Source organism: Oncorhynchus kisutch, linkage group LG6 (genome assembly GCF_002021735.2).
Source record: "Oncorhynchus kisutch isolate 150728-3 linkage group LG6, Okis_V2, whole genome shotgun sequence".
Classification (NCBI taxonomy): domain Eukaryota; kingdom Metazoa; phylum Chordata; class Actinopteri; order Salmoniformes; family Salmonidae; genus Oncorhynchus; species Oncorhynchus kisutch.
The window spans coordinates 72842844-72914932 of NC_034179.2; the positions used below are offsets into that span (position 1 = coordinate 72842844).

At 43.4% G+C, this 72089-nt stretch overlaps 2 protein-coding genes across 2 annotated transcripts; both read left to right on the forward strand.

Annotated features, from left to right (window-relative positions):
- The first annotated feature begins 555 nt into the window (after nt 1-555).
- LOC109891939 (BAI1-associated protein 3) lies at nt 556-38990 on the forward strand. Its single transcript, XM_031827393.1, has 34 exons — nt 556-3017; nt 9113-9265; nt 22908-22995; nt 24273-24356; nt 24675-24782; nt 25616-25675; nt 26916-26982; nt 27420-27633; nt 27773-27817; nt 27930-28007; nt 28158-28266; nt 29161-29268; nt 29348-29440; nt 29548-29651; nt 29906-30023; nt 30292-30416; nt 31200-31290; nt 31372-31428; nt 31580-31677; nt 31817-31868; nt 32265-32416; nt 32621-32744; nt 33009-33149; nt 33385-33480; nt 33906-34121; nt 35031-35099; nt 35251-35330; nt 35501-35609; nt 36113-36187; nt 36311-36394; nt 36757-36877; nt 37009-37132; nt 37295-37500; nt 37884-38990. Exons 2-34 carry the CDS (start codon nt 9120-9122, stop codon nt 37985-37987), a joined length of 3546 nt encoding a protein of 1181 aa, XP_031683253.1. The 5' UTR covers nt 556-3017; nt 9113-9119; the 3' UTR covers nt 37988-38990.
- Nucleotides 38991-58355: 19365 nt separating this feature from the next.
- LOC116374326 (histidine-rich glycoprotein-like) lies at nt 58356-59447 on the forward strand. The gene has a single exon (XM_031825967.1). It carries the CDS (start codon nt 58356-58358, stop codon nt 59445-59447), a length of 1092 nt encoding a protein of 363 aa, XP_031681827.1.
- Nucleotides 59448-72089: the final 12642 nt, after the last annotated feature.

The following is a 72089-nucleotide window of genomic DNA, read 5'->3' on the forward strand; positions in this document are numbered from 1 at the left end:
TTATTTAACCAGGTAGGCAAGTTGAGAACAAGTTCTCATTTACAATTGTGAACTGGCCAAGATAAAGCAAAGCAGTTTGACAGATACAACGACAGAGTTACACATGGAGTAAAACAAACATACAGTCAATAATACAGTATAAACAAGTCTATATACAATGTGAGCAAATGAGGTGAGAAGGGAGGTAAAGGCAAAAAAGGCCATGATGGCAAAGTAAATACAATATAGCAAGTAAAACACTGGAATGGTCGTTTTGCAATGGAAGAATGTGCAAAGTAGAAATAAAAATAATGGGGTGCAAAGGAGCAAAGTTAATTAATTAATTAAAATTAAATACAGTTGGGAAAGAGGTAGTTGTTTGGGCTAAATTATAGGTGGGCTATGTACAGGTGCAGTAATCTGTGAGCTGCTCTGACAGTTGGTGCTTAAAGCTAGTGAGGGAGATAAGTGTTTCCAGTTTCAGAGATTTTTGTAGTTCGTTCCAGTCATTGGCAGCAGAGAACTGGAAGGAGAGGCGGCCAAAGAAAGAATTGGTTTTGGGGGTGACTAGAGAGATATACCTGCTGGAGCGTGTGCTACAGGTGGGAGATGCTATGGTGACCAGCGAGCTGAGATAAGGGGGGACTTTACCTAGCAGGGTCTTGTAGATGACATGGAGCCAGTGGGTTTGGCGACGAGTATGAAGCGAGGGCCAGCCAACGAGAGTGTACAGGTCGCAATGGTGGGTAGTATATGGGGCTTTGGTGATTAAACGGATTGCACTGTGATAGACTGCATCCAATTTGTTGAGTAGGGTATTGGAGGCTATTTTGTAAATGACATCGCCAAAGTCGAGGATTGGTAGGATGGTCAGTTTTACAAGGGTATGTTTGGCAGCATGAGTGAAGGATGCTTTGTTGCGAAATAGGAAGCCAATTCTAGATTTAACTTTGGATTGGAGATGTTTGATATGGGTCTGGAAGGAGAGTTTACAGTCTAACCAGACACCTAAGTATTTGTAGTTGTCCACGTATTCTAAGTCAGAGCCGTCCAACAGCTCATACAGATCAATGCCTGGCATTGGGTCCCGTGTGGCTCAGTTGTCTTCCTGCAGCGATGGTTGTTCGATTCCCACGGGGACCAGTATGGAAAAAAAATGAAAATGTATGCTCTGGATAAATGTAAAATGTAATGGAGTGAGGGAAGATTGAATTGAGTACATTTCCATGTCACTCAATATTACATCCCATTGGTTGGTGGAACCTCTGATCCCCTGAGTGACAGCCATTAAAAGTTATTCTAGATTGTCTTCAGCTTGACCCTCATGACCGGGTTCATTCCCAAGGGAGTATGCTAGGATGTGTAAATTGAACTATTGAACCAATCGATAGACAGTTTGAAACATGTTTTTGAGAGACCTAGGAGTTGTTTCAAACCTGCATCTGATTCTTGGCTCTCCTTTCACACCACACAATTGTTGTCAATCAATCAATCACATTTATTTACAAAGCCCTTTTTACATCAGCAGATGTCATAAAGTGCTTATACAGAAACCCAGCCTAAAACCCCAAACAGCAAGCAATGCAGATGTAGAAGCAGAGTGGCTAGGAAAAACTCCCTAGAAAGGCAGGATCCTAAGAGGGAAACCTAGAGAGGAACCAGGCTCTGAGGGGTGGCCAGTCCTCTTTTGGCTGTGCCGGGTGGACATTATTGCCATTAAGGTCAGATTGTCTGGCCTACCTGAAAGATATATTGTTATTCCACAGATAGTATGCACATCGCTGAGCCTACCTTGTGTCATGCTATTTGTGTGATACATTTCGCAACACTTTTCCCCCCAGTTTTTTTTCTGAACGGTTATGAGGGAACAAACTCACAGTCAATTTTATATCTCCCAATGTTTTTAATGAATGTCTTCAGTATAACTCTGTAGGATCTCACCTCTTCTCAGTAGCCTCAGTACAAGGAGTGATCTTGAGAAATGTCAAGCCTGTAAGTTAATCACCATGTTGGACCTTAATACAAATACCATAAATGTCTATTTGGCATCTTCACTCAGTTGAGGTACACATTTATTTCATGAGTTTTGTAAGCTTTTACCAGAATGTGTATATTTTGGATCTGATTGGGAGGCAGACAGTTCCACCTCATTACCTGTTATCATGTTATAGCCTATTATTTAGAATTCCCATCCATCACAGAAGGGATCATCAACTATATTCAGTCGGGGGTCCGTTTTTTTTCTTGAGCTGATGGCCGAGGGGAAGGAACATAATTATAAATCATTTGTAGACTGCAATTTGACCCCAAGTAGCCCAAACAAATACAATATTTGACTAAAACAATCATTTCAAACCGTGCTTCCATTTGTGGGCAGTTACATGTGTCTCTCTATTATGCTTGGGAATACCTGGGAACAGATTTCCAAAATTTAAATCACTTGGAGTTGATTTCATGATGTTTTACAGTCTTTTATGTCTAATAATAAAACCACTTGGAGGCCAAATTTGGCCCGTTTACAGGTTGACTTGATAATATTTGACTTCAGGTACATATTCCATCGACTGTTCCCTGTACCAAATAAACAATAACCTGTTATGTTAATGTTGGTGTCTTTGGCTGAACACAAATATCCTTTATTATTGTATAATTTTGAAGCAATAGCAAATGATTATGACAGAAAACACAGGTAGAGCTAGCTAAATGTGACAGGTGGATCTACCCTCTTCTTCACAGAGCGTATTTCTTACATCCCTCCGCAACAGCCCGAGGCGGGGAAAGTGTGTGCCTTGACTTCCTGTGACTATATATGGAGACCACCGGTATAGCATGAGTGAAGAACAAAACATCTCCGGGAAAAATGAGAGCGTTTGTCTGTGAACAAATAAAATTAATTAACGTTTATTGCGGCCGATGACTATCTCCTATCTTAAAGAGACAAACACGTATTTTCCGTCGATTTTGTTGTGCTAAAACAGGAACTCAGAGACGCAAGCAAAAACATACGCACATCGCAACTGTGAATGAGAAAGCTACAGGTGAGCATTATTTTTCTTTATCTACAGCATTTCAACTTTATTTAGTTGCACGTATACCATCTCTATTCCATGTCTGTTTTAAAGATGAAAAGAGCACTTTGCATTATTGATTGTGTGCTGTTTCAATATGTGAACATTTTGGAGGGGGCATTTCATTGTTTTCATACCTGTTGATTTGAATTGTAACCAACTTGCGTGCATAATCAACGAATATTTGAATAAGTTGACAGATAAATATTTTATGCCATGGTAAAGCTCATGTGTATGAATGTCGTTTTTTTGACACTTATGTGCTAGTCCCCCTTTAAGTTTATTACTCTAAGAAAAAGTTGTTTATCCATCCCCTCAGAATCCTATAATATTAATTTCGGTTTTAAAATGAAATCCTAGTTAATCATGATGCTTTTGGTTGATATGTTGGTTGATTAGATTTTGACCAGAAAAAAGTACGAACGGGTGATTTCATTTCCTCAACAAGATGTTGTCTAATGGTACGCACAAATATATTATTCAGTCATTTAGTTGTAGGCTATAATTAGCCGACTATCTTTCAGAGGATCTTGTGTTCTCTAACATGCACTCTGCATGTGATCTTTTAAAGGATTTCATCCTGTTGTTCCATCTTAGTCGTTCATGTCAATAATACGTTTTGAAAAGCTACAACCTGTTCCCTGCATGGGTCAAGGCAACCCAACCTTGCTGAACTGAAACTCTTATTTGGTATGTAGAAATCATTTAAGAAACAGACAGGCAGAGATGCACACACCTTTTTTTAAATACTCAAGTATGTCTATCAATTATTATTTTCACTTAAAGGCTAGATGTGTGAATTAATAATAACTGCATAGTTACACGCATCCTTTGTAGAGCATACTTTTCCCCAATCATCCAGTCCTGCAAAATTGTCATGAAGCATAGTTTTCTGCATGAGGGATGTATTTGCCAAGGGAACCTTTCTTGTGTATATATCATGCAGTTGTCTTGGAAACTGACTAACCTGATGTAGGGATGGTTGGTGTGTTCATTATAGCAATCACTCCTGGTAACCTCCCTTTTAACTTTTAACAATACTTCTGAAAGTACCGACGCTCTCTCTCCAATAATTGTGCGATATTGGCCCTCATTTGTGAATTTCAATGAAGAGGGTTGATGCATAATCAGCCTGGTCTTTGTGGCAATACGCTCTGCACTCAGACGATTTGCATGTACCAGAGAGGTGAATGACTGTTATGCAGATTGCAGGAATATGATTTCCTTTTTTAACAAAGCTCTTTAGAGGTAAACAAAAACAAGCGGGGTCCAAAGTGTTCACTTAGAAGGAGCTCGTTAAGTATCTTAAGGAGACAAATAACTCAAACAGGTGTTGTTATATTTCCACTGCACCTAGAAAGTAATCACTTAGAGTTTTAACAATGAATTGCATTTCATCATCATGTACCCAGTGGATGCATTCAGTGAAGAAAATATTATTTCCTCCACTGAATTTTGCCTCTCCTACATGAGTAGCCTCATAGCCTGTAATTAATCCTGCATCATATTACACTAATCAAAATAATTTAACAAAATGTGCCTCTGGACACGTATCGTAAAGTCCCAAAAGACAGAAAATGCTGAATCTGATTTTCTTTTACCATTTTGGTTCACATAATTCTTAGATGTCCCCCTTGAGTTCTCTTGCGAAAATAGGTCTCTCAATCTTATACAAAGGGAACAATTACAGAATAGTAATGTTATGTCTGCACACTGCATTTACAGTGCTGTATTGAGAGTAACATTAGCACACAGTTTGATAGTGCTGTTATTTTTGGGTTATGCCTAATGTATTGTGACATGTGATTGTTTGATTGCTTGGTTCTGTAACGGTCACTTCAGTTTGTGATATGAAAAACACGGTTGATTAGAAATCACTGTCGCGGAGACATCATTCTAAACACAACAGTCACTTGAATGGTTGTTCCCACATCTATGGTTACATCTATGGCTATAAAAAATTCCATTCTTATTGATTGACAGTTTAAATCTGTCTGTGTGGTGCAGTTTCTTCCCTCAGAGCTTTGAGAAAGCCTTCTGTTGCAGGTTAGAGACTACTTGATTCTAGAGCCTAGCCCTATGAGTCACACTCTCAGCACTACTGGTGCTATAAAAAACACTGGCTAACCCTGTCTATTCCCCGCACCCCTCTCTCTCTCTCTCTCTCTCTCTCTCTCTCTCTCTCTCTCTCCTTAAACATCCAAAGAGTAACTTGTGAAAAGGTTGAGTGAGAGGGTAACATCATTTCGATGTGTCCGTATGTCAGTTTGGCCCTTATAGTAGGCCTATGTATGACTATGAGTCTAAGGATCCAGGCCCGTATTATGTTGGTTGAAGGGTTCCCCCAGTCCTTTTTTCTAAAGAGAGACGAACACGCTGTGAATCATTCATTTGTCACGTCACTCAGGATCATGGTTTTTGTAAAGGATCGAGCTCATAAGCATTTACCTTCACCATCATGCAACCTTTCATTTAATAATGAATATCCTGTCATAGTCACCATGGTTGATATTGTGTTGTGTTTGAGGTTGTGTTTGTGTTTGTATTGAGAGTTGAGTTGAGTAGCATAAAGAGGAGACCTTCATTATCTACGTAACATAACCAGTCTGTATTGTTTTGCATATCATGTAATGCATTGCATGTACCCAGTGTATTCAGAGAATAGTCCTAAAAGTAAATTCTCATTGAATAGAGAATTGTTGCTCCCTGCGGTATGCCCTTTTTCATGTGGCTCTCTAAGTAGTTTCTGCTCTATTGCCAGGTAGTAGCTTTGTATAGCCTAACTAGCACAGAAAAACTTTACCCATGCTGTAAAACAGCTCCCAGACTCTTTCCCACCAACACTGACGAATATTCACTGCCTATCGATCTCAGATGCAAAGTGTCAGTCTTATGTCAATTCTGAATTGAGCCCCCGCTGATCACCCTAACAGATTGGCTCATTGGCTGTACAGGGGCTGCTGAGAATAAGCTGCTACCGTGGAACCTCTGATTGTCATCCGGTGGTTCTGCCAAAGCCTGGAGGGGATCAGAGCCCTTATCCATCTAGACATGCACACAGATCCCAATGATACTGTAGCTATGTCTCCCCATTCCATGTGAGGAATTTTCTCTCCATGTTCAACAAGATGTGGAGCTCCCAGCCCAACACCTTCTGTCTGTCATGTCACAATGCCCAGGACTCTAGTATGGCTGTTATGTTTGTGTTGGACATAAGTGAGCCCTTGTTAAATCAATAAGTTCCTTTCCCCCCCTGATTATCTGTGATGAGCCATTCACACATGTTTCAGTCTGTGGGCCTGAGTGACCACTTGTTTGATCCATGCACAAAGGATTCATTAATCAAATAGATAGTTGTTAGTTGGGTTTGTTCCATAATGATGTTGTTTTTTGTGTGTCTTTTAATGTAATTACATTATGACAAAGCTGAAGGTCAACATGTGGATATCTTTATTATTTAATTATAATTTTCAGTGTATGTCCCAAAACCACAATAATATTGAGCAGTTACAACTGTGGAAAATGCAATTGGATTAGATAAGAAACACACACACACACACACGCACACGCACGCGCACGCACACGCACACGCACACGCACACGCACACACACACACACACACACGCACACGCACACGCACACGCACACACACACACACACACACACACACACACTAGGCCATATACAGTACAGTCCATGCACATAATCAAGTAGATCTCCCATAGCACCAAAGAAGATAATTTAAACAATCTATATTCTGAGGGACTGGCAGGACCGCCACCAAACATGGCTAAATAGATGACACTTGTGTACTAATTGATAACAACGGCATTCAAATGACATTTTCTAAATATTCCTGCCCTCTATTTTGAATATGATATCATGGCAGAATCTGTTCACTCAATCCTGAAGAAATGAGACAAAGAAAGCTTGCTGTGAGACTCCAGGGTCCCACTGATGGATACACTTTACAGCAGTAGTCTAGGCTGGCTGATGTCATTTAACCAGTAGGTTAACCTATCTATAAGGATGATAATGACATCAGCGGCAGGATGAGTCCCCAGCGACAGAATGGGAGATTTTTTTATAGATATGAGTCATAAATCCATTTTTATCTTCCTCACAATTGGCATTGGAAATAACTGTGTCATACTGGCCCCCTGGGAGTCTGATGATGGGGTATTTGCAGTCCTTTAGCCTCATTGAATACGAAACTGAGGAGATGAGAATCCAGGTGTGATCAGGACCAACTTTTGCCTCATTGGTGCTATGGTGTGATAAGTTAGCCTGGCCAGGGGAAGACTGATATAACAACATCAAGTGATTATTAATGCAGCCTGCCTCGGTAGAATTCTGTCTACCTGGATTTACCAACCCTTTTCTCTCCCTCCACCGTTACCATAGAGACCCCTCCATCCCCTAACAGCAAGGAGCCTTTTGCTGCCGGGGCTCGCTGGCTTCTCACAGGAGAAATACAGTGTTGAGCATCGCTGTCAGCCTCTGTTAAGGTTCGGGCACCTGTGATGTGTGAGAGTGAGAGTGAGTGACATTCACTTGGCTGTGAGTGTTTCCTTGGCACGTTGACTCGTTTTTTGTCACTGGGACTTAGACAGAGTGACATCCAGTTGGGAGGCCAGCCACGTCTAATTGAAATGAGCTGCTCACCTGGGAGAAGGCTTCTCCCTGACTGTGATGCTTTGCTAACTATCACCAGTCAGAGCTGAAAGTGTATACCTAACAGACAGGTATTGGATCTGAGACACAAGCAGGTAGCTGGTGTTTGTAGTTTGCTCTGTTAAAACAGCATCAGGTGTCTAATGACCTTGGGGAAACATGAAACGGTGCACACAGATGACCAATATATGAACAAATCTCTCTCACAAAAGCCTCTCCTGAGAAATGAAAGTGTGAAATGAAAACAGTACTTCTTATCATGTGGGTTTAACTATGGTGTCACTGTATAGGAAATAGTGGCATGAGATTCAAACCCACTTCATTCATAGGCAGTAACTCTTTTGACCCATATCCAAGGGGCACTGCAATCCAGAACCTTCCTCAATGGAGGCGTTATAGACATATGAATACCTACATCTATGATACTGTTCACATTCTAACTAAAAGTGCGAGGCAAGCGCACTATCTGTCTCGAACAGTTACATTGAATTAATTCCTATTACAAATATATTGTCTAGCTAGCTGTGTTATTTAATGTGTCACTTTCACTGTTTTAAGAGAAGGCAGAACACAGAGCTGCCAGTCTGCCTCTCTTCCTCTTCCCTCAGAGATGTGACAAAAGAAAAACATTTGCTGTCAGCTGATGAAAAGAATGTATATCTGTCCCCTGAAAAAACTTTGCCATCAATCAAACCCTCTCTCTTGTATACATGTAATTTCTTGTCTTTTAGTGCCTTTTAGTTTTTTCTCTACCTCTGCATTGTACTGTTGCTGCATCTACTGGTGTCAGCCACCATACAAGCTGGTCAGAGGCTGGAGAGTGACTCATACTCACTGAGGTGGAACCTAACATTGGACTTGTTCTTTAGAAGTCTCACATCGTATCACAGTTTAACTAGAACCCTTAAGACCAAAGTCAGGGATGAATTAGGCGTCTGTGATGATGATACTTCTATCTTAGCAGCACTTCTCTCTGCTACAGTAGACGGGGGTCGGTGGAGGAGGATTTGAGAGAGCATTGCTTTAATGAGAGTTATTGCAGGTAGGTTTGTCACAACAGTGGTCAACCAGCAAGTCTATGATGAAATCAACCAGCATACGATATCAGTCAGCCTTGGACAGAAATAGCACGTACCTTCTGCCATGGGTTGAGTATAATTGAGTTAAGAGGGTGTGATTACTGTGATTAACCCTGTGTTTATGTAGCCAAAGGGAAGCTCCTCAAGTGGATATATCAGATCTGTGTTAGATACTGTATATCCAACTATAGTTCAAATAAACACTGGGATAAACAATTACAAGGATTTTCAGACATTTACTGAACATTGTTGTACAACCTGACACTTGTTTTAGGCTCATGTTCATGTGAATTATTCTCCTTGTGGCCCCAGGTAGTGAATGAGCATGACGACGTTGCTGGACCTGAAGAGCAGTGTTCTGAGGCAGGTTCAGAGGAGCCAGTCTCTGAGGGGGAGGAGGGAGCCAGCAACCTCAGCAGCCAGCAGCATCCCTGTCACACACTTCCCTGACCAGTTACCTCACGGGTGAGTCTCACACACTGCCCTGACCAACTACCTCACGGGTGAGTCTCACACACTGCCCTGACCAACTACCTCACGGGTGAGTCTCACACACTGCCCTGACCAGCTACCTCACAGGTGAGTCTCACACACTACCCTGACCAGCTACCTCACGGGTGAGGCTCCCACACTACCCTGACCAGCTAACTCATGGGTGAGTCTCCAACACTACCCTGACCAGCTACCTCACAGGTGAGTCTCCCACACTGCCCTGACCAGCTAACTCATGGGTGAGGCTCAGTGGCACACAGAGGTAACAGCAGTTATAATTGCACACATGCATGTAAACATGGATATTCACTCACTCACTCACTCACTCACTCACTCACTCACTCACTCACTCACTCACTCAGGTAATAATAATAATATAGCACTTTTTATTACAAAATGGAATCTCAAAGCGCTTCCAAAGAAACTAATTATAAAAAATGGAAAGCGAAAGCTGTCTCCAGTCAGCCTTATAGGCAGTTTGAAAAGGCAGTCAGTCTCTGGTGTGGCTTGAGTGGAGAGAGTGGCATTGATGGTTAGCCAGGGAGAAAGTCAGTCTGACAGATACAGCTACAAACACAGGAACATTCAGACTGGATGAAGGAAAGGTTCCTCTGTCTCTGAGAAGAAGGCCTAGTCTGGTGCTGGGGACTATAAATATTCTGGACAAACCCAATATGTTTAATGTGTCCCTCTCCTCTACTCCAGAGATGGTCTTCCCCAAGGAGACATCAAACATCCCAAAATACCAACAGCTACATGCACAGTCAGACACTCAGTGAACGGGGAACATTGCTTTTGGGGGGAACAACACTTAGAAATACTTCAATGGTCTATCATTTATCTTTAATATGGAACTCTAGAACCTTTCATAACTTTTGTAGAAAAAGAACGACCCAAATTAATCCAATACGTGTCAACAGAATTTTCTTATGTTATTTATTAACCCATTTATTTGATTGATTAACCCCAAACTGGGATGGTTGTGATGAGCTGTCATCCTAAGGATATTGGCAGATGAATTGGCCACAGCAGAATTGACAGGCGCAGGTGAATAAATCAATTGTTTTTCCAGTCATCCTTTGGAGCGAGGCTTCTGTTTTGATTCCTCTTCAGCTGAATGTCAAAGTCAAAAGTAATGGGCATGTGAACCTTGAGGTTTCTATAGCAACCCAACAACGTCTGTTTGTTACAGCCTGCTCCTAAAATATGAACAGCTAGATGGTTAATGATGGCGCCTATTTTATTTGTGAGGGAGAAAAACACCTGTGATGCTCTTTGCAGAATTTTTTGTAATTATTACTTTGATCTGTTGAATTATCAAACACTGGCCCTTTAAAAGACTTGAGGAGCTACAGCGACACAACACTATTGATACACAGGGGAGATTGGGGTTGGTTGTCTCAGGAGTGGGTTGTCTCAGGAGTGGGTTGTCTCAGGGGTGAGTTTGTCTCAAGGGTGGGTTGTCTCAGGGGTGGATTGTCTCAGGGGTGGATTGTCTCAGGGGTGGGTTGTCTCAGGGGTGGGTTGTCTCATGGATGGGTTTGTCTCATGGGTGAGTTTGTCTCAGGGGTGGGTTGTCTCAGGGGTGGGTTGTCTCAGGGGTGGGTTATATCAGGGGTGGTTTGTCTCAGGGGTGGGTTGTCTCAGAGGTTGGTTGTTTCAGGCGTTGGTTGTATCACGGGTTGGTTGTCTCAGGAGTTGATTGTCTCTGGGGTGGGTTGTCTCAGGGGTGGGTTTGTCTCAGGGGTGGGTTTGTCTCAGGGGTGGGTTTGTCTCAGGGGTGGTTTGTCTCAGGGGTGGGTTGTGTCAGAGGTGGGTTGTCTCAGGGGTTGGTTTGTCTCAGGGATGGGTTGTCTCAGGAGTGGGTTGTCTCAGGGATGGGTTGTCTCAGGGGTGGGTTTGTCTCAAGGGTGGGTTGTCTCAGGGGTGGATTGTCTCAGGGGTGGGTTGTCTCAGGGGTGGGTTGTCTCATGGATGGGTTTGTCTCATGGGTGGGTTTGTCTCAGGGGTGGGTTGTCTCAGGGGTGGGTTGTCTCAGGGGTGGGTTGTCTCAGGGGTGGGTTGTCTCAGGAGTGGGTTATATCAGGGGTGGGTTATATCAGGGGTGGTTTGTCTCAGGGGTGGGTTGTCTCAGAGGTGGGTTGTTTCAGGCGTTGGTTGTATCACGGGTTGGTTGTCTCAGGAGTTGATTGTCTCAGGGGTGGGTTGTCTCAGTGGTGGGTTGTCTCAGGGGTGGGTTGTCTCAGGGGTGGGTTTGTCTCAGGGGTGGGTTTGTCTCAGGGGTGGGTTTGTCTCAGGGGTGGGTTTGTCTCAGGGGTGGGTTTGTCTCAGGGGTGGGTTTGTCTCAGGGGTGGTTTGTCTCAGGGGTGGGTTGTGTCAGGGGTTGGTTTGTCTCAGGGATGGGTTGTCTCAGGAGTGGGTTGTCTCAGGGATGGGTTGTCTCAAGGGTGGGTTTGTCTCAAGGGTGGGTTGTCTCAGGGGTGGATTGTCTCAGGGGTGGGTTGTCTCATGGATGGGTTTGTCTCAGGGGTGGGTTGTCTCAGGGGTGGGTTATATCAGGGGTGGGTTATATCAGGGGTGGTTTGTCTCAGGGGTGGGTTGTCTCAGAGGTTGGTTGTTTCAGGCGTTGGTTGTATCACGGGTTGGTTGTCTCAGGAGTTGATTGTCTCAGGGGTGGGTTGTCTCAGGGGTGGTTTTGTCTCAGCGGTGGGTTTGTCTCCGGGGTGGGTTTGTCTCAGGGGTGGGTTTGTCTCAGGGGTGGGTTTGTCTCAAGGGTGGGTTGTCTCAGGGGTGGATTGTCTCAGGGGTGGGTTGTCTCAGGAGTGGGTTGTCTCAGGGGTGGGTTTGTCTCAAGGGTGGGTTGTCTCAGGGGTGGATTGTCTCAGGGGTGGGTTGTCTCAGGGGTGGGTTGTCTCAGGGGTGGGTTGTCCCATGGATGGGTTTGTCTCATGGGTGGGTTGTCTCAGGGGTGGGTTATATCAGGGGTGGGTTATATCAGGGGTGGTTTGTCTCAGGGGTGGGTTGTCTCAGAGGTTGGTTGTTTCAGGCGTTGGTTGTATCACGGGTTTGTTGTCTCAGGAGTTGATTGTCTCAGGGGTGGGTTGTCTCAGGGGTGGGTTGTCTCAGGGGTGGGTTTGTCTCAGGGGTGGTTTGTCTCAGGGATGGGTTGTCTCAGGAGTGGGTTGTCTCAGGGATGGGTTGTCTCAGGGGTGGGTTTGTCTCAAGGGTGGGTTGTCTCAGGGGTGGGTTGTCTCATGGATGGGTTTGTCTCATGGGTGGGTTTGTCTCAGGGGTGGGTTGTCTCAGGGGTGGGTTATATCAGGGGTGGTTTGTCTCAGGGGTGGGTTTCCTCAGAGGTTGGTTGTTTCAGGCGTTGGTTGTATCACGGGTTGGTTGTCTCAGGAGTTGATTGTCTCAGGGGTGGGTTGTCTCAGGGGTGGGTTGTCTCAGGGGTGGGTTGTCTCAGGGGTGGGTTGTCTCAGGGGTGGGTTTGTCTCAGGGGTGGGTTTGTCTCAGGGGTGGGTTTGTCTCAGGGGTGGTTTGTCTCAGGGGTGGGTTTGTCTCAGGGGTGGGTTTGTCTCAGGGGTGGTTTGTCTCAGGGGTGGGTTGTGTCAGAGGTGGGTTGTCTCAGGGGTTGGTTTGTCTCAGGGGTGGGTTGTCTCAGGAGTTGATTGTATCATGAGTTGGTTATCACAGTGTTAATTACTCCCAATCTAATATTTTTAAGGGTGTGATGTGTGAATGTTATAATATAACTCATCCACCTGGTCAATTTGTGTCAGCATAACGAAACATTGAAGTGAGAGGAATTCATGTGTTTTTCATAAGTAAAATCAAAACGTATGTATATTGGTGCTTCCATTGTAAATGTTTCTAGGTCAAGCCATGTGGTATCTAGCATCTTAACTCGGTTTTTACATGTAAGAGTCTATCTGGGAAGAACACCTTTTTATATACTGGCGCTGTTGAGTGGAACAAACTGCCACAGCAACTCAAAGCCATGTCGACCATAACGTCATTTAAAAAGAATGTCATAAGCTGGCTAATGATCGACCAATAGAAAACATGATGTCTGTATGCAATGCTCTAGGCTATGACAATGTCGTCCTGTCTTTTGTTTTGTTATGTGTTATATGCCTAGTAGCCTAGGCCTACTATGTCTGTTTTGTGTCATCTTTAGAAGATAGACAGTGCATTTACTATCTATCTATCTACCTATCTACCTACCTACCTACAGTTGAAGTCGGAAGTTTACATACACTTAGGTTGGAGTCATTGAAACTCGTTTTTCAACCACTCCACAAATTTCTTGTTAACAAACTATAGTTTTGGCAAGTCAGTTAGGACATCTAGTTTGTGCATGACACAAGTCATTTTTCCAACAACTGTTTACAGACAGATTATTTCATTTATAATTCACTCTATCACAGTACCAGTGGGTCAGAAGTTTACATACACTAAGTTGACTGTGCCTTTAAACAGTTTGGAACATTTCTGAAAATTATGTCATGGCTTTAGAAGCTTCTGTTAGGCTAATTGACATAATTTAAGTCAATTGGAGGTGTACCTGTGGATGTATTTCAAGGCCTACCTTCAAACTCATTGCTTGACATCATGGGAAAATCAATAGAAATCAGCCAAGACCTCAGAAAAATGTAGACCTCCACAAGGCTGGTTCATCATTGGGAGCAATTTCCAAACTCCAAAAAGTACCATGTTCATCTGTACAAACAATAGTACGCAAGTACAAACACCATGGGACCACGCAGCCGTCATACCGCTCAGGAAGGAGACACGTTCTGTCTCCTAGATATGAACGTACTTTGGTGTGAAAAGCGCAAATCAATCCCAGAACATCAGCCAAGGACCTTGTGAAGATGCTGGAGGAAACAGGTACAAAAGTATCTATATCCACAGTAAAACGAGTCCTATATCGACATAACCTGAAAGGCCGCTCAGCAAGGAAGAAGCCACTGCTCCAAAACCACCATAAAAAAGCCAGACTATGGTTTGCAACTGCACATGGGGACAAAGATCTTACTTTTCGAGAAATGTCCTCTGGTCTGATAGGACTGTTTGGCTATAATGACCATCGTTATGTTTAGAGGAAAAACGCCGATGCTTGCAAGCCGAAGAACACCATCACAACCGTGAATCACGGGGGTGGCAGCATCATGTTGTGGGGGTTCTTTGCTGCAGGAGGTTCTAGTGTACTTCACAAAATAGATGGCATTATGAGGATGGAAAATTATGTGGATATATTGAAGAAACATCTCCAGACATTAGTCAGGAAGTTAAAGCTTGGTCGCAAATGGGTCTTCCAAATGGACAATGACCCCAAGCATACTTCCAAAGTTGTGGCAAAATGGCTTAAGGACAACAAGGTCAAGGTATTGGAGTGGCCATCACAAAGCCCTGACCTCAATCCTATAGAAAAGTTGTGGGCAGAAGGAATGGGCCAAAATTCACCCAACTTATTGTGGGAAGATTGTGGAACGCTACCCAAAACATTTGACCCAAGATAAACAATTTAAAGGCAATGCTAACAAATACTAATTGAGTGTATGTAAACTTTTGACCCACTGGGAATGTGATGAAAGAAATAAAAGCTGAAATAAATCATTCTCTCTACTATTATTCTGATATTTCACATTCTTAAAATAAAGTGGTGATCCTAACTGACCTAAGACAGAGAATTTTTACTAGGATCAAATGTCAGGAATTGTGAAAAACTGAGTTTAAATGTATTTGGTTAAGGTGTATGTAAACTTCCGACTTCAACTGTATCTACCTACAGTGCATTCGGAAAGTATTCAGACCAATTTACTTTTTTCACATTTTGTTACGTTACAGCCTTATTCTAAAATTGATCAAATTCAATGTGTTCTTCATCAATACCCCATATTGACAAAGCTAAACAGTTTTTTAGACATTTTTGCTAATTTATGACATTTTTTAAACTGAACTTATTTACTTAAGTATTCAGACCCTTTGCTATGAGACTTGAAATTGAGCTTAGGTGAGTCCTGTTTCCATTGATCATCCTTAAGATGTTTCTACAACTTGATTGGAGTCCCTCTGTGGTAAATTCAATTGATTGGATGTGATTTGGAAAGGCACACACCTGTCTATATAAGGTCCCACAGTTGACAGTGCATGTCAGAGCAAAAAACAAGTGATGAGGTCGAAGGAATTGTCTGTAGAGGTCCGAAACAGGATTGTGTCAAGGCACAGATCTGGAGAAAGGTACCAAAAAATGGTTGCAGGATTGAAGGTCTTCCATCATTCTTAAATGGAAGAAGTTTGGAACCATCAAGACTCTTCCTAGAGCTGGCCGCCCGGCCAAACTGAGCAATCGGGGGAGAAAGGCCTTGGTCAGGGACATGACCAAGAGCCTGTTGGTCACTCTGACAGAGCTCTAGAGTTCCTCTGTGGTGATGGGGGAACCTTCCAGATGGACACCTTCCTCTGCAGCACTCCACCAATCAAGCCTTTATGGTAGATTGGTCGGACTGAAGCCACTCCTCAGTTAAAGGCACATGACAGCCCGCTTGGAGTTTGCCAAAAGTTACATAAAGGACTCTCAGACCATGAGAAACAAGATTCTCCGGTCTGATGAAACAAAGATTGAACTCTTTGGCCTGAATGCCAACCATCACGTCTGGAAGAAACCTGGCACAATCCCTACGGTGAAGCATGGTGGTGGCAGCATCATGCTGTGGGGATGTTTTTCAGCGGCAAGGTCTGGGAGGCTAGTCAGGATCGAGGGAAAGATGAACGGAGCAAAGTACAGAGAGATCCTTGATTAAAACCTGCTCCAGAGCGCTCAGGACCTCAGACTTGGGAGAAGGTTCACCTTCCAACAGGACAACAACCCTAAGCACACAGCCAAGACAACACAGGAGTGGCTTCGGGACAAATCTGTGAATGTCCTTGAGTGGCCCAGCCAGAGCCCAGAATGGACCTGATCGAAGAGAGAACTGAAAATAGCTGTGCAGCAATGTTCCCCATCCAAACTGACAGAGCTTGAGAGGATCTGCAAAGAAGAATGGGAGAAACTCCCCAAATAGAGGTGTGCCAAGCTTGTAGCGTCATACCCAAGAAGACTCGAGGCTGTAATTGCTGCCAAAGTTGCTTGAACAAAGTACTGAGTAAAGGGTCTGAATACTTTTGTAAATTTGATATTTCAGTTATTTTTTATTTTTTATAAATTAGCAACAATTTCTAAAAAACCTGTTTTGCTTTGTCATTATGGGATATTATGTATAGATTGATGCAGGGAAAAAAACAATGTAATCAATTTTAGAATAAAGCTGCTACGTCTGATTTACATTGGGGGGTTAGGGGGTTGGTTGTCATTATCAACTCCATTATAATACATCCCAAGCTCTTTTGTGCTTTTTTGGTTGTTGTGCTTTTAGCTTCCTTCATTGCCTCTCTTTCACAAATATAATTTCTGTCACACACCCACACACGCACACATGAATGTGCAAACACACGCATACACAAACACACATTTACTTAAAATGTCGTATGGTATTCTCACGGCATAAAAAGCTTAATTTTGTTAGGAATATTGTTTATTCAAAGAAAGGCTTTGCTATTTCTAATACTCTGTATCCTATATAGCTTAATTTCCTGTTACAAAAGGAATGAGCTGGTAGCGAACAACCAACCTCATACTGTGACATCCAGTGTGTTTGATGGCTTATAACTCCATGTTGGAATAAGATCAAACAGTACTATTGCCGCATTTTTCAAGTTTCTCAAGCAAAGGTCTTTTAAGGGAGTATGCGAGCACACTCGTTCGGTTCGACCGAGGCATGCTGACACCTTAAAATCTTACTAGGCTAGGGGGTGCTATTTTCACATCCAGATGAAAAGTGTGCCCAAAGTAAACTGCTTGCTACTCAGGCCCAGAAGCTAGGATATGCATATTATTAGTAGACTTGGATAGAAAACACTCTGACGTTTCTAAAACTGTATGAATTATGTCTGTGAGTATAACATAACTAATTTGGCAGGCGAAATCCAGAGGACAAACTATTCAGGAAAAAAAACATTTGAGGTCACTCTCTTTTCAATGGGGTTTCTATGTGGATCTACATTTCTAAGGCACTTGCTTGCAGTTCCTATCGCTTCCACTGGATGTCAACAGTCTTTAGAAATTGGTTGATGTTTTTCCTTTGAGAAATGAAGAAGTAGGACTGTTCAGATCGAGGATTGAGTCTAGTGTACTGTTGTGGTTGGGGCGCACATCCTGAAAGCTCACTCCACTCTGTTTTTATCCGCTATTGAACACAGTTTATCCCGTCTCAAATTTGATTGATTATTTACGTTAAAAAATACCTAAAGTTGTATTGGGAAAGTTGTTTGAAATGTTTGGACAAAGATTACAGGAAACGTATTAGATATTTTGTAGTCATGTTACGCGAGTTGGAACCGGTGTTTTTCTGGATCAGACGGGCCAAATAAATGGACATTTTGGAGATATAACGATGGAATGAATCGAACAAAAGGACCGTCTGTGATGTTTGTGGGGCATTTTGGAGTGCGAACAGAAGAAGCTCTTCAAAGGTACGGCATGAATTATTTAGTTATTTCTTAGTTTTGTGTCAACGCTGGCGGGATGAAATATGATTGTCTGTGTTTGTTTGATGGGGTGCTGTCCTCAGATAATCGCATGGTTTGCTTTCGCCATAAAGCCTTTTTGAAATCGGACACCGTGGCTGGATTAACAAGACGTTAAGCTTTATTTTGACATATTGCATGTGTATTTTCAAGAATGTTAAATATTTAAAATTCTGTAGTTTGAATTTGGCGCCCTGCACTTTCACTGGATGTTGGTCAGGTGGGACGGTAGCGTCCCATCTAGCCTAGAGAGGTACTGGTGTTGAGAAATACACACGAGTAAAAAATAGGTGTGATAATCAACCCCGGTCTCCCCTTTATCAACCCAGTTATGGGAGATGAATTGGATCAGTATAACATCAATCTGACCCGTTGATTTGCACTGAAAATGTGACATTCGGTTCGCGCCCAGGCTCTGTCGTAACCGGCCGCGACCGGGAGGTCCGTGGGGCGACGCACAATTGGCCTAGCGTCGTCCGGGTTAGGGAGGGTTTGGCCGGTAGGGATATCCTTGTCTCATGGCACACCAGCGACTCCTGTGGTGGGCCGGGTGCAGTGCATGCTAATTAAGGTTGCCAGGTGCACAGTGTTTCTTCTGACACATTGGTGCGGCTGGCTTCCGGGTTGGATGCACGCTGTGTTAAGAAGCAGTGCGGCTTGGTTGGGTTGTTTATCGGAGGATGCATGACTTTCATCTCTCCCGAGCCCGTACGGGAGTTGTAGCAATGAGACAAGATAGTAGCTACTAAACAATTGGATATCATGAAATTGGGGAGAAAAAAAGGGGTAAAAAAAGGAAGAAAATGTGACATTCTCCATCCCGCAATCATTTTGTGCCTACCTGGACTGCAATGAGAGAGTTTATAATTAGAACTGGCCCCTGTGTCCCCATGATGGCTCTAAATGATCACTCACTCTATCACCACTTGGAGAGAAGAAGGAGGAGGGAGTGGTAGAGGGAGATGGAGGAAGGAGATAGAGAGAGACTTGTCTTCCTCTGCCAGGTCATCATCTCCCACTGAAGACTGCTAGAGAGAACCCTGAGTGAAGTCTGACTGAGCCGCTGGACGCTCGTCATTAGGTTGCATGAAAGCCTGTTTGTGTCCTTTATTAGCCATAGAGAGGGATAGATAGAGAGCCGACACCTATGATCCACACTGGCGCTCATTAATACCAAGGATGCAAATGAGGCATGGCTAAAGCACCCGTGTCCGACCCAGTGTAGACGACCCAGGGTGTAAATTACCCAGATGGGCGTCTGACGTAACGTCAGTTCCAGGTCAGAGTCACACACATGGGGGAAAAGATTATAAGCAGTTGTTTCTTCAGTCAGAACTAAATAATCACAATGTAGCTTCTCATCCATGGATGGAAGGAAGTCATTATATGTTAGTCGTGCATAAAGAGACATCACATGTAGGAAGTACTGTAGATCCCCAGTGAAGAAATGTACCCTGAAGTGGAGATTATTAACCAATAGACAGACATTTCCTGAGGGTGATTGTATTTTCCGATGACGAGGACATGCTCTTTTCAAAGTCCTGTCTTCACCTTAAACACGAGCCATCATTATTCAGGCATTATCAAATGATTCCAAGCTCATTGATTTGTAACACCATTAGAGGGATTTTAATTGTCAAGAACATTGAATGTCTTAATTCATTATCATTAATATTAAAGAATGCAAAAAAGACCGGAACACTCACAACTAGCAAACATTCTCTATGTGGTGTTTTGGGAAATACTTTCTGAAGCTTTGAAGCTGCATCCTCATAACCCTTGGGATGTCTATTCATATGGAGACACAGGCTATGGAAGATACATGTAAGAGAAAATGTTTATTTTGTTTAAAAAAATACAAAAAATGTATGTCATGTTTCAGCATATACCCAAACACATGAAGTATTCCTCTGTATTCATCTGTATATGTTCGTCTGAGTCTGCATGTCTAGTTGCCTGTTTCAGCTCATAATTCACCTTTTAGACAGCAAAACATGAGCAAAGATTTTGAATAAATATTCAAAATAAAATGGAATATTAATAATAAACTGTTTTGGAAGAAGCTGTTTCCTAGCAACATAAAATGGTGTGTGTGCGTGTGTGTGTGTGCGTGTGTGTGAGAGAGAGATAGAGAAAGGGAGGAGGGAGACTGAGAGGGAGAGAGAAAGAGTGACTGACTCACACAGACCCCTATAATTTGTGATTGTGGGTTTTTCTTAATCATACAAATCTTCAAAGAGAATCCAGACATCAGAAAATACACTTACAAAGGTTAAAAGCGAAAGGTGCCGCTGGTACACTGAACACTGAGCCAATGTCTTGTTTTGGATACATAGTGTTAAATGTTGATAGACTCAAATAACCTATTTAATCACCATATGACTCATGATGTAACCAACCTGTTAACAAAGCAGACAAGCTTGGCATGCCTTCATGCTGCTTCACAAAAATGTCAGGCTAGCTGTCAGATATGAAAGTACCTGTTTAATGGGGCAGACACATTACAAGACTACCATTTTCCAACGTAAATAAAATATCTGTACCTTGAATTCTGTCACTGTATTGAAGGAATGTTTTTCATGCTCATTAATTAGATTTCGACAGAAATGAGCTATTTTAGCTCTTTGGGGATCCTGTCAAGCTTCCATTGTAAAGACAGACAGACATCCTCATTCCTCTGTCATCCTCGTCCCGTACTAAACGTACCCTGGCCACAAATAATCAGCGGTGTTATACCACCCACTACCTCCTGCTCCCTGGAGACATTGTCTCAGACAGGGGCGTTGAATGCAATGCATGGGTAGATCAGTGGGAGCTGTGTCGGCTGCCACCAGACTGCCGCCACCAGACTGCCATGCACCCGCTGTGATGTGACAGGCAGCGCTAATAAAGGTGCGTGACTGAGAGGGGGCCATGTGGACAGCTCCTCTGTCCTCTCTCTGCATAATGAGACAGGGGGTCTGGGCTAGGAGACAGGTGGGGGGCAGGGGGGGTGGGTTGGAGGTATCAGGCTTGTATTGTTGCTCCTGGAGCTCTGCCACACAACTCATTCCAGAACACTCCTCTAGTCTGGGAAGGGAGGAAAAGAGGGGAGGGGGGTATTCCCAAGGTGTTCAGCTGTCCCAGTGAATCCCTCCGCCACGAATGTGCCTCCATCACCATGGCGACTGGGGCTATGAAATTAGCAAGTGGCAGGAGTCCAGGAGTTCACCAGCTCAGAGAGAGAAAAAATGGAATGTATTTTGTATCTTCCCTGGATTAGAATAACGTTCTATGGCAGACATGGTAGAGTGGCTTTGAATCTTTGTTGAGCTTCATATTTTTGCTATTACTCAAGGGAGCACAGCAACTCCCAAGGACCAGTGAGATGATTCTTATTGAATGATTCACCACTGAGATGGGCTGCTTTCTCACCTTCTATCCACTGTCTGTTTATACTGGTCTTAGGCTACCAATAATTCCCAGAAACACACGTTATTTAAGTGATAATGCCAGAGAAGCTGTTATTTGGAGGATATATTGGCACGGGTGTTGTTAGGCCCGAGACTAAGTTGGAGGCTGGCAAACTGTGCCAATATATCCTCCAACCACCGGCTTTGAGGGCATTATCACTTTTATACAAATCAAATAATAATGACATATTTTCATTCAAAACTTTATTTTGATGAATTTATTCATACTATTTCATCCTCCCACAGGATATCGTCCCGAAACAAATCTAGGGTTGCTACCCAAGCCGGCTGGTCGTTCGTTCTATTGGCTTGGTTGCCAGGGATGCGACCCAGCCAGTCGTTCAGTCTTTTTGTTCTGTATCTATGGACCAGTCGTTCGTTCTAAATGTTCCATTGCCATACTGGCTGGAAACGTTCTTATCCCTTGCTTGCTAGCTGGCCAACGACGACTAACTTACAGTCACGTCAAACAGTACAGACAGAATAACAATAGCAATTTGTTTATACTGTTTTCTAGTGACATTTAACAATGAGCTAATGAGGCACGATTTCGCTGGCATAGAAAATGTGCTCTCTCGTTAGGACACAGTTGTTTAGAGGAGCTAGCCAACAACACAGCTAACACAGTAACTTGAAACTGAAGCTGGAAAGACTGCAAACTAGCTGCACTTAATTTCGTTTTATCTTTTCTCAATTTACATTTATTTGTATATATCCATAAAAAAGGATGCCAGCTGATTCATGATTTAGACTGGCTGAGAAACGCTGCCTGCCTCTCTCTCTCATCCCGACTCCCAACCCCTACATGTGCATTACTATTGGACAGTTGGAGATCGAATTTGAACATTGAAACAATGTTGCAAATGTTGGAGAGACAGACAGTAAAGTTTAAACAAATCTTAGTAACGTTTAAACAAATCTAAATGTTAGTCTAAAAGAAATGTGAGATAATGTCTAGATGCTTTTTATAGTGGAAATCAAGTGTATAACTTCCTTGCCTGGGATGATGAGACAGTGGATTGTGCAGTCAGATGGAACAGAATAAATAGACGTCATAGATTTAGCCAGTGGTAATTTTTGGAATAGACACCGTCTGGAATGCGCTTTTAACCAATCAGCATTCAGGATTAGACCCACCCGTTGCATAATAACAGACAATTCCCCTCAGATTTGTTGCTGCAGGAGGGAATGTCTGTCTAGTCTAGTGAAAGACATGGGCTACTGAATCATATATAATGTAACAGTTTGTTCATGATACTCTTCTATATGTGTTGCTGGTTGTGATTGACAGCTCAGCATTAGGTCTCCTTTAGTCTTTTGCTAAATGGAAACCAAGCATAATAAAGCTAATCCACATTTACTAAGGACGATAGAAGCATCTGTGAGTAACAGTGTTTACTGAGGAGTTAAGAAAGCGTTTCTCTATATAGACCCTTTAGGACAGTTTTCTTTCTATAAACTTAACAGAAAATTAACAGAATGTGTCAAATGAGAATTGAATTGACAGTGTTATCTCTCTGTATGTTTTACAGGCTGTCTGAGGGGAATGGAGAGTTCTTTGTGCGTATGAATGGCATCCTTCAGAAACAAGAGAATCTGCTGCGTGCTGCCCAGGCTGAGGTAAACCCTAAACCTCCTTATGTTTATTTAAAGGGGCAGTGCATTCTAAAACGTGATTTACTTGTAAAAAAAATATTTCCATTCTATGAGGTTGAAATAACAGTCTGAAATTGTGAAAAGTATGATAATGCCCTTTTTAGTGTTGGAGCTTTAAAAAACGAACTAACAAAAACAAAAAACTAACTAACTAACAAAAAAACTACTGGAATTTCAGCCTGTTCAGGTGGGATGGAGTTTTTTGGCCCACAGCATGACATCACAATCTGATCTGATTATTCTGACCAATGACCAGTAATCTTTTATTTGTATATGTATCCTCTTACTTTGAAGGGGTAGGCTCTAGAGTCTAGACAATCCTATCTGCCAATCAGGGCTGTGCATATAAACATATTTACATTTGTAACAACACACCAACACAATCAGACTGAGCAATGATAAAAAGTACATTTTCATGAACTAACCACACGCAGGGATTTTTTTAGACATACAGTGATGATTTAAAAAATAAAATAAAAAAGACTGCATGTGGGCTTTAAGGTTGAAGATCCTTGAAATGAAAATAACTTTTTTTAAGGAGACTATAAAGGAAAGGTCTTGGGTAGTATACACTTACTTTGCTCTCGCCGGTCCCCTCTGCTATGCCTATGTAACGGGGGTCAATGTGCTGCCAACAGCTTAGCTTCCTCCACTGTCCAGCTGCCCCACACTGGGCTCGAACCAGCGATCCTCTGCTTCGCAACGCACTTGACCACCCTCCTTAACAATGTTCCAATGGGTTGAACTAGCCAGAAGGTACCGACTGGATCCCTCGGTCTGGTACATTTCAAGCTATTTGTGGAGCTAGCTTACGGTACGTTCATAACTCTGTGTTACACAGTGGGCTGAGGGGACAGACGGACAAGGTTGAGAAGGCCACTCAAAAGGCTGGAGGCTCAGCTGTCAGAAGAAGCTGCTCTCCATGGCTCTCTACCCCCTCACTTCCCACACAAGAGGAAAGAGACTGGGACTGAATGGGGCTCTATTAAGATGTTTATCTGAGAACACTTGTTTTCCAGCCTCTTCAGGTTTTAAAGTGGTGAAAAGGGAACAAAAAGAAAATCAATGATGCAGTCATTGCCTCTGTCTGATTGTGTGCCGCGATTGAAAACGAAAGTGTTTGGTTGGAGATACCAGCTCATTGTGACTTAACCTCACAACCCTTTCCAAGCCTTATTGAAGCAGTCATGGTGATGGAGCCTGTTTAAGGTTTAAAGTTATCTCTCTCTGTGTCTCCGCAGTGCGAAGGGGAAGGTAACACAGCCGTACCACCAGCAGAGCACGTAGACCAGGCCTTCGTTCCAGAGGGGTCCAGCAGGAGAGAGGTGAGCAGCCTGGGCTCCCTAGGGGTAGAACATTCAGCTCTAGCGATGGAGGGGTATTTGACTTGTTATTGGCCTTTATTGGCCTATCTCATATCTAGCTCCCCAACTAGAATCTAGTGTCCTGAACCCAGTTTGCCTCCATCCTCACATGGCTGTAGCTATCTACACTGTTGCGTAAAACTCACACATTGTTAGGTACAGTAAGGTCACATCATTCTATTGACTGAGAATTGTTTCCCAGTTCTCATTTAGCAGTGACCCTGCTTTAAGAAAGAAAAATGGTGGTTTAAGGCATTCACTGAGGTTGTTTTCTTCCAGCTGGACCTCCTGTATGAAGAGGCCGTTTACACGGTAGTCAACAGGGTGGGCGTGCCCTCGCCAGAGTACATCACCAATGAAGGCGACATCTTCAGTTATCTGCTGAAGGTTCACACACTCTTTTGATCAGCTAAATCCGTTTAGTGAACAGCCCACCTGGCCAAACTCTCTCACACACACGGCAGAGACCAACAAACACTTGCTCTCATACACATAAGCACACACACACACACACTTATGAACGCACCCTAGTGTGCTGTAATTTACACTTCAAATACTGACTAATAAAATAGACAAGACCAGAAAGAGCCAAGTAAACTGAAATAATTACTGTCCCAGAAAACAACAGCAGAAATCCGATTGTCTCATCATGTGACTCCTGTTGTAAACCCCTCCTCTAATCTCTGTCCTCACCAACTGATCCTAGGGGTTCATTCCGGCGGTAGAGAGCCATGTTTGCTTTGAGACATCTGTAGGAGACTGAGCAGATGTGCTTTGGCTTAGAGCTGATTAAACATCAAAGCCCAGGCCCACTGAGTATTGATGTTCAGCTGTAATATTACATCCATTCAGACTCTGTCACTCCAAAGCTGCATCCTTGCTTCCTCTGTCGCTCTCTGCTTGAGGTGGTGGACCAGGGCACATGTCCCCATGCTTTGAAGTGACCCCTGGTTCTCTTTGGCCTTTTGAAGATAGTGAGATTGAACCTGTACAGCCATCTTGGGTCGGGCTTATGAGGACGCAAATCATTGGCATGGGATGTAATGCGTATCCCCATTGTATTATTGTTTCAAATAGTTGAATAGTTAAGCTTTGATTGTATAAACGTACAGGTCAAAATGCAGGCAGGAGTATAGTTGGATGTGTATTGCAAATATGCTCACAGACCTATGAGGCTCTCTTGCAAAGAGAACCCTTTTACACTGTCGTCCCTCTCCTAGGTATTTGATATGGGTCAGGAGGAACATGACATCATTCTGCAGAGAGTCCAAGAATCCAAGGTGAGATGCTTTGTTCCACTTCCCATCTTGTCAATTTCCATCTCCTGTCTCCTCTCCTGTCACTTCCTGTATCTCCCATCCGCAGACACACGCCACGTAAGCTGTGAGGATCTTCAAGTCTGCACCATTTAATGTGCCTTTCTTTTGTGTTTAGCTATACACTGAGTTTACAAAACTGCTCTTTCCATGACATAGACTGACCAGGTGAATCCAGTTGAAAGCTATGATCCCTATTGATATCACTTGTTACATTCAATTCAATCAGTGTAGATGAAGGGGAGGAGAGAGGTTAAAGAAGGATTTTGAAGCCTTGAGACAATTGAGAACTGAATTGTGTGTGTGTGTGCCATTCAGAGGGTGAATGGGCAAGACAAAATATTTAAGTGCTTTTGAATGGGGCATGGTAGTAGGTGCCAGGTGCACCGGTTTGTGGCAATAACTGAAACTCTGCTGGGTTTTTCACACTCAACAGTTTGCCATGTCTATCAAGACATCCAGCCAACTTGACACAACTGTGGCAATCATTGGAGTCAACATGGGCCAGCATCCATGTGGAACGCTTTCGACACCTAATGTTTGGTATACTCAGTGTATAGCACGTTGCATTCACAAGGTTAAAGTCAAATTCATGGAAAACACTAACAGCCCTATGTACCCGGAGAGACTGAGCTGATGGAGTGTATTGATAGCCATAGTGAGGCTCACTGTGCACCAGGAGACATAATGATCTGTGAAAGCCCACTTTGTATGATGCCCTTGACTACCAGCAACCTTTCAAATGTCAGTTTGAAAGAGATGCTGGGCTCTTCTGCAAGACTCCTTGAAAGGTTGTGGGCAGAGAAGAACATATTGTGCCATTTAAATGTTCCATTCTACAAGGATCTCTGTTTCTCGCCGGCGCAGCAGTGTCTTTCCACCTTAGTGACACACAAAGCCCTGGCATTATACACCAGACAAAGAAAACACACATTGATTATTCTCTCTTGACAGACTCACGTCTCACACTGCAGTGATAGCTGGTATTTTGTTTAACACTGATGAAAGTGTATTTTTCGAGTTAAAGAATCCAAATAACAATAAAATTCACCGACTAGCTGTTGTTTTCAAAGTGCACTCTATGCCATGTTCAAGGCCCGGTTTTGGAATGCAGCGTGCTTATGGATCGTTTCAGCGAGATGTCTCACTAATGCATGACTCTTAGCCTGTGTACTGCTGTTACTTTGTGCACTTTGTTTTGCAGAGAGCCAGTTTCACCATGAGAGTGTCTGTCATGAAAGGGAAAAATCTAATGGCAAAGGATGCAAATGGTGAGGGGTGTTGGTGTTCATTTACTGCTATTGATGGGAAGCAGCATTTGTTTTCTGTGTGTGGATATGAAATGTCATCGTATCCATTTGCCAACTCCAACTCCCCATTGACAATGAATGCAATTGTTTATTATTGAAATACGATTAGAACATTTTCAGATCAACTATATTGAGTGAGCCACATTGTTCTTTCTGTCTGGAAGAAAAATTAAAACTTCTCATGATACAGTGGTTCAACCAAGACACTACAACCATCATCACATCACTGTCCACTTTAGATAACACTGGACCACTTTGTCTAAAAGTACACAGGCTGCTATTACTAGCAGATCAATTGCTTTTGATTCCTGAACCTCAATAAGGTACATCACCGTCATTCTAACAGTATAATCTCAGTGTGTCTCTATATTAGTTTAACCCTTATTGTGCCTGGGTAGGGTACAGTGACCCCTATTGCATGCTGGGAATCCTCTTGGGCCAGAGCCCTCGGGAGACAGAGGATAAGAAGGAGAGGAAGTTCAGCTTCAGGAAGAGGAAGGAGAAGCTGGAGAAGAGGTCCAGTACCAAGGAGGTTCTAGCAGCCACGTGCATCCAGGTGACTGAGGTCAAGCCAGAGACTCTCAACCCAGTCTGGAATGAGCACTTTGTTTTGTAAGTACAGAGTGCTGACGGTACCCCGATTCTGGAAGTTGTTGGCAGAACGCTTGACATTTGTATGTGTCTCAGAGCCTAACGGTAACAATGTTTGTTTACACAATGTTCAATTGTGATCTTTTTTTTCTTCCAATAGTGACATTGATGATGTCCATGGTGATCTACTGCATATGGACATATGGTAAGATTAAACACAGTATGGGCCTTTCCACTTTCAGTCCAGATTCCTGAAAACGGAATCTGCATGCCAATGCTTATCCAACTGTCCTACTAACCTTTTCTCTTCTTCTCAGGGACCACGACGATGACGTCTCTGTCGCAGAGGCCTGCAAAAAACTGAATGAAGTCAGTGGACTTAGAGGAATGGGCAGGTAGAACAGGCTTCTGTTTGCTAATGACAAAGTCGGTGAAATAGGCCCTTTAATATAGTGAATGGAGGTCTTGACTGTCAGGTCATTGACAGTGCCGGTTGATTGCTCTGTCTTATATTTCATGTGTTCATCAGTACCTTTTCCCACCAGATATTTTAAGCAGATTGCCAAATCGGTGCGGTCCAATGGGACGTCGTCATCGGGATCATCTGAAGACAATGCTGATGACTTCCTTGGCTGCATCAACATTCCACTGAATGTAATTCTTTAAAGTTACGGTGTTTTCACTTCCCAACTGTTGTCTACTGGTAATGTTTCTTCTTTTATACAGTAGAAATACATTTTACTTGATGCAGTTTATTCGAATGTTTGTATCTATTAGCTGTTATAAGTGTTAACTAACATTTATTAATTATACTCCACCAAACTTGGTTCCTGGCTCATTGTCTATCAGAGACACCCGTTATTAATTTACTGTAAATCCATCAAAAAGAGTGTGAAGTTTCGGTCTTCACCTTCATCAGACCGGAACGTCACTCGGTTTTAATGGATTTAGAATAAATGATAGTTTTATAATGGAGAGAGTGTTGCGCCTCTACATCTAAAGAGGCTATTATTTAAGGCAGCACCTCTGTTCCAGTTGTTTGAGCACAAACCCCTTTTTTCCTGGCTTAGTGTCTGGCCCATGGGCAGGCCCTCAGATCAATATTTAAAAAATCTATATATATATATATATATATATATATAAATTTAGGAACTCAGTCAGGGCCTCAACTTACTGTTGAGAGTTTGAATTGTAGAATAGAAAAAGTGCAATTTTGAACTTTGGCAGTTTTTCTCTTGTTATGTCAGTCACTGATAGTCAGTCAATTAGCTAATTTCAGCAAAAAAGTAGATTGCTAAGTTAGCTTAGCAGCCAGCTATCTAAACTTTTTATCAGTCTCACTCAGATATCATAATAAAAACTGCTAACATTTCTCTCCACCAAATGGAAGAATGTGCAGAATTGCAGGAAATTAGCTGTAAAGCAGGATGTGGGTATGCAGACCAGCCAGCAACTGCAACCCCTCATGATGAGTTCAGACTTTTTGTGGTCCCCACCCTCATCGAAGTTGCCCATCCCTGGTCTAGCCTGTTTGTTGTTCGCCTGTAGGAGATTCCTGTGATGGGATATGACAAGTGGTTTAAGCTGGAGCCCCGGTCCAGTGCCTCCAAGGTCCAGGGAGAATGTCACCTGATTCTGAGGCTCTTCACTACCCAGGTAGCTACTACACTCTCTCTGCTCCACAGTACCTGTGTATTCTACCCAAGTCACTTGATCATTCCACTTTGTTCCCCAGAGAGACACTACACTGAGTAAGAGGGAATCCAAAGAAGTCATTCATAAGAAGATGCTGAGTCAGATTCTAGAGTACGAGCATGCTCATATTCAGGTGAAACTCCACTATACAGTGCATTCTATTATCAAGTAAAATGACAAAAATGGCTATGGATGGTGTCCTTATGCTATCCATGTAAATGATCTGTTTTTTCTCTCCAGAAAGAGCCTTATAACTGGAATGGGCAGGTGAGTCCTCCAGCATGGACTGTGCTGTCCCATCATGCTGTGCAAACTGACCTCTCGGCCCTGCAACAGGCCATCATGTAAGTAGCTACAATAGTAACACTTCAATGTAGACCATATGCCAAAGGTATTGCGGTGATCCAAATGAGAAAATCAAAGTTATGCCAAGTCAAGCTGGAGGAGCCTGTGCCAATGAAGTACCGCGTTTTTAAATATGAGTTGCACCTTTTCCTTCCTAGTCCTTTTAGGTCTAAATCCATTCATCTCAGCTGAGAGGTGAGGGTCATGTTAAGTACAGTAGATGTATAGTAGTATGTATTGCTCTGGTCTGCAGTCGCTGGCAGTGCTATAGCAGCCACCACCGGTCCCAGAGGATGTGCTACACTCTGCTGCTGAGGCTCCTGAGGACCATCGATGCAGAGTGGGATCCCCAAGCTGTGCAGGGAGACCTGGTAGGCCTACTGTCTCCTCACAGCTCCCCTCTGGCTCACAATCAACTTTCATCTGGCATTAGGACACCTCATTAACTCACCACTCAACATCCATCATCCTATGACCTAGGGGTCTGTTATTCAATCAAAACCTGTTTTTTTTTACCGGTGCGGTAGTTTTTCTGGAAACTAGACTGAAGCCCAGAATTCTGTCTGAATCTGCTGTTATTGGCTAGATCGATCATTGTGAGGTTGAGTGATGTGATGATGATGTACTTCCTGTGTTCAGGAGCGGCAGCTGTCGGACAGCTTCAGGCTGTACATGGACCACTGTCTGTGTCTGATGAAGAGCATGCGCCAGGTGTTCCCCTGCACCAGTCCAGCCGCTGTCACACGCTGCGAGCTCATGCTGAGGTAAACTCATACCACAGAGGCTGGGGGAGGAAGGCTCATAGTAATGGCTGGAATGGAATGGAAAACTTGTTTCATGTGTTTGATACCATTCCGTTCCAGCTATTACTATGAGCATGTGCTCCCCAATTAAGGTGCCACCAGCCACCTGTGACTCCCACCAACACCTCTCTCTCTCTCTCTCTCTCTCTCTCTCTCTCGCCACATCACTGCATCAAAATCTCGCCAGAGCTGTCATACCAGACCAAACACTCAACCAAGTCACTAAAATTAAACCACAGATGGAGTACCTAGAACAGTCAAGCCAATAGGAGGGCAGGGTGACTAAATCATAAGCCTATTGGGAGGGTTTTCTACTTGAATGGTGATGACTGTGCCAATAAAAGCAGGCTCATGTTGCTATACTCTTTCTCTGTTAGCAGCCCCACGGGGCACTGTACTTCTGTGTCGCACAGACCAGATGAATGGAGATCCTGCAGGGCCTTTTCCAATAAGATTTCAAAGTCTGCCCAGTGATTGACACTCCTACAGAGATCTCTGTGTATTGTGGACACAAACACACAAAAAAACATGTACTCAAACACATACTAATCATTCTTGCTGTCAGTCACCTTAATTTAAAAAGGCTGACAGAAATGACAGGCTAGGCCAGTCAGGATTGTCTGTTCCTGCAATCATTTAGATTACCTACAAATCACCTTGCATTGTACCTTTTGTCTTTTACTCAGTAATGAGTTGTTGGGCTACAATAACAGCCCCATGTTTCCCTTTGTGTTTGTGACTCAGGGGTGTAGGACACATGCAGACCATGCCGGCCTTCAAGACTGCGTGCCCCCTTCGAAATGAACTGCATTTGGAAATTGCCACTGTTGTCAAGGTACAACATAAATATAAGGAAGACCTGTTAGTGTTAGCACTGTTGACTAATTCGAATGACTGCAATCTTTGATTTCAACAGAAAGGTACAGTGGAGTGGTACGAGAGCACAATTTCACAATTCAAACCAGAGGACGGGGTAAGTTGACCCCATAAGAATTGATAACACACAAAGTCATACAAATAAAGAGAGTCGCACATTCCACATATAAACTCCCAGTCATTTATTGGGTAACACATGGATGGGCCTGTCGGGGTTGTGTGTGAGCTGTAGTGTGTGGATTCTATAGGCTCTTGAGGAGCAGCTGAGGAGACTGGTCCAGGTGGTGGATGCAGTGTGTGCAGATGTACAGAGGGGACAGAACGTCTACAACAAGCTCTTCTACAGGTACACAAACAGTCCCTGCAGTTTATTGTGTTAATCAAGGACGGTGACAGGGAGAACTTGACTTTTAAGTAGAATCCTGTTGATTATGTCAAATAGCAAATGAATCCTGTTCTTTGTTTTGTCTTTTTAAACCCCCCAGTGCGGTGAAAGTGGATTTCTTCAGCATCGCGTATAGACAGTTGGAGAAACTGGTGAGAATTCCTTTGAAACCAAAAGGAATAGAACCTGCCAACATCTTTATCCACACATGACATTTACCCATATATATATATTTTTTACCTTTATTAAACTAGGCAAGTCAGTTAAGAATAAATTCTTATTTACAATGACAGCCTAGGAACAGTGGGTTAACTGCCTTGTTCTGGGGCAGGACAACAGATTTTTACCTTGGCAGCTCGGGGATTCGATCTAGCAAACTTTCGGTTACTGGCCCAACGCTCTAACCACTAGGCTTAGCTGCTGCCCTGATACATGGTGAAAAACAGTATACTGATGCATATAGTGTTCCTGTATGTTCAGTATGCAGGTATCCTCACTGTTGACCCTTGACCTCTGAGATGGGGTGACTGACCCCTGTGTTCCCCCAGGTCGCGGACGACGTGAGCGTTGCCATGGAGAAGGTGTGTGGCACTCTGGAGCAGGAGAGCTCCAGGTTAACCCAGCCCATGGGAGAGACTCTGTTAGAGCTCTACATGTCTCTGAAAATACTCAAACGCTTCAGAGAGTTCCTCCCTCTTAGGTGAGTTTGTGAACACCCTGTCACCCGGTCAGACTGGTGGATGGTGGATGTTCAGCTTGGTTGCATTGAACTTTTAGAAAACAGAAAGATTGATTAGATGTTGTTATTGCTTGGTGATTTGATCTTGCAGTGAACTTCTCCATATGCTTGAACATACAATAGATTAGCTAAATGTCAGGTGGTTAATGAGTATTTCTCTCTCAGGGATGCAAAGATGATGGCCTTGACTGGCTATCACAGCTGGTTCAAGACATCTATCCACAAGTGGCTGCAGATAGTCCATGACAAGTCTTGTGACAGGATCCGCAGAGCAGTAGACATGGATCAGGTGAGAAGGTGTTTTATGGAAGTGTCTATAGAGATTGCTTTTCCATGAAAAGCAATCTGAGAAAACATGGAACATACGGCAATCAGGATATCCATTACACTTCTACAGCAGAACCCATTGATGATCTGTAACCCACCATGATGTTTCTATCTAATGTACTCGGTGTGTCAGTGTATTTCTAATACAGTAAATGTTTATGATTTTCTATAAGTTGTTGTTCATAGAATGTGTGTGTGTGTGTGTGTGTGTGTGTGTACTGAACAGCTGGAGCCAGTACAGCAGGCCAAACACAGCTCCTCTGCGGTGGATGTGACAGCGTGTTTCAGCCAGGTGCGGGAGTTCTGGAAACAGCTGTCCTGGCCAGACTCTGCAGGGGCCTTCATCTTTGTCACCCGCCTGACAGACGTGAGTGCCACCGCCACCACCACACACACACAAACACACACACCCATGCACACACACACATAGGTGCACGCTTTCACACACGCTACACATCCAGAGACAGTGTAAAAAGCTCTACAGGTGACAAGCCACAATCACAAACAACCAAAGCAGAAAAAATGAATACTAATTGAGGGTTTCACTCTCGATGATGATGATGATGATGATGATGATGAGTGAGATGTTGTCTGTGTTGCAGAATTTCTGCAGCGAGGCTGTGTGTTACTCAGAGATGATAAAGCGCAAGATTGAGAGGAGCCAGCAGGGTCGAGACATCAAGAGCCTGACGGTGCAGGTAACGCCTGTGGGAAGGCAGGAAGGAAGGGGGGCTTCAGGATGACGTGGGAAGTAAATGTCAGCGGGTGTTCTTTCCCTGGCAACACAAAGAACTCAGTGGGTTGTCCGTAGTGCAAAATGTTTGGTCTACTTCAGTGGAAGCTGCTTAGAGGAGAACGGATCCTAGTAATGGCTGGAATAGAGTAAATGGAATGTTATCATTAACATGGTTTTCATGGGTTTGATACCATTCCATTCACTCCATTCTGTCCATTATTATGAGCCCTCAGCAGCCTCCACTGGTCTACTTACCGTCGTGCCTCTTTTTTTTTTTTGCCCTGCCTCTTTTTCGTCCTTTGTTTCCTTCAACCATTCCTCGACCTTTCCTCTGACTTTCTCTTCTTGCCTCTGCTAATGTACTTCCTGGGTCTTCGTGTGGGCTAGCTGTGCATCGCCCTGAACAACACAGAGCATGTGCGTGTGTTCCTGGGCCACCTGCCTCAGGACCTGGACTGGCAGGGCGTGGAGCAGGCCATGGAGGAGTCTTGCGGGGCGGAGGGGAAGGAGCAGGTCAACAAGGCCCTGAACGGACAGCTCTACAACGTGGATGCGGACCTACAGAGGGAGGCCAAGCGCCTCATCACTCACCTCACAGACAAGGTCCCTCCATTTCATTGAACTGTCCTCTCTGTCAGTCATACTTCGTAACCACTCATCAAATCAAATTGTATTTGTCACATGCGCCGAATACAACAGGTGTAGTAGACCTTACAGTGAAATGCTTACTTACGAGCCCCTAACCAACAGTGCAGTTTAAAAAAATATGAATAAGAAATAAATTAACAAGTAATTAAAGAGCAGCAGTAAAATAACAATAGGTCCAGAAGGTGTCAAAGTTATCTATAAAAGTGATTCCAGCAGAGATACAGTAGTCTTTTAGCCAGATGTGTAATGCCAGCAGTCTGCTGAAATTATTGGCCCTTTTTTGGAGTCTTATAATACTAAAATCAGTTCTTTAAAATCTATTTTCAAATGTTCCGTTTTCGCCCTCCTTATGTCGTTTGACCCCACATGGACAACAACAGTGTCAGCTGACCACCTGGCAAGGGTCAGTCAAGACACTTGCCAGTTGGTCAGCGCATGCTCTTAGTACACATCCTGGCAATCCATCTGGCCCTGCGGCCTTGTGAATGTTGACACAGGCAAGGGACACAGTCATGCACATCAATATCAGTTTCCATGAGAACGGGTTACATAAATGATACAGACCTTGGTTCAAATAGTATTTGTTTTCTTGTTTTTTGGGGCATTTGATGGTGCTTGTTTGGAGTGCAAGACGGTCGGGGGTTTCACATTTGGGACTATTCCATTGCTCCCATGTGTCAGGCAACCTTAATCCAGCACAGCTAAAGTATTTAGAAGAAAACAAATACTATGTGAACCCAGGTCTGGTTACATAATACTGTATGATATGGCATACTCAAATTTGGTCTTGCCTGGTAACCATTGTCACATTGCCTTGAACAGAGAGGTAAACCAGTCCATTGTGATATTGTGTGTTTTGTCTAGATGCTTTCAGAGCTGAAGAGGTACCTCCAACACATCAGCCTGTCCCCTGACTCCATCAACAACGATGATGTAAGACTGAACAGTACATTGTGTTCTGCTTCTGTTATGTAGCAGCAACCTCTCTGCTTTCTTCCTTTGTCCTTTCTGGGTTTGAAGACATTTCCTCAATTAGGCTTCCCCCTAAGATGGGACACTGTTCTGTGACATTGTTCTGTTTCAGGCCGTGTCCCCCCTCATGAAGTACTTACGTGACACTTTAGTCATCCTCAGCGAGTCTCTGGTGAAGGAGAATCTGGCTAGGTAATTACCTGCTGTGTCACGTCTTTATCTAGATGAGCATCTTAGACATGCACACAATAACGATACCCCTCTGACACATTATGCTGTAGTACAGGTCATTATCTAGCCATTATGATCACTTGACATACAGCGGATTGTTGTCTAACTGTGTTCTCCTGTCTTCTGCACAGAGTTCTCCTCGGCATGTGGGAGCTGCTCCTCAGAATGATCCTAGACACGGTGGCGGAGAACATGGGAGTCCAGGTGGAGTTCTACAACCGCTTCCAGTACACTGTGGAGGTCAGTGGTCTCTCTCTGTTGACCCCAGAGACAGGGAGAATCACAGTAGGGGCCTATTTCCCCTTCTTCCTCATCTTCCTCCTCCTTTTCACCATCATCAGCTACTCTATCCTTGCTAATTACTAATTACTCTTGGCTGCTCAGTCCCTGCTGAGGAGAGTCCCCACCAGAATGGCAATGTGACAGTTCCTGTATTCTAATGGAGCATAGAGCTGGCAAGGGACACACGACAGATTTGGATGAAACGTCGTGAAAATGCTAAGCTGCGTGGGTAGAACATGTGGTGTGTTCCATGGTGATCTCCTTCTACTGGGGGATTCACGCTGTCAGCGAGGATACATACCGGTCTGCTAATATCCTCTGACATATGCTCCAACCAAAGGCGCTAGTTATAGTTACCACCGCTAATTAGCTAGTCATGCCAGTCGAACAGAGCGGAGTATCAGAACATGTAACATGTAACCTGAAAACTGAAACCTTCCCTGCCACAATGCTCCTTTCAGGCCCTGGTGCAGTTCTTCTGTGCTGATGGAGAGGGACTTGTCATAGAAGATCTGAAGAACCATGTCGACTACAAGGTGAGAGCACCAAGGGTTTATGTACCATTTAGCTACTTAATGCCTGACCGTGGTAGAGAGACTTTTTTAGTGGGGGTTGTTCAGCTGGTTCCTGACGAGCCCCCCCCACTGCTGTTCCTATAGGCTCTTGACGAGGAGCTGAGGCTGAACAAGTGTTCGTCCTTTGAGCTGATCGAGCAGTACTTCCTGGAGAAGATCTCTCAGCAGGTAGTCTGCAGCCTGCTGGGCTGCCACATGTGACTCTAACCCCCGGGCTAGTGTGGTGGGGGAGTGTTGATTAGGAGCTGAAAGATCACAAGACATTTTCTTTTTCTTTATCTCTTTAATGCTAATGTGGTCGCTAACTGTATTCTGTAACAGTGGTTTAGTTTAGAACGCCAGAACAACTTTACAGGCATGTCCACTTACTACAAGCATTTCGCTACGCTAGCATTAACATCTGGTAACTGTGTGTATGTGACAAATAAAATTTGATTGTCCAGGATTCATCATACTAAAGGGATGTATAACAATCCAATCCAATCAATCATCTGTTTATATATGATTTATAATATGGATCTGCCTTTCAGAGAACATTGAAACACACCCGCTTTGGCCGCATCAGTGTGAAGTGTTACTATGATGCTTCTGAGCAGAGGCTCACGGTGGAGATCCTGCATGCCGCCGATCTCATTGCCTTGGATGCCAATGGTAAATATCAGAGTTCCATTGGCATGCAGCTCCATATGCAGAAAGAATGCCAAATCAATCTTCTGTATGAGCCCCTCATTTGTACCTGTACCCCTCTCTCTCTCTCTCTCTCTCTCTCTGGTGCCACACAGGGCTGAGTGACCCCTTTGTCATCATAGAGCTCTGTCCCCACCACCTCTTCCCCATGGCCAAGAGCCAACGCACCCAAGTGAAGCTCAAGACCCTGCACCCAGTATTTGATGAGCTCTTCTATTTGTGAGTGTCTAATCTGCCTTCTCTATGCACTAACAGAGTAGGAAATGTTGGGATTGGTGGATGATATGATAATTCCCTCTTGACAGCAGCTACATTTGAAAAGCAAAACATGGAGATGTAGACTTCAGTTTGACTCATTTTCCTGTATCTGCTGTCCCACAGCCATGTCAGCCCAGAGCAGTACAGGCACAGGTTTGCCTGTCTGACTTTTACTGTGATGGACTATGATTGGCTGTCCACCAACGATTTTGCCGGTGAGGCCTTGGCCCCGCTCAGTGACTTCTGTTGGCCAGGGAGACCCAACGCCTCAGCGGCCGGAAAGACCATCCAGCCGACCATTCTGCACCTGGCCCGGAGCAAACCCAGCGGTAGGGAGCAGGGTTAGGGTCAATTTGATTTAAATTCAGTCAATTAATTAAGTAAACCCGAATTCTAATTCCACGTTTTCCACATTGAAAATAATTTAGGAAAATTTGAATTATAATTTCAGTTTACTTCCTGAATTTACCGAATTGAAAGGAATTGACCCCAACCCTGGTAGGACAGTCCGCCAGATAGACTACAGTACATAACACCACCCCTCTACTCCTCACTGAGAGGGAACGGGTCCCCAGGGAGGAGAGCGTGTTAAGTCTGGGAAAGGTTTCCTATTACTCCTGTAATCCAACCTAGCGACCCGTTCAATCCAAAGGTAATTGTGGCAGGCGTTTGGATGGATGCACTTACGTCTCTGTTTGCTCTCTCCATCCAGAGAAGCCAATCATGAGGATTTTGGACGCACGGACAGGAGACGGAGAGGCTCAGGAGTTTGTGAGGAAGCTAAAGGAGATTGAGAAATCCATGGAAGAGGAGTGAAGCTGTCAGCACTGGTCTGGTGTCATGGTGTATTCTGACTACGTCTTTGCCACATGTGCTTTTGTACTTGTTGTACTACCCGTATGTTTACAATGTTTACAGTTTTCAAATCCTCTTGTACGTGCACTGAAAATGTAATGCTGAACAAAACACAGTAAGGCATGACTTTTTAAATTGGAATACGAATGTCCTGTCTCTGCTGTATTTTTATGCCTCAAATCAAATACTATTTATCACATGCGCTGCGCCGTATACAACAGGTGTAGACTTTACCGTGAAGTGCTTACTTACAAGCCCTTTCCCAACAATGTGGAGTTAAAAAATAAGACAAATGCAAGGGTCCTATCTGAGAAATATGAGAAGTAGCTTATCTTGTAATTATTATTTTGTTTTCTAAAGAGCTCATTGAATGTTATCTTTGTTGTATTATCTTTGTTGCATTACATCTCTAACATCTAACTGAATCTAAAACTAATTTGTAATTGATATGTGTTCAGTCGAATCATGTGGGTGGATCAATCGTTGGGAAAAAATATATACTCCCACTACCGTTTCTGAGTTTATGGCGAAGTAGCACAAGGATGTAACACTGCAAGGAAAAGCCATCTGTAGCCAGGTTTTGTATGTTATCAGAAGGAGTAGTGTCATATATGGCTGCGTTTACACAGGCAGCCCAATTCTGAAATGTTTCAGATCTTTTCACACCAGCTCTTTTTCAGAGCTGATCTGATCAGTCAAAAGAACAATAAATTACAGAAAAGAGATCACAATTTGGCTGCCTGTGTAAACGCAGCCTATGTGACGCCATCTGTGCTCATTGATGATTGGATGTTTATATCTCTTCAGATTATGAACCATATCCCCGAAGAAAAGAGTGTTAAGTCCTCTATTTGTTATATTGTAAATGTGAACTACTTGTCCTTGGATTGTAATGGATTGTGCTGCTGTTCATTGTACCATTCAGATGAAGCCGTCTATACATAAAGATTGTATTTGAATATGATTCACTAGCTCTTATCACATTTTGTTCTCCTTCGAAAAACATGTTTCCTTCTTTGTAGTGGACTTGCCCATATGATATCAACATGTCGCTCTTCATGTTTGCATGAGTCTTTTTCTAAATGGAAACCTAAATGGACTCACAAACATATAGTAGCACTACACACCTAGAAAAAAAAAAACATTGATTAGAAATCTTCTGGGGGGAAAACAGTCCTTTGTGTTTAGCTCTAAATGCCAGGGTTCATTTCGATTGTCTTCCAGACCGAAAGATTCCATCTCTGTCAGTCTTGTGTCTACATCTTCTCTCGCTTCTCCATGTCTCTTTATTGTGCTTTTCTCACTCGATCTCTACCCTCCCCCTCTCTCGCTCTTGCTCTCTGCTCTTGTCACTTAGTTTCAAGGCTTACAAAAGGAAACAGCAGATGTCTGTTTACAGGCACTCTCCTCACTTCCCTCTGAATGTCATTCTCAGATGCAGGCCTGTCTGCTCCCACCACCTCCACCTCCATTATCCTTCCACTCTCTCTCTCTTCCTCCACAGTGTTCCCTCTATCACAGTCCTCTTCCGGTTCCCCTCTTGGCCTTTCAGACCTTCACTCACCTCAAGAGAGCCACCTTGGATGGAAAATACGCTGCTGCACGACCACAGTGACCCCAAAGAGAAACACTCCAGTAATAAGGGCAGCAAGGTTATGTTGATTATGTCCAATCTATCAAATCATAAAAGTCTGAACCACAGTTACGGTTACATCCCCATCCGCCTACACACAGACCAATGTGTTGGTGACCTGATGGACTTCTGCAATAATATGAGCTAAGATAGATAGATATAGATAGATAGATAGATAGATTGATATATAGATCTAGATAATTATAGATATAGATAGATAGATAGATAGAGATCGGTAGTGTTTTGATTGATATGTTGGGATGTTTACTGAGAGAGGGAGGGTTTATTTGGTAATGTCAATCAATCAAACAACCCCCCCCCCCCCGAAAATAAATCACCAAGCCCAATGCTGCGTATCTGGTATTGGATTGAATGTGGCCAGTGCTGTGGTGTCTCAGGTGTGATGGGGAGCAGACATTTCATGGTTCTGTAAACCAGACGTCATGCCCTGTGGTCAGAACCTGTTTAATGTAGCTATCATGCCACCTGACAGCTCTCTGTTTCTATCCAGCTGTGACCTATCCCAGCTTCATTTCCACTCCACAGCCTCTCTCTCCCACCCTCTGATTGGTTCACTGTTCTGCAACAGGAAGCTACACTACAGCTCCAAACCAACAGGTATGCTTTTATTTTGTATTTTGTTGATACAGCAACACAGAGAAGCAAATGGAGGGAATTTGATATACAGTATGACCAAATATATTTCTGTAGATTACACACGACAGGTAGCCTAGTGGTTAAAGCATTGGGCCAGTATCCGCAAGGTTGCTATATCAGATCTCCGAGCTGACAAGGTAAAAATCAGTCTTTCTGCCCCTTGAACAAGGCAGTTATACCACTGTTCCTAGGCTGTCATTATAAATAAGAATGTATTCTTAACTGACTTGCCTAGTTAAATAGAGGTAAAATAAAGAAGAACATCAATGTAACATTCACACAATGAGCTAAAGGCTATTGACACTCAAGGAAGGAATGCTGTGCATGTGGTAGCTGTATTGCTAAAAAGTAAATTAAGCTCATCTATTTTTCAGTGGAGATAATGATTATTTGGTTGGGTGAGAGGATGCTCAAAACAGCATTTGCATTGATACCCAGACAGTAAGAGCTTTAACCACTAGGTGTCCCCATAGTTTCACAAACCACGTTATAATCAGTTCACTATTCAGACGTTAGGTGGCACATGGCACTGAATTATTATTATTATTAATTTATTTTTTTAACCTTTATTTAACCAGGCAAGTCAGTTAAGAACACATTCTTATTTTCAATGACGGCCTGGGAACAGTGGGTTAACTGCCTGTTCAGGGGCAGAATGACAGATTTGTACCATGTCAGCTCAGGGGTTTGAACCTTCCGGTTGCTAGTCCACCACTCTAACCACTAGGCTACGCTGATCAATGCTGGATCTCTATTGGTTGAACTCATTACTAAGTAACAATAACAGCATGTCTCTGGTCATCCATGTGTCACTCTACATCTGTGCTGAGCAGTAGGATCGCTGAACCACCCTGCTGGGAGCTCCAGCAATCAAATCAAATTGTATCCATTACATGCTTCCTAAACAACAGGTGTGGACTAACAGTGAAATGTTTACTTATGGGCCCTTCCTAACAATGCAGAGAGAAATAAAGTTGAAAAGTAAAACACATAATAATAAATGAATAATAGATACACAATGAGTTGACTATATACAAGGGGTACCAGTACAGAGTCGATGTGCAGGGGTATGAAGTAATTGAGGTGTCACACCCTGACCTTAGAGAGCTTTTTATGTCTCTATTTTGGTTTGGTCAGGGTGTGATTTGGGTGGGCATTCTATGTTCAGTTTTCTATGTTTTGTATTTCTTTGTTTTGGCCGGGTATGGTTCTCAATCAGGGACAGCTGTCAATCGTTGTCTCTGATTGGGAACCATATTTAGGTTGTTTTTCCACCAGTGTTTTGTGGGTAGTTGTTTTCTGTTTAGTGTTCTGCACCTGACAGGACTGTTTAGGTTTCATTTCTCACTTTGTTATTTTGTTCTAGTGTTCTGTGTTGATAAAAATCATGAACACTTACCACTGCGCTTTGGTCTGATCCTTCTTCATCAGATGACTGTTACATGAGGTAGATATGTACATATAACTAGGAATAAAGTGACAGATAATGAGCAGTAGCAGCAACGTATGTTATGTAAATGCAGATAGTCCGGGTAGCTACAGTATTTGGTTAACTATTCAACTAATTATTTAGGAGTCTTGACTTGGGGGTAGAAGCTGTTCAGGGTCCTGTTGGTTCCAGACTTGATGCATCGGTACTGCTTTTCATGCGGTAGCAGAGAGAACAGTCTATGACTTGGGTGGCTGAAGTCTTTGACAATTTTCAGGGCCATCCTCTGACACCGCCTTACATAGAGGTCTTGGATGGCAGGGAGCTCGGCCCCAGTGATATACTGGGCCATATGCATTACCCTCTGTAGCACTTTGCGGTCGGGTGCCAAGCAATTGCCATACCAAGCGGTGATGGAGCCAGTCAAGATACTCTCAATGGTGCCGCTGTATAACTTTTTGAGGATCTGAGGGCCCATGCCAAATATTTTCAGCCTCCTGAGGGGGAAGAGCTGTCTCTCTCCTCAGGCAGTGTCTGATGCTGGTGACAAACCCACTTCCCATCTGGGTAGGGGTTGTATTTTTCCCTACTTGCAGGATATATGTTGGACTCTATCCACTTCTATTGTGCCCTTCCTGGCATGGTCTGTATGGGCCTCTTCAGGGGCTCAGACTCAGTGGAAGGTCTTTGAAGGCAAACCAGGAGGACTGTGCCGTATCCTTGTTGCTGCTGGCCCAGCCCCCACAGGGCTCTGGCCCTCAACAGAGCACACGTGTGATGGGAGAGAGAGGGACCACAGTGGGCCTGCTGTGGGTCATGGCTCCCTCTCTATGTGTGTCAGGGAAAGACAGCTCCATGGAGAGGACTCCTCCTGAGGCCACAGTAATACAGAACAGATGGAACCAGAGGAGAAGGAGAGATGTGGATACAGTAGCACACACATGACTTACTGTACATTGTGCTATCCTATCATCTATGTAAACTTCTGTGTTGAGTCAGTTGTGCCTACTAAAACCTGTCAAATCTTCCCAAACAATAAGCCTTGGGTATCAAAACATCTAAAATCACTACTTGATAGGAAGAAGGCAGTTTATGATGAGGGTGATAGACAGGCTTCAAGAGATGTACAACGTGAGATCAAAAGACAGATACTGGTGGACAAGGAGGCAAACAAGCAAAGGGTGGAGAGGAGCCTCTCCTCAGTAAACTCAAGGGTGGCCTGGCAAAGGATTAAATCCATGGCTAGCGCCCCCCACATAGGCAGGGGGAAAACCAGTGATGACCTCGGGAGACATGAGGGCCAGAACATGGCTAATGAACTGAATGTTTTCTTCTCAAGATTTGAATCAGACAACTTTGTGTCGGAGGTAAAAACAAATGGAAGCATCATTACACATTTTTGAGAGAGTTGTTGTTGTTAAACAGTCTGATGTGTTAAAGTTGTTCAGGGGATGTAACACACACACAAGCCCAGGCCCAGACAAAATAAGTGGACATGTGTTAAAGTACTGTGCTGAACAATTGGCTGGTGTTTTTAGACATTTTCCAATCCTCACTCGACCAGCAACACGTGCCAGTATTGTGGAAAAACTCAATAATTATACCCTTTCCTAAAGCATCTAATCCCTCTGTGCTGAATGACTACCGCCCTGTCGCCTTGACATCCTTAGTAATGAAATGCCTTGAGAAACATGTGTAAAGTCATATTCTCAGCGTCACCCAGAAGCTTCTCAACCCATTTCAGTTTGCCTATCAACCTAGCAGAGGAGTTGATGTTGCCATTCTTACCCTCCTTAACATGGTCTATAGACATCTAGAGGGTGCCAAATCCCATGGTAGGGTACTGTTTGTTGACTTTTCTTCTGCCTTCAACACAATCCAGCCCTACATTCTGGCACAGAGACTAATTCGGGACTTCTCCTTATATGGGGGGCTGGTTTTGAGGATGTTGGACTTCCTAAACCAACGCTCACAGCGAGTCAAAATAGGTCCCCACGTGTCGGACATACGCAATACCAACACAGGCTCTCCTCAGGGATGTGTTTTGGCCCCCCTCCTGTACATCTTGTACACTAATAGTTGTACTAGTTCCCATCCTGACAGACACCTCGATAAGTTCGCTGGTGACCCTGCCTTGATCAGCCTGTTGCATGATGACATGGAACACCATGGCCCGGTCCTAGATGGCTTTGTAGAGTGGTGTGAGGAATCACACTTGGTCCTCAATACCAACTAGACCAAAGAGATGTACATAGACTTCAGGAAGCATACAACACCTACCTCTGCAACATCTATCAGAGGTCAGAATATAGAGATTGTAGAGGAATACAAATACCTGGGTGTCCTCTTGGACAATAAGCTTCAGTGGAGTAAATGTACAGACCTGATCTACAAAAAGATCCAACTGTACATTCTCAAAGACCTGGGATCTTTTAATGTAGACTGTACTATACTGACTCTGTTTTACAAATCTTTCATTGAGAGTATTTTAACTTTTTGTATTGTTTGTTGGTTTGGCAGTGCCACTGTAAATCAGAGAAATATGCTGAGAAGGATGATCACCACAGCAAGCAAGGTACAGTGCCTTGCGAAAGTATTCGGCCCCCTTGAACTTTGCGACCTTTTGCCACATTTCAGGCTTCAAACATAAAGATATAAAACTGTATTTTTTTGTGAAGAATCAACAACAAGTGGGACACAATCATGAAGTCGAACGACATTTATTGGATATTTCAAACTTTTTTAACAAATCAAAAACTTAAAAATTGGGCGTGCAAAATTATTCAGACCCCTTAAGTTAATACTTTGTAGTGCCACCTTTTGCTGCGATTACAGCTGTAAGTCGCTTGGGGTATGTGTCTATCAGTTTTGCACATCGAGAGACTGAACATTTTTCCCATTCCTCCTTGCAAAACAGCTCGAGCTCAGTGAGGTTGGATGGAGAGCATTTGTGAACAGCAGTTTTCAGTTCTTTCCACAGATTCTCGATTGGATTCAGGTCTGGACTTTGACTTGGCCATTCTAACACCTGGATATGTTTATTTTTGGAGTCAAACAGACAGGCCTGGATGAGATCTTTAAGGTCAGGGCCCTCCGCAAGGCACACAAAATAATTTTAGACCCAAGCCACCCCCTGTACCCGGACTTTGAACTACTCCCCTCTGGACGCAGGTATAGGGCACCCCTCAGCAGGAAAAACAGGACTAGACAATCATTTGTGCCAGGTGTGATATCCCTCCTAAATAGCTCGAGCTAATGTTCCTATCGACTCAATGAGGCCAGCAGGCTAGTCTTTTTTTATATATTTGTTTGGTATGTAACTGTTGTGAAAGTTGTATTGTCAATTTTGTTTTGTATTTAAATGCCACTTTAAACGTGTACATGACACTGCAACAAAATGTCCCCATGGGGACAATAAAGCCAGTAAGTATTGCTATCCTTGTGTAACCTGTCATAACAAATACAGCGCCTTGGGAAAGTATTGACCCCGTGACTTTTTCCACATTTTGTTACGTTACAGCCTTGTTCTAAAATTGCTTAAATTATTTTTTCCCCTCATTAATCTACACATAATACCCCATAATGACAAAGTGAAAACAGGTTTTTAGAAATGTTAGCAAATTGTCCGTAGAGCTCGTGACAGGATCTGGAGAAGGGTACCAAAACATTTCTGCAGCATTGAAGGTCCCCAAAGAGCACAGTGGCCTCTATCATTCTTAAATGGAAGAAGTTTGGAACCACCAAACTGAGCAATTGGGGGAGAAGGGTCTTGGTCAGGGAGGTGACCAAGAACCCAATGGTCACTCTGACAGAGCTCCAGATTTCCTCTGTAGAGATTGGAGAACCTTCTAAAAGGGCAACCATCTCTGCAGCACTCCACCAAGCAGGCCTTTACGTTACAGTGGCCAGACTGAAGCCACTCCTCAGTAAAAGGCACATGACAGCCCGCTTGGAGTTTGCCAAACGGCACCTAAAGGACTCTCAGACCATCAAAACAAGATTCTCTGGTCTGATGAAACCAAGATTGAACTTTTTGGCCTGAATGCCAAGCGTCATGTCTGGAGGAAACCTCGCACCATCCCTATGTTGAAGCATGGTGGTGGCAGCATCATGCTGTGTTTTTTTTTTCTGCGTCAGGGACTGGGAGACTAGTCAGGATCAAGGGAAAGATGAACAGAGCAAAGTGCAGACAGATCCTGCTCCAGAGCGCTCAGGACCTCAGACTATGAATGAAAGTTTACAATGTAGGTGCGTAGGTTGAGAGAAAAATGTAAGTAATCGAGGTGACAGACAGTGACACATTCAATACCGCCTTTCACATTGACTGCATCAAACTGATCTAGGGTGTAATCATTAGTCCAACAGTTGCAAACGAGAGTTTCTATTGGACAAATTCAGGTATGTTTATCCCCGTTTCGTTCCATTTGCTTCAGCTTAAGAAATGTTTTTCAACAGAATCCGCAGAATGAATACTCCCCAGACCCAAACACAGTTCACTTTCATAGCAGCCACATCCAAACAGCATGATAATTTTGCTCGTTGTAGAATTCCTTCTTGCATCTACTCACTCTCCACCTTTTTCCTTCGCTTGACTTCAGTGCACAACACATCAGCTGTTTGTGACCAGGCAAAAAAAACTTTCCAAGCCAAACCTTCCTATCATAATGACTAACGGCTACACACAGCCTACCTACATCATTGTAGCTACTACAACTAACGCATTAGTAAACCCGCTACAATCATGCAGTACAGCGTACAGTCAGCAAGCAGTTTAGCAGTTAAACCAGCAGGCCCCGGTGGCAATAAAATAATAAAAACAAAATATTCCATAGCCAGCTAGCTAACATAGCATCCCTGTCTATTTGAGCTGGGTGTTTGAGTAGGCTAAACTAGCTAGCTGCATCTGCTAGCTAATTGAAGTGAACAAAAAATAAAAAAATAAACATAGTTAGCTCTCTCTCCCTCTCTCTTGCTTCTCCTTCATTTTTGAAGAAATTAATTTGTTGAAAACTGTCCAATTATTGTCTTTCTCTCTTTTTTAGTCAACTACTCACCACGTTTTATGCACTGCACTGCTAAAGCTTATGCTTTCCGTACTAGATTCATTCTCTGATCCTTTGGTTGGGTGAACAACATCTCAGTTCATGCCGCAGGAGCTCTGATAGGTTGGAGGATGTCCTCCGGAAGTTATCATAGTTACTGTGTAAGTCTATGGAAGGAGGTTAGAACCATGAGCCTCCTAGGTTTTTTATAGAAGTCAATGTACCCAGAGGAGGACGGAAACTAGCTGTCCTCTGGCTACATCATGGTACTGCCCTACAGACTGCTGGTGAGACTACTGTAGACCTTCCTTGCAAAACATTATTTAGACGCCTGACTATATTTTGTATAGTTTTATCTAAAACTGACAACTTTTTTAAATGTTTCACTATATTTATTTTATGAAATTCACTGAGGTCCTCCCCTTCCTCCTCTGAGGAGCTTCCTCTGATAGCTACACAATTGAAACACAGGAACAAACTAATCACAGTGGAGGGATTGATTTGAATGTTCTACATGTAGGCTATGATACCCCCACTGGGAAATACGGTTGCCATGATGTCATTAAAACCAGCTTTTCCTACTGGGTAGCTAGGTGTTTAGAGTACATACCGTTATGTAAATATGGAAACATATTGGAAGCCAAGTGAGTCAGAGATCCATATACAGTAAGTTAAACATTCTCTGGTCTTTGAACATACTTAGCTGTCTTCATCAGGGACTATATCACAGGAGGCTGGTGAGGGGAGGATGGCTCATATTAACTGAAGTAATGGAGTGAATGGAATGATTTCAAACACACTGAAACCATTTGTTTGATGTGTTTAATGGGGGGGGGGGGGGGGGGGGGGGGGGGGGGGGGCTAGAGAGTGGGTTTAGAGTGAGTGGGAAGAATTGGACTGGTGTTGATCCCTAGGAATGTTGGCAGAGTTGTGAGCTATGGGATGACTGCTACTGCTCCTCCACTGGGTCCTGGCTCTGGCCCTGGCTGGGTCTCTGGCAGGTACGTTTAACAACACTGTGATCTCACATGCCCATCTCACATCAGACAACCCTAATTCCCCCACAGAAATGTAACACTATAGATCCCTGCTCTGGAGCTCAGGCCGACCCAGAGTCCCCCCCCCCCCCCCCCCCCCCACTCACTCACTCACTCACTCACACACACACACAGATAAAGCACACACACACACCTGCAGCGTCCCATGCTGTCTGGGCTATCTGGGAAGCCTGTTCCTCTGCAGGCTTAGTCATGATATCATAGAAGATAGATTTACATCTGGGATTTATAGGCAGAGGGCTGTCATTAATGCCAGGGAGCACTTTACTCTGTTCGTGTTCAGACCTGTATAGTGATAGCAAAGCCCGACTCATTGGGAACTTCCAGTGCAGCTGTATCAAAAACTGAAACTTACCCTTAGAAAGAACCCCCTCCTCCCTTAACATGTATCTTCTTAACAAGAAGTTACTGGAGCAATGAATAATGTAATGCCACTGGGGGAGAAATCCACCCAGCCAAGAAATATTCTTATCAGTGATTGAAAATGTGATCAAGACCAATGTGTCAGAAACATTGTGCTTTGAACTGACAGGGCCTAATGAGTTTCCCACAAATAGTGTCCTCTCTGGCCCGGCACACACAACGTGGGCCCAGACACCTGTTGAAAGACTCTTTGGTTGTGGTCTGCAGAAGTGAGACGGTTTGGCCATGGCGTCGGGATAATTACATACTTCAGAGCTCTAGCCTCTCCTCTCCAGTGGAGATGGTGGCCTGGAGGGGCCAGGGTGAGGAGAGGCAAACACAGCGGGTCCTTTGTGGCTTCGGGGCCCCTGACAGAGAGAGCAGAAATGATATTGGACAGCTCGCCCGGAGGAATGCAGCTGGGACAGGGCTGGAAAGCGCCTCGCCTCCACTGAGCCACTTAAAAAGGGCCCGTTGCTCCCAACCACTCGGCATGTGTCCAGAAAACTGCAGAGTCACCCCTATGGCTCCACACAGGACGCCCGGGCACAACTACAACAGTTCAGAGAAAAGGAGTGGGGAAGGGAGGGAAGAAAGAAAGAAAGAAAGAAAGAAAGAAAGAAAGAAAGAAAGAAAGAAAGAAAGAAAGAAAGAAAGAAAGAAAGAAAGAAAGAAAGAAAGAAAGAAAGAAAGAAAGAAAGAAAGAAAGAAAGAAGGCATGAGGGAATTCATTATGAAATTGTGGAGGGATGAGGTGTCTCATTATCTAGGTGTGTATCATAAAGCTGGTGTTCATGTACAGACCTATGATTACATTAGCTATACACATGATAAACAATAATCAGAAGACACTATTGTCCTAACAGCACACTGTAAGCAGTGAATGAGTTCTAGGTAATAAAACATAACATTTTATAGAACGTAGAAAGCACACCAAGGCTAAAAATCATGACTGAAGACATATGCGCTAAGTTGTTTACAATGAGCACATAACCATTTTTCATTGCAGCCTTTCTGAATAGAGCTCGATATGAGTGCTCCCTCCAGTTCAGCCACAGGATCTATTTCTGCATAATCCCAGACAGAAAAACACAAGGAAGTCATCACATGAGCTGCATCTGATTCTCCCCTGGTCCTTGTGTTTCTGTGGCTGGCACTTTCTCAGAAATGGAATGGACAGAAGCCAGCAGTGGAAAACATGTTTTGCCTCACAGTTCCGACTCTAGGGCCTTCAGCTGGCCTGATCAATGTTGGCTCCCATCCTTATATAGGCAATCTAATCATAACCTATTGACAACCTTTGTTTGTTCATTTTTTCCCCCTGCCTGCAGCCAATTTCTGGTCGGCTCACCATGATGAGAGTGGAAATACTGCAAAGACAACAAGATAAAGATAAGAACATTTTGAAAGTGAAGCTGCTCAACCAATCCCAGAAAACCTTTCGAAGTGCTGGGAGACATTCATTTTTAGTACCGGAATGAAAGCAGCCTGAGTTTTCCTCTCTTTGGACTGGTCTAGGGGCTATCTGTAGGCCTCTGAAGTGTAGGCCTCTGAAGTGTGGTACACAATGTTGTGGCGTGGCCTGTCTCCATGAATCCTCTGCTTACCTATTCAGCTCTGCTTTTCACAGACCCTGTGGTTCCCTCCACTGGCCCCTTACACACACATCAGCGCCCAGGCTTTCTGCTACAGCACACACATCCCAAACAGTTAGACTCAGCCTCCGCGCTGAGCAATCTGTAACGTTACATCTAGCTCAAACCTCACAAACATAATCAGAGGTTAGAAATCAAAGGGACTCTATTTTCCAGCTTGTTATAACTTCAGATTTGTTTTGAGCTTGATGCATCCATCTAAATTACATCCCATGAGTTTGTTATTAAATCATTTATTGGCCTTGAGCAGAATTTCACAGAGTGAGGATTAGTCTGGGGTGGTTGCAAATCTAAACCACACTATTACATCAGGGACCGAGGTGACTTCAGAGATGACACTTTGACCAGAGCACTTTACTGGTCTTCCTTCTTTCTATCTCACAGTCGGTCTCGGCTTTCCATGTCTGTCTAATGAACGAGTATAGAAAGAGAAGGATTTTTTGTATTGTAAAAAATAAATCATATATCTTACTAAAAAAACAAAGAGAAGAATGAATGAGCAGTCCAGTCACCACCAAAGTCAGTATTAATTGAATTTGAAGGACCACCACCCTTGTGTTTGTCTCTGGATGCCCCCCACCCTTGTATTTGTCTCTGGATGCCCCCCACCCTTGTATTTGTCTCTGGATGCCACCCATCCTCGTATTTGTCTCTGGATGCCCCCCACCCTCGTATTTGTCTCTGGATGCCCCCCACCCTCGTATTTGTCTCTGGATGCCCCCCACCCTTGTATTTGCCTCTGGATGCCCCCCACCCTTGTATTTGTCTCTGGATGCCCCCCACCCTTGTATTTGTCTCTGGATGCCCACCACCCTTGTATTTGTCTCTGGATGCCCACCACCCTTGAATTTGTCTCTGGATGCCCCCCCCCCCCCCCCATTCTCTTTTCTCCTCTCTGAATCGGCATTAGCCCTATGATGTAAAGCCCACAATCATCCATTGACACTGTGGTGGTAGTAATCTTCAGTTCATTTCCTACTACAGTTCTCCACGAAGAGGGCATCCGAGGGTCAAGTGGTCAGTCCCCAAGCCAAAGTTTTCACAACTCCCTCTTTGATGTCTTTGATGACCAGCGAGTAAAAAAGACAACCATATCCATGACCACCAGCAGTGAATGAGAAAGAATGCAACCAGTTGCCATAGATGTAATCCCCTGGTTCATGTCAAGGTCAGCAGACTGCCTTGACTTCCCTAACAGGGAAAAACAGTCCTACAAGTGGTGCTAATATACACAAACTGGAACATAGAATTAAAACAATGAAGAGGTGGAAACACTAAACAGACTGTAATAGTTTCCAAACCTTCTTGATTAAATGATACTGAATCTGTTTATCAGATTACATCCTCCCCTGTTGAACAGTGTGGCCTAATCAGTATTGGATGAATGTAAAGATTGAAGTGCAGGGGGAAAACAAGTGTAGTACATTATGTTAGTATGATGCCAACCATTCAGTCCTGTTGGACAAGTGCCAGTCAGTGCATGTGAAGGGCCTCACACATCCCTCCATCGCACCACTAACACTGACGCACAACACTGAGAGGGCGAGATACACATTTGAGGACAAGCGAAAACAAAAGTATCACAAAAGCAACGGTCTCCAAATGTCTCAGAGTTTTGTGTTGGATTTTCTGAAAGTTACCGGAATTGTGCAACCCTAAGTCAGTCTGTCTGTCTGTCTGTCTGTCTGTCTGAGGTCTGTCTGTCTGTCTGAGACCTGTCTGTCTGTCTGTCTGAGACCTGTCTGTCTGTCTGTCTGTCTGTCTGTCTGAGGTCTGTCTGTCTGAGACCTGTCTGTCTGTCTGCCTGTCTGTCTGTCTGTCTGTCTGAGACCTGTCTGTCTGTCTGCCTGTCTGTCTGTCTGTCTGTCTGAGACCTGTCTGTCTGTCTGTCTGTCTGTCTGTCTGTCTGTCTGTCTGTCTGTCTGTCTGTCTGTCTGTCTGAGGTCTGTCTGTCTGTCTGTCTGTCTGTCTGTCTGTCTGTCTGTCTGTCTGTCTGTCTGTCTGTCTGTCTGTCTGTCTGTCTGTCTGTCTGTCTGTATGTCTGAGACCTGTCTGTCTGTCTGAGACCTGTCTGTCTGTCTGTGTGTCTGAGACCTGTCTGTCTGTCTGTCTGTCTGTCTGTCTGTCTGTCTGTCTGTCTGTCTGTCTGTCTGTCTGTCTGTCTGTCTGTCTGTCTGAGACCTGTCTGTCTGTCTGTCTGTCTGAGACCTGTCTGTCTGTCTGTATGTCTGAGACCTGTCTGTCTGTCTGAGACCTGTCTGTCTGTCTGTCTGAGACCTGTCTGTCTGTCTGAGACCTGGCTGTCTGTCTGAGACCTGTCTGTCAGTCTGTCTGTCTGAAACCTGGCTGTGGGGTGTAGTCTGAACCTGAAGGAAATGCTCCTCCAGTTCATTAGAAGTACCACAAAATGTCCCCCAGTAAAACGTCCTGCGGCGGGAGGGAGACGCAGGCCTAGAAAAAGCTCTTTCTTCTCCTCCTGTGACCCCGCTGACTCCTGGTGGGACCAGGACATCAAGGCTGTGGGAATGTACTCAGGGAGCCTTCCCACTAGGGACCTCAGTGTGAGTGAGAAACACAGATTCCAACACACACAGCCTCTCTCTCTCTAGTGCCATGGTCACGAGGGGGCTGTAGTGGGTACAGTATGTGTGTCTGAGGAACAGTTTGTTATGTGAACTTCACTCTCTCTCATGCCCCGGCCCAGACCTCCATCAGACCACAGAGAAACAAGACCCAGACCTCTCCAGGCCTGGATGACACCCATCCACCATCCAGCCCAACCTCCAACTCATCCAGGGAAGGGGGATTGAACGGGCGGTTCAACAGCAGAGGGATGAGGGTGTGGCAGAGGGGAGGTCGGGGTGGAAGGTTTTGATTAAGGCAGGAACAGCTGTTAAAATGTTATCCTAACATTCTCTCAAAGCACATAGAGAAACCATGTGTCTCAACTCACGCAGCTGTCCACTTTAGTTCCATAGTCCTATGAACCTGACACCAGCTCCAACTGGGAACACATGTTTAAAATATATATATATATTTCACCTTTATTTAACCAGGTGAGCTAGTTGAGAACAAGTTCTCATTAACAACTGCGACCTGGCCAAGATAAAGCAAAGCAGTGCGACACAAACAACAACACAGAGTTACATGGAATAAACAAGCGTACAGTGAATAACACAATAGAAAAAAAAGAAAGTCTATATAGAGTGTGTGCAAATGGCGTGAGGAGGTAAGGCAATAAATAGGCCATAGTAGCAAAGTAATTACAATTTAGCAGATTTTTCCTGTTGGAAATGAACATCCCACATGAGCGCTACAGGTGAGAACTAACTGTAGGCCCTCAACACGTAGTTCATGACTGAATGACAGTCCATATCGACATTAGGGATGATATGTGCAGTGAGAGAAGAACATTCTGACATGACATGCTGTATACAGAGTCTTTGAGGTTGGTTTCCTGTCAGGGGAAAGGGCCCTGGCTTCAATCCCTCCTACTGCTGCCTGCTGCAGAACATTTGGAATGATTTGACAGGATTCCAAATCCATGGCCTGATGTATGTGAGTTGAGCTCATTCCATCACATGTTCTTGTGGTTTCAGCTTATCACGCTCTGCACAACATGCTGTCACATTGGTACAGTATACAAACTCCATATCAAGTACTCCTTATTAGCAATAATTGAACATAACTTCCATGTGTTCCAAATTTGTGTATTTGCAGTGTGCCAAAGGCAGACCATAGAGACACTGGCACAGTGGAACAACACGGCTGGGAGAGAAAACACATCTGGACCAACATTTTACTCTAAAGCACATGGCAACATGTCCCCAACATGCCAAGTGTTTGTGTGTATCCATCCATCCAGCCATGGATTTAGCCTACATCCCACATCGTAGGCTCTCCTCCGCCTGATGGATGTCATCGTTGACTCATAAGGGACCACCGAGGCTGCTGCCAACACTCACGATCTGCTCTCATCAGCCCCCACAACCACAGCGGCAGGCTGTGTGGAATTGTGGCTTCGCTGTTCAGCGCTGCACTCTGTTTCGCTGTCATGTGGATGGCATGTGGCGAGCTCGGCTTTCCTGAAGGACCTGCCATCTAATGCTAAACCTCCATCCCCAGTGTGGCACGGTGCTGTACGCTCCTCTCCTCCCGCTCCCTGGCACGGGCTCCCCTACACTAACGCTGGTCAAATCTAGCGTGCACTAAGTTGGGATGAAAAGGAGGGGAAATTGTGTGTGTCATTGAGCCAAGGCTTTGAGACCTACATCACTTACTCGCATATGTTGCTTAATAGGGTCCTGTTATATTCCCATAATTTGTTCCTGTTGACAACAGACTTTATCGGAGAGATAGGATCTGTTTTAATGGATCTGTTTGCTACAGCCATCTGGCCTCAACCCCTGAATAACAGCTCAGAGTCCATATTGGATGGTTGATGTATTTTTCCAAATATAAATACAACATTTTATGATAATTGTGATTAGCAGGAACTACTGTGTTATGACTTCCTTCTGAGAGTGAATCTAAAAGCCCACAGAATAATGATTCAGCCTTGAATCCGAAGGCCCAAACCCAGGCCCAAACACACACTGTTTATATTCATCATTCACAAACATTTTCAAACCAACTCAAGGTTGGACTACCAGATTCGTCTCTCTTCTACGGAGCCCTACCTCTCTACTCTGACCACAGAGCTGCTTGGGCAGAAGAAGAACTTTCCCCTCTGCAGGATGTGTTATTAAAACTGGTCCTTTGACAAGCACAGGAGTGTATCTAAGAGAGAGGGGCTGGACCTCTGGTTCTAATCATAGCAGGTCTGGCTGTTTATTTAGTGAGCAGAGCAGAGCCCTGCCTTGCCTTGCTGGGGTTCCACTGGCCCGGGGGGAGCAACTACATCCAGATGCCTGTTAATTGGCAAAACAAGCCAGTCCTGTCCCGTCCCATCCCATTCTCTCTGGTGCTTTTAGTAGCCGATCGGTATCGCCACACAGCCACATAGAAGTCTGATACTTTCCTGTGCCCTGTTCATATTCATGTAGGCCGTGTTATGTGGTTGTTCAGTGAGCCCATGTGTGTGTTTTTAGGGTGAGGCGACTCCTCACGGTTCTAAGTAACTATAACGTTACTTGAAATGATCTGTTAAAAAATCCTGGGAAGAAAGTCTGCTTAATACCAAGCACTTTAGGACGTTTCATGAGACAGACCATGAACCATGAATTCAAAAAGGTGAGATATTTTGAAGTGGAATTTACTGGAATTTGTCATTACTACGAGTCAGGGCAGGGGAAAGTTATTCTATTTTCTGGAATCGTTCCATGAAAAGACAGGCCTCCGGTGAGCAGTCTTAGAAAACCATGATGTATTATTGCACAATGCCTAGGTCTGCAGTCTGCAGTGTGCCTCACTTCATGGTGTGTTTTCTCTCTTTGAAGAAGTGGGGAAGCATGGAGGGGAAGGAGCCACGGCATCTTCACGAGAATCCCTAATGTACATAATAACACACACACACACACTCTTTCTCTCGCTCCCCCCCCCCCCCCCCCCCCCCCCCCCACACACACAAGCCTTCTCAGCATTTTATTTCTCTGTGTTTTGTTGGCAGGGTAGAGTCAGCTAGATGCAGCAGCCAGCTACATAGAAATAAAAGGGGCTGTCAAAATGCTTTGTCTCTGATGGGACTTTACATCCTGTCTGCTCCCTGTTAATTGTGGCAGAACACTCTAGTTACATCAAAATGAAAGGCCAAGAATGCCCATTAACTCAAACAATAAACATGCAGTCATTATACCCTTTGGCACTTACATCATCTGAAAGCCTGGGGAGGATACCATAAGGATTATGAGAGATGTGATATAGACAGACATGGTGACGCCATCTTTTATAATCATTGTCACGTCCAGAGGCATGAAGTTAAATCAACACTAATGAAACAGTTGTCGTGTCTTTGGCTATGCCGGATTAAGTAATATGACATGCTATTCTATAAAATAATTTCTCCGTAATTATTATTACCTGATTGAGCTAATCATGTAAATGTAATTAACGAGAGTCGGGGCACCAATAAAAAATATTTATAGAGCTGTTATCTTCCGAATAAACTCTTAAAGACCTAGTAATATTTTACATCAATAGCAGTCAATATTAATCGTCACCTTAATTCAGTCTCATCTGAAAGTTGTAAATTCTTGGTTATCTTCACGAACCCTGGCTAACAAGTTGAATCAGCAATACAAAATTGGGTTTAATTATGTATTTACTAAATACCTAACTAATCACACAGAATTATACATACACATAATTAATCATAACTTGAAATGACATCATAAAGAAAAACGTCCCTAGCGGGCGGAAAAGATATGACAGCTTGTTACACAAAAGAAAAGGGTCTGGGTTTGAGTGAAAGAGCGGGAAGACTGAGTAACAAAGGAAGAAGCTGTGTTATCGTAAATACAGTATCTTATGCATTCTAAATTACCGCCCATTTGGAAAAGGAAAATGCAATAAATATTTACTCTGAGCTGTGCTTCAGTAGGTTGGTGGTAGATGGAAGGCCGTGTTGCCAAACCGAGTCCTCTGTCCTTTGAAGAATGTCTCTGGTGGTCAATTTGAAACGTTGTAGTAACGTCATTGTGTGATAGACGGGATACTCTGTCTGTTCCTTCCTAACCCTTGTTTGCAGCTGCTGTTGCTAACTCAACAGCTAGGAGGTATCAATTCTGTAGTGAATAAGAGTTCAAAGTTCATACCATTCGCAACCAAAGCTCACGCTGATGTTGGCTTCGTTCTGTAGTTATTATCTGAACAATTCTGACATCGGACCGTCGTCCTCACATCCTCGGAACAGGAGGTTATATAGTCGTCAAGGCTTTATATAGTGGAGCGAGAAGGGTGTATCTGAAAAGTTTTATAACCCATGACTCTTCACAGGGGCGGTCCACTGATTGAGCAGAGCCCTAACCTTATGAAAACACAACTCTCACATTTTAGAAGCTAAAATCACCTTTCATCCCATCACGAATAATTTCATGTTCAAACATTTAAATTGAACAACAATTCCATGTGAATCCGATAACTCTGATGTGTAGACTTTCCACTGTAGAGTTTATGTCATCTTATCATTGATGAGAATGTCTCAGAAGACAACCGAACTGACATCATATTCATTAAGTACCACCGCATATGTTCAATTGGTCGGATTACCAGAATACAGTTCATTTCCCCCCACCTTCAGATGTTTCCAGAATCTCTATGTTAACCAAGGGATTTGCAAATGTACCATCAGTAGGGTAGAGAGAGGAAAAATGGGGGAAGCGGTATTTATGACTATCATAAACCTACCCCCAGGCCAATGTCATGACACAGTCCTCAGTCTGTCTGCCTATATAGTACTATGGAAGGTTGGCACAAAAGGCTCATATGATATGAAACCCCACAAGACTTGGAAACCATAACAGTTTCACAATCATTACATATAATGACACCATATTATTTACGCTAAATCTGGAAATACAATGATGCCATGACATCTTGCGTTGATGGACAAGAACTCATTTGCACAATGATTTATTGTTTTGGCCGGACATCAGTAGTCAAACTACATAATCATGACCATTAGGATTATGTAAACTGCAACAAAGAAGGGTGGAAGTGCTTATACGTTTTCTCTTGAACAATGGAGCGAGAAAAGTTCAACTGACATTTCTTGATTTGAATCCAACAGATGGATTGTATGGCCTTTAGGAATCAGATGAAGAAACTAAAGGCATTTATTTTCTGTAAGTAATTACAGTAAATGCATCTCCTGACAGGAAGCAGAGCATTATGTAAGATTGGTTCTGTTCCAGTCACATATGCATACAGATTTGATAGAGAATTTGAGCATTGCATTCTGTTCTGGAGACTGAAAGCTAATAAGAATGTTTACTCAGAAAGAGGGAGAAAGAAGGAGGGAGCGAGAGGAGTTGATTTGGATATTGTTTTTAATGCACACATGCAGCAGGGAATTTTACATGTTATCAATGTTTAGAGTTCAATGTAACACAATTGTCCTCTGTCAAGGGCTTAAATCCCACAGAATAAAACTTAATCTAAACAATATCCCATTTAGTCTGTAGCTATAACTTCAAATTGCTCCATCACACTCTCAAAAAACATCTTTAATAACGGAATTATGACAAAGAGAATTTATGGCCTATAACAGCCCTTTCCAAACCACTCTAGTATAAATGCACGTAAATGTCATCAGAGGTTTGTGGATATGGTGAGTGGTGAAACAGTGTATACCTCCAGTCCCCACTATCTCCCTGCCAAACCTCTCTCTGCTCCTGGATGCCACAACTGGGTGGTCCCCATCCCTAGGTGAAGATGTGGGCTTCAATTGAATTCCCTTCCTGTGTGATCAAATAACATTACAGAAGAGCCAAAACCTTGTCTATCTATCAAATAGCATGCGTCCACCATTCATCCTCCAACACACCACATACAACCTCCAGCATAACACATACAACCTCCAGCACCACACATACAACCTCCAGCACAACACATACAACCTCCAGCACCACACATACAACCTCCAGCACCACACACACAACCTCCAGCACCACACATACAAACTCCATCACAACACACACATCCTCCAGCACAACACATACAACCTCCAGCACAACACATACATCCTCCAGCACAACACATACATCCTCCAGCACAACACACACATCCTCCAGCACAACACACACATCCTCCAGCACAACACATACATCCTCCAGCACAACACATACAACCTCCAGCACCACACATACAACCTCCAGCATACCACATACAACCTCCAGCATACCACATACAACCTCCAGCATACCACATACAACCTCCAGCACACCACATACAACCTCCAGCACCACACATACAACCTCCAGCACAACACATACATCCTCCAGCACAACACATACAACCTCCAGCACAACACATACAACCTCCAGCACAACACATACAACCTCCAGCACCACACATACAACCTCCAGCACACCACATACAACCTCCAGCACCACACATACAACCTCCAGCACACCACATACAACCTCCAGCACAACACATACAACCTCCAGCAGAACACATACAACCTCCAGCACAACACATACAACCTCCAGCACAACACATACAACCTCCAGCAGAACACATACAACCTCCAGCACACCACATACAACCTCCAGCACAACACATACAGCCTCCAGCACAACACATACAACCTCCAGCACAACACATACAACCTCCAGCACAACACATACAACCTCCAGCACCACACATACAACCTCCAGCACAACACATACAACCTCCAGCACAACACATACAACCTCCAGCACCACACATACAACCTCCAGCACAACACATACAACCTCCAGCACAACACATACAACCTCCAGCACCACACAGCCCAAAGGAAGAGAACCCACCATGTGGAGATAGAGTGGGCAGACAAAGGCAGCCTTGTGTGTGGTAGGCAGCAGCGGTGGAATGCTCAGCCTCACACCATGCCTGTTTTCTAGGTTTATCCTTATCTGATAGAGTGGAAAAGCCTAGGTCTCTAATTTGGCACTTTATAACAAGCCTACATGTCAAGCAGGGTGCTTTTTGAGGTCTGTTCGGTTTTGGTTAGATTTTTGTTTTTATATCACAGTTTAAATTTTTGGGGGATATTTAAAAAATAACTTTAAATGAACCATGCAATATGTGGGTTGAATGCTGTTACAACATAAAATAAAATAAAAAGAATACAAGTCCTGTGATGGTAGTGGCTGCCCATTACCGCTAACCATCATTTATTCACATTACTTTACTTTACTAAATATTTAAGTTCTTGTGAATGTTGTATTTTTTTATTTGATGACTTTATTATTTCATTCCAAATAATCATCTCATCTCTATAGAGCTTCTGCCTATGCTGCCTGACAAAATCACTATTTTAGTAGTAAGGAAGACAAACTTTTATGACTGTTGAATATCAACTATCAATCACTTATATCATGTATTTTCAGGTAGAGATACCTCGGGAAGCAACTGCTCTCTATCCCTCTCAATCGAGCTTTCTTCTCTCTGTCTGCCAAACACAGACCAGACAAGTACGCATGCAATGGATTTTGGGCATTGTAGTTAATTGCCATGTTTTCTGTGCTAAACAAAAATATTGGCCTGTTTGAAACAATAACCCGCCTACATCGCACAGTTCGGGCTTGATCTGATTTATCTCTAGAGAAAAAAACAAAATGGAATTAAAATAATTGAACCGAAAATAACAGAAATCTGGGTTAATCGCTTAGCACTATTTAGGGCCACTACAGAATCTGAGCTACTATGTCAAAAGGAATTTATAGCAGTATATGGATATACTGTATATGGTTTGTGTGCAATTCCAGTTACATTGACAGACAGTCTGTATATTTTTCTCTAATGATTTTAACTGAAGCATGTCCAGTGTGTTTAGTTTAGTCACATGTTTTGGCTGTCAAGGGAATGTTGTGGCTGATGTGTAAAAACAACCTCTCTCTCTCAGCAATGATTCTCCAGGAGGCCACAGATCCAGATACCATTCAATCCCTTCCATGTGTTCACTATAAACATGTGAGTGCTGTGCCCCACCCACCTCAACATGACATCACCAGACTCACTCACACAGCTCATCCCTCTCCCATCAGAACCAGTGGAGCTGAACAGTACACACACACACGCAAAACATACCGGCACACACACACACACACACACACACACACACACACACACACACACACACACACACACACACACACACAGACAGTACAGAGCTCGACAGAACAAGACAAGCAAAATAACCTGCAGTAACCAGTGGTCTAAACACTAAGATGTAGTTACAGGGAAAGACTACACAGGAGGCAAAGAGGAAACCAAACAGAATCTGATGGTGCCAGTAATACATTAGCTGACAAGCATCTGCATCTCCCAGGAAAACCTCTGTGGTGATTCAAGAGCTCCCATAAAACATGGCTTCCAGACGAGCGCAGCCACCTCAGCACTACCTCCACACAAACCTCCCAGAACGCACCCAAATGTAGCCAATAAACAGACATAGCGGAGAGTAGAGTAGAGAGAGAGGGTATCTGGGGAGGGCCGGGATCAGGGTAAGATCTGATGTAGCCAGACAGACAGAGCCAGGTTGGGTTGCACCGGGAGTGCTACGGGAGGTTTGAACCCTGTTCGACCCTGTTCAACCCTGTTTGGTGTCATAGTTGATATCTATTTGTTTTAGGGAGGGGATCTAGGGAAAAGCAGGGAGGACAGAAGTAGGGAGGACGATAGGAAGGGAGCAGGCTATGCTGTTGATAGGGACTTGCCTCACAGGGAGGCAGCCACCACAAGAACAATGGAGATTAAGAGCGGTTCAGTGGGGGACGGGGGCCCATAGAGGGGCGGCAGTACGGTCCAAAACCCAGCGGGATGGGGAGAGGGAGGAGAGGGGGAGGAGGTGGTGTACTGCTAACAGTACACCACAACTCCCACACAGACGAACCAATGGGATTTCTGACCTTTACCCACCGCATAGACAACATAGACATGCTCTGTTCTGTGTTTATTTATTAAGAGTCAACAGATGACAAACAAACAGCCAACTGTCTTCTAATCTGCTATGCCATAGGGAGGTAATGGTGCCAAAATCTGTCAAGTCATAAATTGGTTTCTTAGTCTTTTTTGTTTTTTAGCCACATGCAGCGTATAACACTTTGGTTGAACTGAAGTTGAACACCATGTGGCTGAGACAAAATGGCCATTGTTTAAGAGCGTCAGCCAGGCTTTTGCTTTAATAGTGTGCCCTGTTATAGGTTGAGTTTGAACAGAGACCAGTGGTGATGTTTTTCTTTTTACTTCTCCTTCGGCCTCATCTGTTTTGCTTGGCCGTGTGAGAGAGGAGAGGCAGGAGGCAGAGAGCTCAGGGCTGTTCCGGTGCATGGTGTGTGTGTGTGTGTGTGTGTGTGTGTGTGTGTGTGTGTGTGTGTGTGTGTGTGTGGTAGTCTAATGATTAAGCTGTGCAGGAACCATTAGAGGAGAGCTGCCCACACCACCCACTGGTGACAGGATGTTGGATGTGTACTCAGTGGTCATCTCCCTCCTACATCAACCTCCTTCTCTCCCTCCTCTACTCCCTCTCACATCCACTTTATCTTATCTGCAAGCCTTATTTGAAGTGGGATATGATCTTCCGTGACTTAAGCACATTTGAGTGACCTTGCAGTAAGGTTCAGAGTCAGCAGCAAGCACGTGTTCAGATAGGGCTCTAACTGAGCAAAGCAAATGCCCCTTTAACCTTCCAGTCTCCAAAGTGGCCTTTTGGGTAGTAGTAGTATAATTTCCCCCCAAAGTCTTTATTGTTGGTGTTGTTGTTGGTCTGAACTCACTGCCTGTAGTTCGTCGTTAACGTTGTTGAAAATGGCAGATTTGGTCATTGATAAGCACCTAAATTGAAACACGATAGTATGTATGGCACCATTCCCCAAACTCAGTCCTGGGATGCACATTTCTGTTTTAGCCCTAGTGCTACACAGCTGATTCAAATCATCATCAAGCTTTGATTATTTGAATCAGCTGTGTAGTGCTGGGCAAAAAAAGTGTGATCGCTTCAGTTCGTCAACAGCAAAGCAAGATAGCTCAAAAAAACACTTTTTCCTTGAGTCATGAAAGTGCATTGAAATCACTTAGGAACTGTGCACACTTTGGAGAGTTGTGTGGCCACTTGGAGACACGAGACAAGTTAGACCTGTCACTCAAACCCTTGTCATCATTTTTTCTTCACCTACCTCAAAATGCCAATGAATATTCTTATGTTACTGAATGTATCCGGAGTATTTTAAGATTTCGTTATTGACAAATGCTGTGAAAAGTAGGCTACTTCAAATGTAATGCACAGTGTAATGTTTGGATTCGGTCGTGTGTCAGGTGAACTGTTGTCATCGCCTTTGTTCTGATAATTTCCCCATAATCTCCAAGGTTTTCTCTTTCAGTTGCTACCATGGTCATGCACATGCTTTTTTAGTTATTCTGTTAGAAACATTTAAATGTGGCCCTAGCCATACAGAGCCTTGCAAAAGTATTCACCCCATTGGCATTTTTCCTATTTTGTTGCATTACAACCTGTAATTTAAATGGATTTATATTTGGATTTCATGTAATGGACATATACAAAGTAGTCCAAATTGGCGATGAAAAAATAAAATAATAACTTGTTTCAAAATGCAAAAAAATAACAAATGGAAAAGTGGTGCTTGCATGTGTATTCACCCCCTTCGCTATGAAGCCCATAAATAATATTTGGTGCAACCAATTACCTTCAGAAGTTACATAATTAGTTAAATAAAGCCCAGCTGTGTACAATCTAAGTGTCACATGATCTCAGTATATATACACACCTGTTTTGAAAGGCCCCAGATTCTGCAACACCATAAAAGCAAGGGGCACCACCAAGCAAGTGGCACCATGAAGACCAAGGAGCTCTCCAAACAGGTCATGGACAAAGTTGTGAAGAAGTACAGATCAGGGTTGGGTTATAAAAAATATCCCAAACTTTGAACATCCCACGGAGCACCATTAAATCCATTATTAAAAAATGGAAAGAATATGTCACCACAACAAACCTGCCAAGAGAAGGCTGCCCACCAAAACTCACGGACCAGGCAAGGAGGGTATTAATCAGAGAGGCAACAAAGAGACCAAAGATAACCCTGAAGGAGCTGCAAAGCTCCACAGCGGAGATGGGAGTATCTGTTCATAAGACCACTTTAAGCTGTACACTCCACAGAGCTGGGCTTCACAGAAGAGTGGCCAGAAAAAGAAAGCCATTGCTTAAAGAAAAAAATAAGCAAACACGTTTGCCAAAAGGCATGTCGGAGACTCCCCAAACATGTGCAAGAAGGTTCTCTGGTCAGATGAGACTAAAATTGAGCTTTTTGGCTATCAAGGAAAACGCTATGTCTGGCGCAAACCCAACACCTCTCATCACCCCGAGAACAACATCCCCACAGTGACGCACGCATGTTGGTGGCAGCATCATGCTGTGGGTATGTTTTTCATCAGCAGGGGCTGGGAAACTGGTCAGAATTGAAGGAATAATGGATGGCGCTAAATAAGGGGAAATCCTTGAGGGAAACCTGTTTCAGTCTTCAAGAGATTTGAGACTGGTATGGAGGTTCACCTTCCAGCAGGAAAATAACCCTAAGCATACTGCTAAAGCAACACTTGAGTGGTTTAAGGGGAAACATTTAAATGTCTTGGAATGGTATAGTCAAAGCCCAGGCCTCAATCCAACTGAGAATCTGTGGTACGACTTAAAGATTGCTGTACATCAGCAGAACCCATCCAACTTGAAGGAGCTGGAGCAGTTTTGCCATGAAGAATGAGGGAAAATCCCAGTGGCTAGATGTGCCAAGCTTATAGAGACATACTGTTAAGTGGAGCGACACAGGGGAACCCAAGAGCAGACTCAGATGAAGAAACAGGGATGAATTAACCAAATATATTTATTGTTACACAGGGAGATTTGGAGTGCAGACCCGGGGAAGCTTTTATGAGTTGCAGAAAAACCAGATGTGGAGACTGAGGTTGGAGTTAGCTGAGTAGAATAGGGTAAACAGGTCCTAAGGGTAATCCAAGGTAGTGGTGGTGAGTAAACTCCAGAGCAAGGTAGTTGGGTGGTGAGATGTGGAATGGGAGACAAGAGCCAGAGACTGAGCAGTAAACTGCAATGAGAGGATTAACAGTGTCAGGCAGGGAAACAGGCACAGCAGAGTAACAGGATCTTGAATAATCATACATGTCTAGAATCATGAACTGACTGAGCAGAGATTATGATCTGGCAGAGTGGATGTGGCAGGACTGAGTATTTGTCTAGGTCTTGATTATGGAACGAGTTGCAGCTGGTAGGGATCTGCTCTTACTCCAGCACACCTGTCTCCAACCACACAAAATCACACAGAGTGGGATAGGGAGAGAGAGAGAGAGCATACAGGGGGAGTAACTGCAGGTCAAGAAAACACCGGATGAACATACCCCAAGATAATTGCAGTTGTAATTGCTGCAAAAGGTGGCTCTACAAAGTATTGATTTTGGGGGGGTTGAATAGTACGCTCAAGTTTTCCGTTTTTTTTGTCTTATTTCTTGTTTGTTTCACAATAAAACATATTTTGCATCTTCAAAGTGGTAGGCATGTTGTGCAAATCAAATGATACAAACCCCCCAAAAATCTATTTTATTTCCAGGTTGTAAGGCAACAAAATAGGAAAAATGCCAAGGGGTGTGAATACTTTCGCAAGTCACTTCATAGGACAATTTCCACGATTGTAAAGGGTTAAGCAAAGCAAGGGATGTAATAGCCCACTGGGCACACACTGGTTGAATTAATGTTGTTTCCACGTCATTTCATTGAAATGACGTTGAACCAATGTGTAATAGACGTTGAATTGACATCTGTGCCCAGTGGGCGATATGTGCTACATGGCTATAGAGGGGGTGGCAGGTGGCCTTAAGGTTAGAGTATTAGGTCACTAACCGAAAGGTTGCTGGTTCCACTACCGGAGGTGTGGTGAATAAATCTGTTGCTGTGCCCTTGAGCATGGCACTTAATCCTAATTGCTTCAGGGGTGCTGTACAATGGTGGCCCCACTCCCTTTCGGTGCCTTGGGGAGGTTGGCATATGCACAAACAAACACAAACACCCCCCAAGTTATTTGAGTTATGAAATTACTTTGAGACTAAGTCTTATTTAATTTGCCATTAAGATGTGACCATCTATTTATTTTATCTAACTAAATAATCAATGTAGCCCAAAATGGCTTTTCACCGGCATGGTCAGCAGGCTTTAACATACGCCTCTTCGAGCATCCTTTCTTGTTGTCTATAGCTAACTTGGAGGTCATACCTGCTCTAAAAACAAGTCACTTACAATTCAGCTTCTCTCCTCTCTACTGCATCTGCACTTAGAGCCAGAAGAGATTCCACAGGGCTGGTGAACTGCATGATGTACTAAGCTGAGCTGACGCACTTTAACTTTTTTGAAAAATATTGGCCCAGGAATGCAGATTAGGCTCTGGTTGAAGCTGGTTATATAAAATAATAGTCCTTTGCCTGTTCAAGAAGCAGAAACATAGCTTTGTGATGAAAGGCCTTGATGGGATGCCAGGGTTTAATACACACCAGTGAATTCATAATGGCGGGGGAATAAACCCAAGTTACTTCATCTCAGGACAGGTCGTTCATGACTGCTCTGTTTCAGTATACCTATGGTAAAAAAAACATGTTTTTATTTATTTATTTAATCTTTATTGAGGAAAAACAAGGTAAATACTGATACTGTCATGAGGCAGCAGGGATTTGTCGCAAACACTGTTTAGTATTTTTGTCTATCTATTTGTCCGTCCATCCTTCTTTTTTTATTAGGGTATTATATGTCCAGGTTTGATGTTTAATGATGCTATTGAGGGGCACATAAAGAGCAAACGTCTGGCAGTATGGTGATTGGTTTACACTAGGCTGTATTGCACGCTTTTTAGAGCAGCTCTTTTCCTGTAATACATACTCTATTGTATATGTGAGTCCACTTCTGAGTCCATGAATGTGGGTACTACTGTGTAAACATATCCAGAACACAATGCTATCTGATAGGACTGTGAAACACATGATGGTTTTCTCCCTTTGCAGTAGTAGTTCTGTACTACTAATGGTGGCTACATGGGAGGTATTTCACTTACAATTTGGTGCACCACAATCTGCATGCAGAGAGTAAGTACTTGGATATATGTCCCTCATCAATTGCAGTCTTTTTCTTTTTGGGTACATAGTGTGGGCAATAATGATGATTATGACCACAACATGGAAGTATTACATACTCTGATCATAATAACAGCTACATGCATATCAACCCCATTATTCCCGGAAAAAAGAGGACGTTACAGTACATGGTCTCTTTTGCACTTGTTTTTTTTTTGCACAGCAACGGGTGTCAGAGAGGATGGTGTCAGAACATGATATTTTTCCAGGAAGAGAAACCTTTGAATTTAAAGTCACCTAAAATTCTTGGGAAACAGTCATTCTTGTACTTTGTTCTTAGTCATAAATTGAAAACATATGTTCAGGAATAACATTTGTTCCAGAACAAAATCTTATCTGAAGGATGCAGAGGGTTTAAAAAAAGAATCTAAGAAGATAATCTCCATTCAGATTTGATTAGTTGAACTTGAAGCATGAAGACCGCAAACATTGATTTACAGCTGAAGACTTTGTGCTGCAAGATTTTGAAGGTGGATGAGCTCGACTGTGTACAATACATAATTAGTTGTGTTAGTCCCTAAGCCTGTCCAGTACAATTGTGTGTGTGTTTTCATGCATGCGTGTGTGTGTGCGTTCATGCGTGTTTGTGTGTTTGCTGTGCAGAGCTGAGGAGGAGGAGGAATGCCCCCCTCAGTGTGGGACAGGCAGTAGACAGAGCAGGGCTTGTCACTGCTGGTGTTATCTGATGAAGGGGCCCCAAGGCATCTCAGGGTTGGTAGTGGCAGGGTAGGAGGTTAGGGGAGGGAGGGAGGCCTTTCTGCTCCATTAAGGCTGCTGCAGGAGGCCCCTCAATATTACTCCACTATGAAGGGCACCTTCCACCCCTCTCTAAAAACCTTTCATCTCTGATCATGGAGTGCAACACGAACAGAAAAGAAAGATGAATACATTGGTAGTACACACGAGCAGGCCCGGTCAGCCGCAGACTAGGTCAGGTCAATGGCAAAGTGAAACCACAGAGATCAATAATATCATCTAAACTAGAGCAGAATATAGGAGATTTAGCTACACAAGTCAGTTAAGAACAAATTCTTATTTACAATGACAACCCCTGAACAGCTGCGTTGCTCAGGAGCAGAACAACATATTTTTATCTTGGGGACTTGAGCCAGCAACCTTTCAGGCCCAACACTCTTACCACTAGACTACCTGCCACCCCCAGATACAGGTTGGCATCACTGGTAACTTTGTGACGAAAGCAGGCATGTTCTACACTGTAGGCAATACACTGTAAAACAAAACAAAAAAGACGGTTGTTTTTACAATAACTTACTGTCAGCCAGTAAATTAGGAAGGAATAGTATGTTACCGTAGCGTATTTTACAGTATCCAATAATGTTACTGTAATTGATTTACAGTACCGTGGTGAAGTTGGCTGTTACTGTGCACATGAAAAGGTCAGGAACAGTTTTACTCAAAATGTATTGTCAATAAATAGATAAATACAACAACAGCTTATTAAAAGCAGGCTAAGAGCTAAAAGTATAAAACAAAGATGAAAAGGTAAGAGCATCAAATCTAGCAGACATGGTTTCCTCTATCCTTGCTTCCAACTGTAACGGAAGCCTCCCTAGTGGTGTAGGTTATATGACTAAAACACACAAATAGCGTTTACCAGCCGAGTGTCCTTAGCACCTCTGAACGTAATTTGCACCGATTTTCCATGTAGAATCGGGTGAATAATGTCGGCAGTCAGGCGTGCCACGTGTGTGAGCCTTTGGTGAGGAGGCAACAGGAAGTGGAAGTGGAATGTCCAGGTTGGATGTTTATTTACAGTGCAGGAGTGGCTAATTGGGATGGCAGGTAGCCTAGTGGTTGGAGCACTGGGCCAGTAACTGAAAGGTATTCCCGAGCTGACAAGGTAAAAATCTGTCTTTCTGCCCCTGAACAAGGCAGTTAACCCACTGTTCCCCGGTAGGCCTTCATTGTAAATACGCATTTGTTCTTTACTGACTTGCCTAGTTAAATAAAGGTTAAAAAATAAAAACTGCACATTTATACCAACAAAAAGATCGTAGACAGGTACATAAACTGGTAATAACTGAAAATAAGCTCAATAAATCAAACAAACCACCAAATAATGTCAGCATGAAGTGACAGGGTTTAAATATAATCCCATCAGGCCTCACCTTGGACTGTACCATTTTCAACCAATCACAAATCAGTGTTACAATTATCTTCAATAAAGACATGAAATGCACTTGGGGGTATGATCTTTAACCCTCTGTAACTTTGTCACTCATCGTTATTCACAATTCACTCAGAATTATCCGTAATCATGGTAGCATCCACATTAATGTAGAAGTGTTCAGAAATATATTCTATTCTTATTTGCAATAAAAGTGACCCCAAAATGACACAATACATTATTTACCATTCATATCTATTGGGCACAAAAATCTTATCTGAAATACAACCAAAACGAACTGCAAATGAATCCAACAAGTTTGTATAGTCACAAGTTTGACGTAGTCAATGCGTGTTAGGAATATGGGACCAAATATGAAACGTTTCACTATTTTATTTATAAGAATCTTTACAGGTGTCAATAATTCTGACCCCCACCTTTTTGAGAAAAAAATATATTACTATATAAATATAAAATATATTAGTATTAAACAAAATCTATTTCTCTGAGCAATTGCATTAGTATAAAATAATATCGTTTCCCAATTTATACAATAGCTCAGTATTTGTATTATTTATATTTTAAAGTCATTATTTCTCATCTTTATCAAGGGTGTCATTCATTTAGGACCTCACTCTGTACATGCAAAAACACAGATGTAAAAAACCGGACCTGCATTATAGCCTGTGAAATATGTTAATGATAATGCTTACTGTTGTTTTACAGTAACTTACAGGTAACTGGCTACCAGTAAGTTGATGTAAACAATATATTTACTGTAATCCATTTACAGTACCAATACTGGTACTGTAATCTATTGTCTGGTTTACGGGAGGGGAGAGTTGTTTGATTTCAGGCTGCAATTCACCTAATTTCTACAAGGGGCCTGCGTTTTACATGTAGCTGCTATTATATTTGTGCTTGGTTTACTTTTAACAATGGAAAATGATTTAACATGTGCCTTTCTGATTGTACATTTTTACTATAATATAAAACATTGTGGCCACAAACACAGCAATGCATATAAAATAACAAGACAGGTACCAATTGACTAAGAATAAAATATGACATGTTGCTTCAGAGGATTTGCTTTGATTTTGTTGCCTGTGTGCTTTTCGTGTGACATTCTATTTTGAATATTCACAAATACAGTAAGTGAACTGCTACTGTGTTTTACGTAGCATTTGTTTTACAGTAATGTTCAAAATGTTATATATTTATAATATTTATATATTATATATATATTATATATTACAATGCAATGTAATTTCAGGTAATCTACTGTATTCAACTCATACTGTATGTTACTGTTGATTATACCATTTTATAAACTGGGTGTTAAAACCCTGAATGCTGATATATCAGACCGTATACCACGGGTATGACAAAACATTTATTTTTACTGCTCTAATTACGTTGGTAATGACTTGCTAATAGCAATAAGGCACCTCAGGGATTGTGGTATATGGCCAATATACCACGGCTAAGGGCTGTATCCAGGCACTCCATGTAGTGTCGTGCTTAAGAACAGCCCTGAGCCGTGGTATATTGGCCATATCCACACCTCTTTGTGCCTTATTGCTTACATTTACCATGACAATTACAGGATTCCCAAAACATTGTGTAGGGTACTACTCTGTATGAGTCTCTGTGGGTCCAGAGAAATAGACAGAACTCTGGAAAAGTCTTACTCTGAAATCCTACTTCCTACTCTGAGTCATCGATAGCTAAGCACATCCAGGAAGGGATAGGCAGGTATTTGAGGTAAGTGGAGCATTTAGAGAAAGAAACGACAAAAGGTAATAGCCTCAGAATGCCTCGCTTTACAACGTTGGTATTTTTCTTCTGCTCTGCTTCACTAGAGTTCCAAAAGCCTTCTGAAATCAATCTTCCTCCTCAGCTCAGACTGACTGCGGAGTGGAACAAAATCACTGCAGAGGTCATGTGCATCTATCAGCCTGAGGATGTATTGCCCTGTTTATTGCTGACAAACGTCATTAGCATTTCCTTCCCCTGCTGTCATTCATTCCCTTTCACAAACATCCTGCACCATTCACATTCCCCACACTTCAGATGCAGTGTAACAGTCACAGCTTTGCTGCGTTGCTAGTTACTGAGATGGACCGTGCATAAGAACACAACTTCATGCAGGGGTAAAAAAAAACACTTCTCACACTTCCTGTGTTGCCTCTCTGCTCCTCTCCCTTTCTGTCCTGGTTCCGGACATACTGTATAGACACAACAGTAGAGTAGATACCACCTTTGAGGCCTTTATCCATTATGTAAAAGCAGTGGCGTGCCATGGGCCTGGGGCCTGGGCCTTCAGTGAAGTCCTACACAGTCCCACCCGAATTAATCCACCTCTTATTACCATCATTATGATGCCATGGCTCTAGACACTACACATTTAGACAGAAACGCAGTATAACCAGGCGTTGCGTCACCTTGAAATTGAAACTTTTATTCAGAGAATTGCAGGGGAAGAGTACAATACCTCTTCATTGTGCAGCTTCGTTGCCCTGCGCGCTTATTCGTTGAGCTGTAGATCCACTCGGGTGTCCCCAAAAGTTTTCAAAAGCACCATTGCTTGTAAGTGCCCAGCCGTACTTTGGTGTCTCGTTGCTGCCTTGGTTAGACAACTCAGGTTTGCAAAGCCAGTGTGGCTCCAAACACCAAATCGATCACTTGCAAATAATAGGCATTCCCAACAGTACAGTTTGCAGTGCTTCTCGGAGCCTGTGAGCCATTGATAGCGCTCGTAGTTGGAACTTTGAAAGTGGCGAACGAACCCTTTTCCCGCCTGTGACAGGCTTTGTAGTGTCGGCGTCGACCTCTCCTGACAATGTCTAACTTTTCTTGAAAAGTTTGTCTTGAGAATGGCGTGATAATTATATCCTCGACCAAATCGATATCTTCTCCTTCCGCCATTGTGGGTTGAAAAAACAGCTTAGTAGTACGAAAATTAATTAAAACCTGCCCATATAGGACCTGCCTCTCAATATTGGTAATCCAATCAAAAGACGTGCACGCACTACGCCTGCTAGCTGGCCCCTGTGTAACACTGGAGCCAGCCAGCAGGCGTACAATAGCCAACTCTAAAGCTGATTGGTTGACACAAAATTTTAATTTCCATTCACTTTAAGCTACAAGCGCCCGCACTGTTGATTCTGAAGGCCTGAGGGCAGATTTTAGAACCCTGGCAACACATGATGGCTAA

Bases quoted from the DNA above. Each gene is read 5' to 3' on its own strand.
- LOC109891939 (XM_031827393.1), top strand. From the start codon at position 9,120: ATGAGCATGACGACGTTGCTGGACCTGAAGAGCAGTGTTCTGAGGCAG. The intron at 27,818-27,929 runs GTAAGATTAAAC...TCTTCTTCTCAG, and splicing joins CTACTGCATATGGACATATG to GGACCACGACGATGACGTCT. The intron at 36,188-36,310 runs GTGAGAGCACCA...CTGTTCCTATAG, and splicing joins AGAACCATGTCGACTACAAG to GCTCTTGACGAGGAGCTGAG.
- LOC116374326 (XM_031825967.1), top strand. From the start codon at position 58,356: ATGCGTCCACCATTCATCCTCCAACACACCACATACAACCTCCAGCAT.